Below are 72,089 nucleotides of genomic sequence, written 5' to 3'. Positions count from 1 at the left end.
TTTGGACCTTTGACCGATTTTGACCAAAATCGAATCAGCGCTTGCCATCACCCTCCTGAATCACGTGGTGTAATTTGACATTGGTAGCTTCTTCCGTTCGAGTTATCGTGTCTACAAACAAACACACAAACACACAAACAGAGGACGGAAGTGATCAATATACTTATGAAATCTTTAGATTTTGTAAGTAACAAACAAATAAGACGATGGAACGAGAAGGGGACTCTGTGGAGCGCATACCTCCGTCACGTCATGCCTGATCCATGAGAACATGTGGGGTCCAATACATTTTGGAAATATCATGCTATACGGTACTACATCGTTTTTGGCCAGATCTCTCAATGGTGAAGAATCACTTTAAAAATTAAATAATTCTCGTATGCAGATCCGCATTCGGATCTTCACCAAAATTGAATCAATTCGTCGTGGTCACACACCCATGTCCACCAAGTTTCATCCAAATCCGTCCCCAACTTTTTGAGATTTCGTGCTATATATTAGTTTAGCTCCATCTCTCAACAGTGAAGAATCACTTTAGAAAATCATCGGATCTTCATCAAAATTTCATCAATTCTTCCTTGTCACACACCCAACGTGTCCATCAAGTTTTGTCCAAATCCCTCCACAACTTTTTCATATATCCTGTACACAGACAAATGAACAGACAGAACGGGGTGAAAACATTCCCTCCTTCACTTTCGATGGCAGAGGTAATAATAATAATAATAATAATAATACACCACTTTGACAGACCCAATGATTACAACCACGTGTTGGCATGGGGAAGTCGACAGCGTTTGACTCAAGGCTTTCACGAACCGGATGGCCAAGCCTGACGTTCGACTCGAGCTCATCCTGGGAAGATTGTGAATTTTTTTTTTAACTTTCCGGCGATAACACGCCAACTGTTTGCGGAAAAGACACCGCAGGATCTTCAACGTTGATAAACCTTGACGCCTCATCCCAGTGTATCGAAACACCAGGGTGACGGTATATATTCGGGTCGGGAATCGAACCCAAAATAGATACAGTAGGTCATAAAACAAGTGCGCCGTTCGGACACCATCCCATGGGACACCAAGAATAACCTCGGGGGATAAAGAGAATGGGAGAAGGCTCGAGGAGAAGTAGTACAATAAAAATATAATAAGGAAACAGGCAAAGCAGGGCCGGACGGACGTACCTGTGCAGGAAGTCCGGGGCTTGGTTGAGCAATGTGTAATACTGTCTGACGAACTCGCGTCCGACCAGCAGAGCGCTAGGCTTCTCCATCACCATTGCTTGTCTGCCCAGAAGACGCGATCGGACGTATTAATAACTCTCACGTGCGTTTCACCATCACAACAACCAAGGCCTGAGGCCTTGCTCGGTTTTTAACCATCACATCCCCAATTCAGAACCCATTAACAGAACCCAAAATCCGGACTAGTGTAAAGTCTGCAATGGTGTGACCTTTTGTTCTCTAGCCATGCGTGGACCGTCCAGGGCCCCCCCCCCTCCAAATAGGCCGCTAGTCGATCACCCACCACCAAGGCGCAGACCATTAACAAACCCTATTAAAGATAAACAATAAAATCCCGCTGGGCCGACACAACACCCATTGCGAGAAAGTAGTATCGTTCAAGAATACGATTCGGACACGGAATGTGTGGTCCCACTCCCCACGTCGAAGGTGAGGCCTAGCGTACTGTAATCTAGTACAGGGCGAGCACGCCGTCGCTACAGGCAAGCAAGTCCCAGACGTCCAATCGCTCACACGAAGCCACTGAAAAACAGCGAGTAAAGTACCGAGACGGAGGGATAACGGTTCGTTGGGATACAGTGAATGGACAAACGGATAAAACCAGTGAATTCGCACCTTGGCACGACGAGGCGACGAAGCGTCGAAGGTGGAGCAGGGGCGCGAGATCGCTGTGTGCACGGAAAACAAAGGGCGGCAGTGCGCATGCGCGGCCTTCCGGCCACTCGAAGGGTGGGCCGGGGAGGGCCCGGGGACGCTTGGCTCCTCTCACAACAAGACGATCAAACGCCGAGCTCTGGCACGTTCGCACGTTCGCGGGTCGGCGGGAGTATTTTTTTAAAAAGCGGTTTTAACATCGATTCAATATCAGGTTTTATTTGCTCTTCGTTATTTTTATTTTCTCTCTTCTCAGGGAAATACACAATCCATTGATACACAGGAACTTCGTCGAAAGCGGAGGCCATTTCATCCTGCCTGCGCCATTATTAACACAGTATATCAATTTCACGGCAATTCAATCGATCATTTTTTTCGCACAATTTCACTGTGAAGAGAGGAAAACAACAGGGAATGGGAATGGGGGGAAGGAGAGAAGAACGGGGAATGGGGGAGAGAAGAACAGGGAATGGGGGGGGAGGAGAGAAGAACAGGGAATGGGGGGAGGAGAGAAGAACAGGGAATGGGGGGAGGAGAGAAGAACAGGGAATGGGGGAGAGAAGAACAGGGAATGGGGGAGGAGGAAAGAAGAACAGGGAATGGGGGAGAGAAGAACAGGGAATGGGGGGAGAGAAGAACAGGGAATGGGGGGGGAGAGAAGAACAGGGAATGGGGGGGAGAGAAGAACAGGGAATGGGGGAGAGAATAACAGGGAATGGGGGGGGAGAGAAGAACAGGGAATGGGGGGGGAGAGAAGAACAGGGAATGGGGGAGAGAATAACAGGGAATGGGGGGGGGGAGAGAAGAACAGGGAAGGGGGTGGGCATTCACCGGGGACATCACAACAGTGTGGTTTCCCATTCTATTAATGATATATTAATCTATTAATAATAATTATCCTTTCCAGATAATGTCTTTCAATCCAGACAAAAAACTTCTCTCTCTCCCTCTCCCTCTCCCTCTCCGTCTGTCTCTCTGAATCTCTGTCTGTCTGTCTCAAACTCCTGGGTCTCATGTTCTGCCATGATCTCTCTTGGCCAAACCACGTTTCAATGTTGACCGACAAAGCCAATCGCCGACTGGGCGTCCTCCATCACACAAAGTCCTTCCTTGGGACATCTGAACTCCTGTCCACCGACAAGGCTTTCATCCGCACCGAGATTGAGTACTGCTCTCTCCTGTGGGCTGGCTCCCCGGCATCACATCTTGCTCAGCTTGACACTGTGGAAACCAAGGCCTTTCAACATTGCTGTAATCTCCCGTGATGAAGCTGAACCGATGGGTTTATCACTTCGCCATCCTGGACAGGTCGGTGCTCTGTCTTCTTCCGCCTCCTCTCTGGTCTTGGAACCCTCTGCTCCTTCCGTGCTTTGTCTCCACCCGCTCGCCCTCAAAGGTTTCTGCAGGGTGCACCAGCAACCCCCTTCAGGTCAGGTCAGGTATGGGAGCATGTGCCAGAACAGCGCGTCGCTGCGTCCACTTTCCGCCGGTACTCCAGGGTCCTCCGTCTGGCCATCCCCCAGGCAGATGCCAGGCCCATCCCCATCTCCTTGAGAAGATGGTCAACCTGCTGCAACCACGAGGAACGTGGTCGGCCCACTGGCCTCCTCCACTCATGAGACTCGCTCGAAAGAGACATGCGTTGAGGTTAGTTTGTGTATCCCCGGTGTGATGTCTTCACCCCTCCCTCTATACAACTTTCAGTGCCCCATCAGGCCATTCCAAACACTCTGCTACTTTCTATCCTTTCAATCCACCATCACTCAATTTAGCAAACCCTCTTTCATACCATTGGTCTTTCTTTCAACCCCACAAGTTTATTCTCGTCTTTCTCTGCATCCGTCTTCCTCCATTCAAATTCACTCATTCTTTTATTATTCACCACCAAACACCCATCACTCACCAAAATAAATTAATTCTCCAGACTGGCAGTGAATTACTTTCAAACATTCCCAGCACTTCTTCCATTCTTCCTTCCCTGCACTTCCACATTTATCGTGTGGGACAACGCTTCTCAAGTATGAGGTGGGGTGCAGCGCTTTTCCCATACCCGGTGGAGTGCAGTGCACACCGGAGACTGAACGTTTGTGCGTGAGAGAGGGTGCGGGGGGCTCACGCCCCTGCTTTGGGTGTGTGAAAGGAGAGGTGGGGGGCTTGTGGCCGTCAACACAGAATGACGTGGAATTTTTCACAAGCTGCATCACGGACCCACCCCCCATTGGATGCACACCGATGGGAGAGAGGCTCGCACAACACTGGATCTCAGAGAGCCTTGCCCCTGTGAGACTGGAATGCAGACGAGATAGAAGTCGCCGAAAAGCTTGTCCACAGGGCGATGAGAAAATCCCAGAACACGGCTCGGTTCGTGGTGGAGATGCTTGTCCCATGTACGGAGCAGACATCAAGCTGATTGCCGTTGGCATACCAGGGAACACACACACACACACACAAACACACACATAAACACAAACACACACACATACAAACACACACATACACACATAAAACACATACACACACACACATACACACATAAAACACACACACATACACCCACAAAACACACACATAAAACACACACACATACACCCACAAAACACACACACACACATACAAACACACACATACACACAAAAAACACACATACACACAAACAAACACAAACACACACACATAAACACACACACACACACAAGCACACACATAACCACGCACACACAAACACACACATAAACACCCCAAAACACACACAAACACAGACACACATAAACACCCACAAAACACACACATAAACACACACAAAACACACACACAAACACACACATACACATACACACACACACACACACACACAAACACCCACAAAACACACACACACAAACACTAGCACATACACATAAACACACACAAACACACACATACACACACACACTTAAACACACACACGCATAAGCAAACACAAACACATAAACACACAAACACACACACTTAAACACAGACGCATAAACACACACATACACACATGCATAAGCAAACACAAACACATAAACAAACACACACACACATAAACAAACACAAACACACACACATAAACATAAACAAACACACACACATAAACAAACACACACGCATAAACAAACACACACACATAAGCAAACACAAACACATAAACAAACACACACACACAGCCGCTCAACAAACAAACACACACACACATAAACAAGTGCACATACATAAACAAACACACACACACACACACACATACACACACATAAACAAACACACACACACACACACACTTAAACAAACACACACACTTAAACAAACACACACACATAAACAAACACACACACACATAAACAAACACATACACATAAACACACACATACACACACACACACACACACACACACACAAAACCCCGTTTCCCGGTGTGTGGAGGCCAGGTTAACTCCCGTGAGATGGGGTTAATATTGTCACGGGAGATGAATACGGACAAAAACCGGAAAAAGTCCTTTGAAACAACATTTTTTGGACATTCAAACCCACACAGCGTCCTTATCCACATCAGATGTGGGGACCAGAGGCAGAGACGTTCCACAAAGTGACTGTCTCCAAAATTCCCTATTTTACACCATTACCAGGGTGAAGAGTCACTCTTTTGGTGTGTGTGTGTGTGTGTGTTTATGTGTGTGTGTGTTTATGTGTGTGTGTGTGTGTGTTTGTGTGTGTGTGTGTTCATGTGTGTTTATGTGTGTGTTTGTGTGTGTGTGTTTATGTGTGTGTGTGTGTGTGTGTGTGTGTGTTCATGTCTGTGTGTGCTTATGTGTGTGTGTGTTTATGTCTGTGTGTCTGTGTATGTGTGTTTATGTGTGTGTGTGTGTGTGTGTGTGTGTGTGTGTTTATGTGTGTGTGTGTTTATGTGTGTATGTGTTTATGTGTGTGTGTTTATGTGTGTATGTGTTTATGTGTGTGTGTGTGTGTGTGTGTGTTTATGTGTGTGTGTGTTTATGTGTGTATGTGTTTATGTGTGTGTGTTTATGTGTGTATGTGTTTATGTGTGTGTGTGTGTGTTTATGTGTGTGTGTGTTTATGTGTGTGTGTGTGTGTGTGTTTATGTGTGTGTGTGTTTTTGTGTGTGTGTGTGTGTGTGTGTTTATGTGTGTGTTTGTGAGTGTGTGTTTATGTGTGTGAGTTTATGTGTGCGAGTGTGTGTGTGTGTGTGTGTGTGTGTGTGTGTGTGTGTGTGTGTGTGTGTGTGTGTGTGTGTGTGTGTGTGTGTGTGTCCATCAGAGCTGGCAGTGTAAAATGAGTTTTACACCCATCATTACTCTCCTCTCATATTTTCAAAGGCCGTGACTCCTGGTCCCGTCTTCACTGCCCAACATACAAACAAAAAACACTCAAACACATTTATTTGGTCCATACCCATCATTATCTTAAAAAGCCTTGTGTTGCCTTTACGGTTAAGGTGGCTGGTCAAAAAATTTCCCCGGATTTTGAAGATCTCCTTTCCCCTTCCATATCGGCACAATTAACCCTGTCCTCCACTCCTCCAGAATTGAACCTTCTCTCATAAATACATTTAACAGCCTATTTGTCCAAATTACTGACTTCTCCCACAGCAATTATCATGTACACAGCTCTTCAATACCTGGCACTCTTTCCTCCATCCTCTTCAATGCCATCCACACTTCCTCCTCTGTGATCTCCACCAACTCCACTTTCCTCTTGACATAACACGGTAGCTCCAGCTCACCGTTGTTTCCTTCTCAGTTCTTTGTAATATCCTCCCACACCTTCAATACTGCCCCTCTCTCTGTCACTGGCCTCCCGCAACCACCCTTTATCACTGCTCACCCTCTTCATGTCATCACCATCCTCATCCCTGTCACGAGCCAATTTATAGATCATCTTATTCCCACAATCCTCTTCCAAATAGTTTCCACCTTCTGTTTCATATCATTCCATGCCTTATCCACAGCTCTCCTTGCTGCTTTCTTCTTCTGCCCATCCAAGTGCAGCAAGCACCCCTCCGGCTGCCCCCCTTCCAATCCTTGATCTTCTCTATCCTCTTCCAAACCTCCTTTTCACCAATTTCCTTCGCTACTTTCCCCATCTACCAAATCTGGTTTCTACCCCTCGACGATGCACCCTTTCCCGACGTCGTTCCACACAAAACTTTTGCAATTCCCCTAAACGCCTCTCCATACTTCTTTCACTCCTCCTTCAAACTTTTTGCTTCTTCGCGAAGTTGTTCATACCTGGCCCTCCTCCTCTCCTTGTTCTCAACGATGACGTTTACCCGACACTTCCCCCACCTAATAATCTTCTGACTACTGCTCTCAACCTCCCTCCTTTTCTCCATCCATACCACAAACACCACAAACTTATGCTGGGTGATAACATGCTCTCCCACCAATGCCTTGCAATCCTTAACTCTCCACAACTGTCGCTTCCTTACCACCATCAAATCCAGTTCTGCTCAATGTTGTCCACTCTTATAGGTAATCTTGTGGCTTTCCTGCTGTTGAAAGAATGAACCAGCTATGGCCATCCCATTCCTCGCCACCAGCTGCACTAGCTCTCGACCCTCTCTATTCCTCGTTCCCCAATCAAATTTACCAAAATCTTCCTCTTCCCCGACTCCGCTACTACCACATGCAAGTTAAACTCCACCACAATGCACAGCATCAAGTCCAGCTCAACCATTCCCATCATCCTCTCCAACGTGTCCCTGAATTCCTGCTTCTCCACCCCAGTTCTTCCAATTTGTGGCCCATATACAAAGCCAACACAAACCATTTGCCTCTTATCTGTACCACAAACTATGCCATAACTATCCATTCCTCCCATCTTTCCACTCTGACCACCTGCTTGCTGAGCTCTTCCGATACTATTATTCCCACACCATTCCTCCTTCCATTCCCACCAGTGCGCAACATCTGATTGACTTGAATTTTGAAGAGGATTTTCAAATCAGGTCACTGAATTTAATCACCAATTATTTATTGAGGTCAACAGGTCAACATAGGTGCAAAATCAGAAATCCTCAATTTTCATACAATTGACTTGAAATCTGAAGAGGATTGCAATATTTGGTCATTTAATTTAGGCATTTCTCAATTATCATGCTTTGCATGATGTCTTTCTTCTTTCAAAGTTGGCAAGTGTTCATTTCACGACAATGGCAACCCTTGCATCAACCCACAAGTTTGCATTCCAGTCTGGTTACTTGTCATAAATCATTTACGAATGACCGACTGACTGGTGGAAGGTGGCGTATGGCGTTCAGTGCATGGTTAACGCTTGTTCAGCAAGGATTTCTTCTGGAAATAATTTACCACATGCATCAAGCGAAAAGCTGGGTAAAGCAATTGGTTCACTTTGTCACTTTGTCTGTCTATCCACAAACATAAGTTTATGATCGAGGAACAACTTAATTTCAATTGAGTGTTATCGTGTATTTTGAACACGAATCGGAACTTGAACCTGCAGCTTAGCAGTACTTTGGCTCTGAATTAATCCCAATCGCATGTGTGCAGAGAGGAATGAGATAATATTTATTTACTCTGACTGTCTGGCAGTCAAAAAAATTTTGAAAATCATTCCAAACAGGAAATTTACTGGTTTTGAGGACGTCATAAAGGACACAAACAACAGGCACGAAGACCTAATGTTATGTGTTAAATAAGGTGGTGTAAAAGACACCGTGTCAGCGGCGGTCAACTTCCGGAATTTTTTTTTCTACAACCTTTAAAATCTTTATTTTATTTAAATCAAGTTATACACTTCAACACTGTACAATACAAATTGCCTTGTTGGCCATTTCAAAAACCTTTCGTTTAGCAATATTTGGACATAATATTACCGAATTTTACATCATCAGGACCAATCAAATTTTCTGCTTGTAGACCCTTCCCATGTCCTTTTTCTCAATACTGCGTGGGGTGAGATGTTCTTTGAACTCTCCAATTGTTTATTGCATGGGACTTTGTAATGTTTGTCAAGGCGAGACTGTCATTGCAAATGTAAAGTCGAATAAATAGGTGGCAAGTATTAATACTGAAGTTAGATTTTACAGCTTGTGGAAGAAGTGTGTCGTGGTTCAACAACAAGGTGGATTGTTGTGATCTGAAAGCCGCCACACACTAGCAGATGCAACGCTGACGTGACAAAACAAGATTTTCGGCAACAAATCTGACACAATCTTATTATGTCGGAGACTGCAGCACACTACATGACTGTCAGCAATACTATTTCTAGTGAAAGAAAATACCGATGATGAAGAAATTCAGGGAGAAGATGATTCTGGTGAAAGCTCTAAGCACTGCTGCTTTGGCACTAGAGTTGCTATGTCAACGGCATGCCAGGAGAAAGAAGCGGCTGTTGCTAAAGCCTTTGGTGGAGACGCAGCTCAGGAAGCGTTCCACGACTTGCCAGTAGATATGTCCGGGATGGATTCCAGAGCATGTTAATGCCCCACTGTGTGTGCACGGTACAGCTGCGTCATTGTAATTGGCATCAAGACCGAAATAAGTCAAAATACTGAGAATATTGGACAAACGGCATCCTAGGATAGCACGAAACAGGATGCGGGACACTTCAGGACAAAACGTGATGATCCCGTAAAATACGGGATGGCCCATTAGTGATTACAAGGCAGGCATTGTGTTTGCAGCAAGTAGCTACGGTTTAAGGATGTATTGAAATGGCTTCGAAAAATGGCTGATATTCCGGGTAACACCTGGGGATATTGACTCCAAGCAGTTCCGACTGGAAGTGTCAGATCAAGCATGGAGCGAAACATGTGGTTGGTTGGAGGAGGGGCGGACCCCTGACGCTAAAGGACAACCACAAAGAAGAACGCCAACATCTAGTCACGTACTGTGCTACAAGTAACTGAAGGTTCACAGCAATAATTGGATGAGCTTCTCACCCTCCCACGATGAGTTCCCACATTAATTGAACATAACTTGCAACTCTCCATCAGTCATGGACAGACAGCATGAAAGCACACACAATTATCCACCAAAGTAATCATGTTTTCAAAAAATTGTATTTAATCAACAAAATAAAATGTAGATTTATAAATCCATGATGAGTATCCTGAATTCTATAAAGTTTAAAATTTTTTTTTTTGGTTGTTGACAACTGTATTAATAGAAAATGTAGTTCAACAACTCCTTGCATTGTGTTACCCTCATCTTGAAAAGTTGGACCAGGGACAGTGAAGGACATGCAAAGAACGGACAAAAATATGAATGAAATTGTCATGTATCAAGAGCTCAGGTTAAAACAAGTGCAAATGGTGGGATTTAGGTAGAACAGAAAAAGTTTGCAAGTATGGTGTGGTCATGATGTGATGAGAGATTGACATCTTCAGAGACTTGAGGGAAGAGCAGGATTGGGCTTTGAGAATACTTTGTAAGCATGGGGGAAGTCGGGCGGCTGGGGGGGGGGGGTAAAGGTGAGTGGACACTGGAACATTTGGAGTGCAAAATAGCAAGAATTGGATTCCTGGGTGAACACCTGCAAATGATGGGTCTCAGCCGTAGGGAGATGCAGAAAGATGAAAATGTATGGAAAATAGATTGAAGAGGGTGGTGGTCAGAGGGGTAGGTGATATCAGATAGTATGTAGGACCACAAGCCCCCGAACTGTCTTTGGTGAGAGGAGCAGGCCCCATATCTCATCAATACCAATTACTCTGTGAGCCATACCATCTCCATACTTCTGGGACAGAAGAGGGTTTACAACTACACCACACCACAATGAGGAACCATACTCCACGGCACTGCAAGTAAATGTCTTGAACATCATTTTCAGGTAGTCTGACTCTTTGGGTGAGTGCAGTATGATCGGTATAAAACAAGTTGTGGCTGATGATGTAAAGACTGCACCTTTGCCAGAAATTCATCAAGACAATATTAAAGTGAAAATGTTATATGATGGGTTTTGCTTTTGATCAGAACAATTTTTGCTTACGGTGACATTTTAAAATATCTATCACTTTTCGATAGTGTGGTCCTGAAACTGCAAGATCCCATTCTTATGATCCACTGCAGAGTGGTGGTGGTCTTTTTTCTATCTTCTACCATCTACCTGTCTTGCCAAGCATGTCCTTTGAGCAAAACACCACTCCTCAGCTCTTCAAGGTAAACGTGTTCATCCACAACACCCTCATCAATCTTTCAAAGACGAAGCTTCTTGCTTGCTCACTTTCCATTACTCCTATCTTTTCTGATAATCTGATCATTTTCCTCCCTCCGTTATTTCGAGGTTTCAGCTGACTATACAATCTCGTTATCTCACATGTCCATTCACTACATTTCCCTCAACTGTTTGCTTGTTCCCCTCTGTCAATCAAAACCCTCTCAATCCTACATCAGCACCACCTTTGTATCAAAAGAAAAAAATACTTAATTTCCAACTTAAACATTTTTTTTTTCTTCTTGTTCTGCTTATGCAAAAACCATACAACAATCTCACTCCTTATTTTACTCACAGAGGGAATAAACCGTCATGACATGTTTTCATTACTTTAGAAATGGACTGGCAAGTTAGCCTCGACGAGAGGGATGTGCACCCCCCTATGAGCTGTCTAGCCTGGTTTCAAAACCTGACCCAGTTATAAATTTCCATCCTGGTGTTTCACAGGCAGGATGATTCATCACTGTGAGTGCCGTCCCTTGGATGGACGTTAAACTGGGCGTCCTTCTTGCTTGCATTAGGGTCATTCCGTGCCAACTCACCTAAATTTCAAAAACCTCCCCAGGTCACCTTCTCAGATTTTGCTGGAAAAATTCTTAAATGTAGATGTATATGGCTCTGCCCACCATGCAAAAGATTAGCTTTCAATTCCTCATAGTTTAAAAATATCTATCTCTCGAGACCTTTGAAATCTGGCCCTAAAAATGCCAAATGTGAAAACGCATTTTTTTTCAACTTCAGGGGCTTATACTTTTATAATGGACTCCTCTAGAAAGTTAATATTGCAAATATTTACGAATTGGCATCCAAATTTTTCAATTATGGCATCAGATAGACTCTGGGATGCATATTTCTCACTCTCTAGGAAGCTAAAAATGGCTTTTGGGCCAAACGAGCTAAAATAAGGTGAAACTATAGGAGCCCTCCTGAAAATATGGAAAAACTTAGAATTTTTTCCTCATAACACAGTGATTTTTGGGTCATTATCTATCCATAGTTACATTTTTGCTGGGATAATACAGTTAGGTGATGAATTATAAAAGTTTTACCATTAGCCCTTGCCTCCGAGGGCTCTAAAATGGACCAATTTTGTCCCCTGGTTTGACCATGTGGTTAGGGGTTTAGGATCTTAATTTTTTTCGAAAAATTGCCTCATATAAGATGTGTCTACTGACCGAATAATTTTATCTTACGCCCATGGCTTCATATTAAAATAAATTTTTATTTACATGCACGTTTTTTATAATTATTCACTTTTTTCAAATTCATGAGCTTATAAATCTGAAACTGAACACTCTAGCAAAGTGATACTGCAGATATTTATAAACTGGCATTTGAAATTTAAGGATCTGTTATCAGAATTCCTGATAAATGCATATGTTTCTATCTGTAGGAAGTTGAAAATGCCACTTTGACCAAAAAGCGTGAATATGCAGGGGGCATTAACTGAGGTTATTTTTTTCTTCTTCTTCTTTGTGATTCTTTGTGACAAATTCTTCTTTGTGACATCACAAGAAATCCAATAAAATGCAATGGAGTATGACCTTGAGAAGCGCTTCAGAGCAGCAACAACCATTGCTGGTACACGGTCACACCATGGTTTCCTGCCAATCTCCTCAACACGTCTGGAGATGAGAAGGGTTTCTTCTGATGCTGTATCATCAACAGTATGCACAGGACCGGAAACCACACAAGCTCATCTGTCCCAGTTATTCGTCCCAACCCTAACTGAATTGGATGTATACCAGGCTGGGAAATATATTGCTTGTGTTTACGACAGAAAATGGTACATTGGGAACATTGTCACAAGAAATGATGATGAAAATGATGTGTTTGTGAACTTCATGAAGCAAGGAAGGGGTAACACATTCTCATGGCTTCCATAAAAAAGAAAGATCAATGCTGGATGCCATTACTCGACATTCTTTGTGTGGTTGAGGCCCCTGACATAAAATCTGATGGACGTCAGTACCAGCTGTCACAGCATGACTTTAAGCATGTCCAAGACCTGTTTTCTAAGATATAAAATTCTGTGCCTCTGAGTGCTAGATAATCATGATAATGAATGTCATCAAAGATGAAAGGTCATTAAAGAGTTTTCTAAGGTATAAAAATTACTAATATTCATTGTCTCTGTATATCTGTAAATAAAAACGCTGCTACTCAACTAATCAAATTTGTTCGAATTTATAATTTGCAATCACTTACGAAAGCAATCATTAGCATGTATTTATGAATAAATAACATCCTTATCACTAATGTCTAATAAGAAGCATAATTTAGCCTTATGTGCACCCCTGCAAGTTCACCTTGTTTTGGACCAAGTGGGCCAAATTGCCATATTTGGCTTCCTAAAACTAGGAGTATGTGCTTTCTTGAGACATTCTGATGCCACAATCTGAAATTTTGTATACCAGTTTATAAAATTCTGCAGTGACGCTTTCCTGGATAGTTCCATTTAAGATTTATAAACTTCTCAATATGAAAAAAGTGAATAATTATAAAAAACGTGCATGTAAATAAAAATTGATTTTACTATGAAGCCACGGGCGTTAGATAAAATTATTCATTCAGTCAGTAGACACATCTTATATGAGGCAATCTTTAGGAAAAAAAAAAAATGAAGATCCTAAACCCCTAGCCACATGGTCAAACCAGGGGACAAAATTGGTCCATTTTAGAGCCTTTGGAGGCAAGGGCTTATGTTAAAACTTTTATAATTCATCACCTAACTGTATTATCCAGGCAAAAATGTATCTATGGATAGATAATGACCCTATAATCACTGTGTTATGAGGAAAAAATTCTAAGTTGTTCCATATTTTCAGGAGGGCTCCTATAGTTTCACCTTATTTTAGCCCGTTTTGGCCAAAAAGCCATTTTTAGCTTCCTATAGAGTGACAAATATGCATCCCAAAAGCTATCTGATGCCATAATTGAAAAATGTGGATGCCAATTTGTAAATATTTGCAATATTAACTTTCTAGAGGAGTCCATTATAAAATTATAAGCCACTGAAGTTGGAAAAAAATGAGTTTTTCACATTTGGCATTTTTAGGGCAAAATTTCAAAGGTCTCTTGAGATAGATATTTTTTATACTATGAGAAATTCAAAGCGAATCTTTTGCATGGTAGGTAGAGCCATATAGATCTACATTTAAGAATTTTTCACGCAAAATCTGAGGTGACCTGGGGACCCTTCGGTGAGTTGGCACGGAATGACCCATTAGTTGGTGGACGTTAAAGATCTCACGTTGTCCTCCATGAAGAGGATGTGAGCTATCGCCAGAATTGTCAAATAATTACAAATTTCTGCTCAAACCTTAGGGGGGGCACTGCATCAGCGGCACTGCTTCACCCCTGCGACCGCAGCCACCTGCTGCATAGGAATGATGATGACATCTCTAGAAACATGACCTGCATGTTGAATATTACCCAACAAACATTCATGTACCACTTTAAGAGCCATTGTTAAAATTCAAAGCATCAATATCCAAGAGTTTAACTTTCTAAAATACAAAACAAAAGTAATTAATGATAATTTTATTAATGTTCTCAGGTACATGATACTGAAGTTCAAAATTGTTTTTGGCACTGCATTACCATTTGCTGCTGCATAAACGAGATTTATATCATTCATTAAAAGTTTCAAAAGCAAGAAATCTTTCATATCCTGTGATAAGATAGCCTTAGAATGATACAAACCTTAAAAACCTCCAAAGCAGCTCCGATTGTGGAGATCATCATTGCTGATAGCAGACGACTCGTTTACGAACAAGCAAGCTAGCCTAGAATTTTGACCCAATGACATGAAATGCACTGATAGGAGCCATTTACATATTGTAGATCCAAAGAGAGAAAGAGGAAAGAAAGATGGAAGGCTTGGTGAGGTCAGGAGATCAGAAGGAGAGGTGGTTGCAGAAGAGAGGATGAGTGATTGACCAGATTTTAAAAAAAACAAAAAAACAATAATTTCCACCAAGGCCATTTCAATCTACATTCTACAGGAAGCAAAATAAAAGCACAAATTTGAAGGAATGTTCATTTTCACATGATGATAAACTAAAACGTTTACCATTATGTCTGCACAATGCATGGTGGTGCTAAATCCTTTGGCACAACCAATGTTGTCAAGGGGACATTTAGGTATTATATAATCAATGGAGAGGGGGTGAGTTTCATAACGTTGATAAGACTGAATGTGGTTGAGGTGGTGGGAGAGGAGGTGTTGGATATTGTCGTGCTATAGTGGCAGAGCTCACTTACAGAGTACAGTGTGACGATGGCTTGTAATGAGGGATGGGAGGATGGTGGTGGTGGTGGTGGGGATCTTGGCGGATTCCCACCTGCTTTTTGTCAGATCATTGAGGTATTCACGACAAGTCATGAACAATTCTGTGGTTAAGAACCATCACCCCTCCAGTGAAGGGTGCGGAACATTCCACTGAGCAGCCACAGGAATAAAGCCCATACCAGTAAGGGTAATCTAACAAGCCTTCACTCACTCCATCACCAAGCTGCTCTGTGATGAGGCTGGCAATTATAAAGGAAGCTGACAGTTAAGAATTATTCATGTTACATTCATAAAGCCAATGGACTGCATCTTCACCACTTTTTAGCGATACAAGGTCATGCACGTTTGCTTTACCTGACGAGATCCTTTGACCAAATTTGAGTCCTCCAATCCCATTTATTTTACAAAAAAACACACACACATACACACATACACACACATAGTAAGTCTGCAGATCGAGTGGATTGGTTCCCTCTCTGCAGTTCCTCCTCCCCAAACAAATGATAAAGGGACATATTAAAAGTATGAGCACAAAGAATAAAGCAACATTAATATACTAGTCTATAGTGCATATACATAACAAGGAGGTACATTGTGGCCTGTTTCAGTTGTTCGAGATTTACAGAGACAAAATTAAAGAAGTTGCATCTCATCTGTCCATTAAGATATAAAAAACAAACAACAAAAAAAACAATTGTGATAGCATCATCTTTGTGGGCCAATACACCTTGTTTTTTTGTGTTTGTGTCTAAGTTGCCTTGCATGATGAACAGAAATATCAACATTTATGACAAATCAAAAACTAGGTTTAAATCTTCTCATGTAATCACAACAATCTCAGTGCTAATTGGACATCTGTTTTTTTGTTGTTGTTGTGGTCGTTTTTTTTTTGTTTTTTTTTTTAAACTTTTTCTTCATTACGTTTATGATGCTCAACCATCATCCAGACTTGGACACGTGATCAAATAAGGCACATTGTGGTTCTTGACTCTCGGTCATTCCTGATGGCCTTTCAAACCTAAACCACACCGATTGCCCAACAGTGAGATTGTTGGAAAAACGTTCCTATTTATTTAATTTTTTGGGGGGGTATTTCCTTTGAAAATTTTCAAAAAAATAAAAAAAATAAGAACACCGAATGACCACACATGGCTTCCATGGAGGAAGTCCAATCATAGAGTAACATGGCAATTCCCCCATTTGCTTTCCTTGGATGGCTGACATTTTTTTTTAAGTACACTTGCTGATGTATAGTAGTAAAGCTGTGTGCCTTGCAGTCCACGCAAACCATCTGCATAGCATTTAAGCCAGGTATCAGACCTGAAAAACAAATCTGAAAAATATGTGAACAGATTATATGATCATTAGGCAACTTTTCCCTTCATTCATGAGGACAACGTGATCGTATTAATAAAAGGAGTGAGGTTGCTTCATATTTGGTGCAATGATGAAGTGCTAGGATCCTTGTGTAGGTGTAAGGACGGACATGTCATCACGAAAAGAATCGATTCCTGGAAGGAGGCGAGCGAGCGTTCTCGGTGTCACATCATATAACTCGACGGCAAATGAAGTGTAGTACATTGTGTACAAACCGAGGGCCATCCATTCAAATAGTGCTGAAATGACCAGCAGGTTCGGTTTCACTTGCACATACAATGAGACATCTGAAAGCTCAGAGTAAAGGAAACAATTGTCGATGAAACAAACAAAGAAACAAAAGCATGATGAAGAGTGACCTCTCGGTATGTTTTTCATGACAAATCAGTTGATTGCACTCATCAAGCAGGATAAGTAATTTCTACTACTCAAGGGCCAGAACATGTCACTTACCATTGCTCTTGTGGCTCAAATTCAAAGGGAAACACCATCATCACAATCAGGAAACCCATTATAATTAAAAACAAGAATGCACTCAAAGGAGGTGCTGACTCATGCTGTTATGTTTCTCTTTTAAGAAGTCATTGCCATTTTAATGAGACAAGTTGGTGTAATGGTTAGAGTGCCTGCTCTGAGTCTGGGAGGTCGGTGGTTTGAACCCTGACCGAGTCATACCAAAGACTTTAAAGCACAGCCTTATGGGCCTAATGGCCTCGTCCAGTGTTGAAGTTCCTTGGAAGAAAACTCCTTGTGTTATTTTGCAATGTGAAGGACTACAAACAGGGGTGTGTTCTGTTAGCAAGTAGCTTGCTACACACTTGCCAAGGCAGCTAGACCATATCGACCATTTTACAAACCGCTAGCATTGCTGCTCGGCAAGTCGAGTGAGCAATTAAGAGAGGTGCTTCATTATAGCCTTCATTATGGTGCTTCATTACGTTATCAAAAATGGCCACCATAGTCTGATTCAAAATTATATTAGAAGACTACAACCAATGAAATGTTCAGAGGCATAACCTTGTTGTGTATACTCATAATATTAATGAAACGTGCATTTCATACTTTTATGGTTATTTCGACTTTTCATCCTAATTCTAAAAGATCTCAAACATTCAAAACCTCTCCACCACCTCCCCAGAATGCACAATGGCCAGGTCCATACACAAGCTCAACAGGGAGCACCTCCTTCTGACTCCCCATATATTTATCTTTATTTCCCTCTTCCTCATACTCGTAGCCGCCGTGAACACAATCTCGTAGCCGCCTCAATTTGTTTGAGGAAGTTGTCACAAGAGGATCAAGTAAAACTGAAAATGACTGCCCAGACAACATTGTTTACAGAGAGTCCACCGTGTTAAGTGGTGTCGAGCACTCTGTTCTGTTGGCGTGCTTGCTTGAGTGCTTTGAATCAAGCACGGCGCTTCACCAGCGATAAGCAAACTGCTTGCTAGCAGAACACACCCCAGGTGTGTATTCCATTACTAATCAGCTTGCAGACTACTCACCAAGTTACTTCAGCATGCAAACAAAACGGTTGACAAGGAACGGCTGGCTTGGAAAGTGATAGCAACAGGGGAAATTGGCATTACAATGGGATGGAGTTGTTGTTTTTTTGACAGAAATGATAATTTTTTTTTAAAGGTACCAACAAAGCTACGTGAATATGAATATGCACCCTAACTTGGTTATCGTCTCCCCATCCTTGGGGAAGGGGGAAAAGATATTTTGCACCCATGAGCTGCCTGCCCATGGATATCCGAAGCACGTTATATAAAACTAGAGTATCAAGACGAACACGTCTGTGTGTTTGTCTGTAGAATAACAACAATAGGAGCAGCTGGAATCGCAAAGTCCAGCAAAGAGCTTAATATTGTACACACAGATGCGATTATCACAATAATCATGCGCCGGCCTCTGGCCATGTCGTGGGTAAATATAGCCCTCAGGTACTAAATTTCATTGCATATTTTTCCTTGTGACCTCAAAGTTGAATATGAATCTCCACCAAATTTGGCGATTCTAACTGCCTTCATTGTCCAGTTATTCTGCCAACAAACAGACAAACAAACACACACAGACAGGATCATTGCAATACTCGCCCACTCGGCTTAGAGCCTGCACGGCATGAGTAATAACTTCAAAGTAGAAGTAATTAAGAAAGTGGGCGAGCAGAGGAGTGACTTCGAGTTGAATCTGCTGGGAAATAATTTTAAATTCATAATATGGACTTTCTCAGCAAAACGGTGGTGCAGAGGTAGCAGACTTCTTGCCTGTGAGCTGTCTGGTGAGGGTTTGATTCAATAAATTGTCAGATTGGTGCTTCACATGCAGGGAGTTGCGTCCCTTGGACGGACGTCAGGCTTGGTGACCCGTCCACTAGCATTATATATAGTTGGTGGGCGTTAAAGATGCCACGGTATTTTTCACAAAGAGTAGGTGAATTATGGTGGGCACCCTGGCCAAATTCCAGCCACCTTCAGTCGAAAGTCAGTCCTGAGTAAGCGATCCCTGAAAGACTTGGGCCAAAAAAAACTCCCTTGCTGAACCCACAAGAAGTTGGGAATAATCGTGGCTGTTGTAGCAGTCGATATTACACGATTTTCTGAGTTGGACTGTTTGGTATTCTCATCTAAGCTCATAGGTCCTGATGCAGGGATCTCACATCCCATTTTCATTTGTACATAGTCTATATACTCATGTCCATTCAATTAATGTAAAAGTACAGCATCATCTGAATGTCATAGTCATAAATGTGATTTATATACAAGCTCCACCATGAGCTTTAGGTTGCTGATCAGAAATTGAAATAAGAAATAAATCAAAGGGAAAAAAGGATACAGATGATCTCGATGGGAATGACGAGGCAGCAAAAGAGGATGCGGAATGGACGCACAGCAGCAAAGCGATGCGCAGGCACCATGGCCTGAAAAAAGGCCCCAAAGGAAGCGAACACGAATGCCACAACCACACCGATGATATGCATCACCATGATGTTGATCACCTAGGTCAGAGGGGGAAACAAATGAGGTGAGTTGACAATCAAAGAGAATGAGTTGCAAATTCAGCACCCGTAGTTTGATTCTGACAGATCAACAAACCTGATGCTTGGTGTTCACTATTGGGGAGACTAAATTGCGTAAGAGAAGGGGAAAGTGGAGGGGTTCAATAAACATTTTTTACAGACATTGAGGGCAATGGACGTGACGGCATGACAGGAATGATCAGCTGACATACCAACAATGGAGCAGAGGAGAACCAACAGACAAGGTATGGATAATTGTTCATGAATCTAAATCAAGCAAACTAATAAAAGAACAGCACTCAGTAGAGTACATACCTCCGCGAGGCTGAACAGTTGGAGTTGTATCCCAATGATAGGCCAAATCTGAATGTGGACCTTAACCAAAATCGAATCGGCTTGGGAGGTGGCGAGGGAGTGAGGGGAGTTCCAAAATTCCACCATGGTTTGATCACTGAGAAGATGTCCAAGTTTCATTTGCCAATGTCATCAGGATGCTACTGATGAGATGTTCATTCAATTCATGCAAAAGTGGAGCTTTTCATGTTTGCGGCTCCACACACACCATGACAAGACTATCAATTGGGTGGTACCCCAAGAAAAGCAAATCCGATGTGCACATGCACTCCCATAAAAAAAAACCACAACAAGATGTGGAGAATGCCAGAATAAAATGCTAATTGAGCCTAAAAAGAGTTTTACAGAAACATTTCCAATTCAAAACACTTGGGGCATAAATGGGTTAGAATAGGTCAAAAAAAATCATGGTTTTGGATTGGAGATGATCTGAGATGGTGGTGAACAGCTGTCCTGAAGACCTGGAGGGAAGAATGGGATTGAAGAGAATGTGGAAGTTGGTTCCACAGGTGGGGAAAAAGAGGAATGATTGAGTGAAGGTGAGCAGTGATCCTGAAGTGAAGGTGAGCAATGATTCTGGAGAGGAAGTGAGCAGTGATTGTTTAAAAAATTTTGTGAATTGTTAATGTACTGTATTTCCGGTCTCTGTTGTGAACCTGAACTTGAACTTTTGTCCTGGGTTTGGGTGTCCTTGTCTAAACTGCGTGATCTTGCGAGCCAAATTCAGATATGCTACTGTGTTTACTCCACCCTTCCTCTTTTCCTGTTCCTTAATTTATCTGCTTGTTGCCTCCACCCCTCCCCCTCACCCCTTTTCACCTCATTCTTCGTCGAGCCTCAGTTTTGTCATAAACGAAACAAACAGCGCATGTTAAAGATCCTTCACGAAGGTATGGCGAGCTATTGCTGCCACACTGAACAAATTGCAAATCACTGCTCTAACTTACATGGGACACTGCATCAGCAGCACAGCTGTTCCCCAACAAAATAAAAAAGAACTGCATTTGCTTTTGTAATTTAATGAAACAAAATCAGTTGTATCCAGCAACTAACTGACAGGATGGCCTAAAGGTATGCACCATCGCCTCGAAGCTGTCTAACCTGGGTTTGAATCCTGACCCAGCTATAAGAGACTAAATTATGCCTGGTGTTAGCTTAATGGTTAGGGTGGTGGGCTTTGGATCCTAAGGTCCGGAGTTCAAATCCCGCTCAGCTGTTGAATTAATACCAGGTGGGGTTAACTCAGCCTGTCATCCTTCTGAGGTCGGCAAAATGAGTGCTAGCTTGCTGGTATACTGTCGGAGTGGCGACCCGTCCAGGATTGTGCCCAATAGCCAAGGAGACTGCTTGAGCAGCACCAACGCTCTGCACAGAGTATGGTCCCAATATCCTCCTCCTCTCCAGCTATAAACTGTCAGCTCAGTGTTTCAGAGGCAGGGTGATTCATCAATGTGTGTTCCGTCTCTCGGATGGATTTTAAGCTGGGCGTCCGGTCCACCAGCATTAGTTGGTGAATGTTATAGATTATATGGGGTCCTTCGCAAAAAGCAGGTGAGTTATCTCCAGTACCCTGGCCAAATGTCAAATTCCTGCCATAACCAGCAGATGGCATTGCATCAGTGGCACAGCTCGATGGTCTCTCTGTCTTCTTCCACCTCCTTTCTGGTCTTGCACCCTCTGCTCCTTCCGTGCTTTGTCCCCCCCCCCCCCCTTGGTTCATGCACGGCACACACAGTCCACCATAATCCCCCTTCTGCTGAAACTTCCAAATCCAGAATCACTGCTCACCTCCACTCATTTGTCACTCTTTTTTCCTGCCTGTGGAACCAGCTTCCACATCCTCTTGAATATCATCCTTTCCACCAGGTCTTCAAGACAGTTGTCCACTAACATCTCAGATCAAACATCAATCCAAAACCATGATCATTTTTTTTAACCTTCCTGAGAGTTTCCTTCTGTATCCATATTGAACACCGCCATGCGTCCTTTCCTTCCCCCCATTCTTCCCGAATCCCAACACCCATTATTTGTCCAAGTCGCCCTCTATTTTATCAAACTCCACTGTTGGTGTTCCGCCATTTCTCAACTGTTCCTTGTGTCCTGTTGCATCCTGATCTCTTCAGTGTTCTAGCTCTTCCTTGAGCCGTGTGTGTGTGTGTGTATATATATATATATATATATATATATATATATATATATATATATATATATATATATATATATATATATATATATATATCTACATATGTTTAGCTCAGCTTTTTAAAAACAGTTTTATTATCACAATTCTGCACACACATTAACATGCAGAGGTGATTAGGGACAAAGCTGTTACATGTCATACCTGACCGCGTTAAAATGTGGGGAGACTTTCTTTTTATCCTGATGAATGAAGCTATTGCATTCAGAATTTAATCTTCAAAAAGGTTTTTGGAAACTCAGCGCTCACATGAAGAGGAGCATTCAAACAACACAGGAAGTTCAAACACAATCAGGACACAACTGCTCATTTGATCAACTTAACAGCATCTCAGATCAACATCCATTGCATCTTACCAGTGGTTTGAGTCTGTACTATCTGCATTCTCCGTGGCAACAATCAACCTACACTGTTTCACACATGTCTTCGCTTCACAAGCTGTACCATAAAGACTGATATGCTGGAAACCCCACCATGTTCAACATTATTTCAACTCTGACTTGGACGTATGTTACAAGTTAGTGATGTCGTGACCCTTCGAGTTGATCTCTTTTGCCTTTGACACATTTTCACCATTTCTGTATGAGTATTGAGTACTGCATAACATTGTGCTCTTTAAGTACCATCTCGTTATTATATCCGTCAGCAAAGGTAGACAGAGGTTATTGTTTCAGCCATTTCTTAATTAATTGCGAAAATCGAAGATTTTTCAAGCATATTGGTTGATTGCATGCGTGATTCAGTCTGTCCGTATCCGTAAGTCAATCACCTACAGGTTACAATTTTAAACCGATCTTCACAAAACTTCACACCTGGTGGAGTTTATCATAAGCAAGAAGCCTATTGCTTTTGAGGTCAAAATATCAAAAGGTCACCATAGGTCAAAGGTCAACAACTTAGGTGGAATTTCTAAAATCCTCAATTTTAATCGCATAGAATTGAAATTTGTCGAGGATTTGCACATCAGGACACTGATGTCAATGAATGAGTATTTTTGAGGTCCACATAGGCCAAAAAGTCGACATCAGCCAAATTTCTAAAACTGTCAACTTTCTTCTGATTCAATGGAAATTCACTGCTCCTCTTCTCTTGCTCACCCTCTCTCTGTTCTATTCACCCTCTCATTTGCTCAAGGTCATCTGCCATCTGCTTGGAAATCAGCAAACATCACTGCCCTGCATAAAAAAGGTGCAAAAACAGATCCCTGCAACTACAGACCAATCAGCCTTCTCCCAATCATCAGCAAGGTTATGGAATTCATCATGGCTTCAGACATTAAATCCTTCCTCTTCTCCAATGGCTTGATTTCCGATCATCAATTTGGTTTCAGATCAGGTCACTCTACCCTGGATATGCTGCTTCTGCTCTCCCATCAATGGATGGAGGTCCTCAATGCCAGACAGGAAATCCGAGCCGTATCCCTGGACATATCACGTGCTTTTGACACAGTCTGACACCCTGCACTACTCACCAAACTCTCTTCCCATGGTATCCAAGGCCATTTCCACTCATGGCTCGCAGACTTCCTCTCCTGTCACAGTCAACGTGTGGCCCTAAATGGAGTTTTTTCATCCCCCCTTCCTGTCCAGGCTGGAGTTCCTCAAGGTAGCGTTCTGGGCCCTGTTCTTTTTCTGGTTTTCATCAATGATCTCTCGGACTCTCTGGAAAAACCTCTATATCTCTTTGCTGATGACTCCACCCTCTGCCGTACCATCGGTCATCCCTCATTCCGGCAAGCAGCAGCTTCTTCACTCTCTGCAGATCTGGATAAAATCACAAACTGGTCCAACACGTGGAACATGTCTTTCAATCCGGACAAATCTCACACTCTCACTATGTCTCTCCGAAAGGACCGTTTAGAACCCCCCCCCCATCCACTTTCTCAACAATCCTCTGGAAGAAGTCCTTTCTTTCAAAATTCTGGGTCTCACTATCTGCCATGACCTTTCCTGGGAAACCCACATTTCAAACCTCGCCTCCAAAGCCAGTTGCCAACTGAGAATCCGCCGTCGTGCAAAGTCCTTCCTCGGCCCACCTGAGCTCTTGACCACTTACAAAGCTTTCATCCACAGCCTGATGGAGTACTGCTCTCCCCTCTGGGCTGGTGCTCCTGCCTCCCACCTTTCTCAGCTTCACGCTGTGGAAATCAAAGCATTTCGTATCATTGGCATCTCCCGCAATGAGGCTGAGTCTTTGGGCCTCTCACTCAATCACTGCAGGCTGGTCTTCTACCGTCTTCCTCTCCAGCCTCGCCCCCCCCACCCCTGCTCTCTCTGCGATTTGTCTCCACCACATTTCCACAGGACGCTCAAGATCCGCCAACAACCCCCTTCTGGTAAAACTACCAAAATCACGAATCACTGCTCACCTTCACTCTTTCATTCCTCTTTTTCCCCACCTTTGGAATAAACTCCCTCACTCTATTCAATCCCATTCTTCCCCCCAGGCCTTCAAAACAGCTGTTCACCACCACCTCTTATCATCCCCCATCCAAATCCTCGATCTTTTCTACCCCCAATAATCCACCCAAGCCCACCTCCTTCAAATTCCTGCTTTCCTTCCTGAAAGTCCCTGTAATGTCCATCTTGTATTCCCCATGTTCCCCACCGTTTTGTCCTTCCAACTCCCTCCCCTCCTGTCTCATGCCCCCCTTGCTGTGCGTTGTGTGTTAGCTCTCACACGAGCCTCGACAAGGTATACAAAAAATAATAATAATAAATTGAAAAGTTGCTGCATGTTTGTTCATTTCATTGAACCACCAATTATTTTTTGAGGTCAATTTGGACGAAACTTGGTGGATGGGTTGGGTGTGAGACAAAGAAGAAACGATTCAATTTTGGTGAATATCCGGAACTGAATCCGGATACGAGAATTTTTCCAAGTGATTCTTCACCATTGAGAGATAGGGCCAAAAACGACATACAGCAGGATATCTCAAATAGTTGTGTAAGGATTCGGACGAAAAACTTTGCGGGCCGGTTGGGTATGTAACAAGGGAGAATTCATTCGATTCTGGTGAAGATCCAAATCTGGATCCGGATCTGTGAATTTTTTAAGTGATTCTTCAACATTGAGTGACAGGGCTAAAACGATATATATAGCAGGATATTTCAAAAAAATTATGAACGGATTTGGACAAAACTTGGTGGATGAGTTGGTTAGGTGACAAGAACAAGCTCATTAAATTTTAGTTCAGGTCCGAATCTAGATCCGGCCCATCAGTGGGACACAAAACGTAAACGAATCAGCTTGACGGAGGTATACACTCTACCGAATGCCCTTCTAGTTTCAAATAAGTTCAATATTAAACACAGCTTGAACATGCTCTTTCGTCATCTTGCTCTATCGATTGTAAGTGCTGCAGGCTTAGCATTTGGGTTTTAATTGCCATTACAAGTCAGCAATTTGGAGATGTCATGTGCCATCACCTTGTAATAAAACACTCATACGTGTACTGAAAATGGTGGATAATTTTCATACCCTTCCCCACCTGGAAGCAGCACTGCACGGTACACATTTACATTGAAAATTTACGTCCCCCTGCCCCCCCCCCCCAAGACCACTGGCAAAGATAAAAACAACCCTATACACTAATTGGGGTCATGCTGATCCAAGGTAGCAAGTCTGGATGTAATCGGCCCAGAACTGAAGGAGTAGTCGTGCGACAAACAAACAAACACACAAACAGTGGTCCATGAATTATAAAAAGGATTTTGTGAAGATTGGTGACAAAAAATATTTAAGTTTACTCCATTTTAAATTCATGCTGTAACAGGACAAAATGTGAAAAAGTCGAAGGCTGTGAATACTGTACATGTTGCTGCGTTTGAGCCTGGGGAATAGCAACTGAAATCTATCTGTCCGGGTTCTACCCGACATCTTTTTTTTTTTTTTTTTTTTTTTGTATACCTTGGTCGAGGCTCGTATGAGAGCAAACACATAACTCACAGCAAGGAGGCATGAGACAAGAGGGGCGGGAGTGGAAGGGACAAAACAGTGGGGAACAGACACATTAGGTGAACTGTGGAAGGGAGAGGGATGGGGATGGGACGGGGAACATGGCGAAGAGAAGATGGACGTTTCAGGGACTTTCAGGAAGGAAAGCAGGAGAAATGAAGGAAGTGGGCTTGGATGGATTATCGGGGGTAGAAAAGATCAAGGATTTGGATGGGGGAAGATAAGAGGTGGTGGTGAACAGCTGTTTTGAAAGCCTGGAGAGAAGAATGGGAAAGAATAGAGTGAGGAAGTTTATTCCAAAGGCGGGAAAAAAGAGGAATGAAAGAGTGAAGATGAGCAGTGATTCGTGATTTTGGTAGTTTTACCAGAAGGGGGTTGTTGGCGGACCTTGAGCGCCCTGTGGAAATGTGGTGGGGACAAATCGCAGAGAGAGCAGGGGGGGCAAGGCTGGAGAGGAGTCGGTAGAAGACAGAAAGACCACCGACCAACCTGCGGTGATTGAGTGAGAGGCCCAAAGACTCAGCTTCATTGCGAGAGATGCCGATGATCTTAAATGCCCTGGTTTCGACAGTGTGAAGCCGAGAAAGGTGGGAGGCAGGAGCACCAGCCCAGAGGGGAGAGCAGTACTCCATCAGGCTACGGACAAAAGCTTTGTAAGTGGTCAGGAGCTCAAGAGGGCCGAGGAAGGACTTAGCACGACGGAGGATTCCCAGTCGGCGACTGGCTTTTGAGGCGAGGTTGGAAATGTGACTTTCCCAGGAAAGGTCATGGCAGATAGTGAGACCTAGAAGCTTGAAAGAAAAGACTTCTTCCAGAGGATTGTTGAGAAAGTGGATGGGGGGGTTTTGTAAACGGTCCTTTCGAAGAGACATAGTGAGAGTGTGAGATTTGTCTGGATTGAAAGACATGTTCCACGTGTTGGACCAGTTTGTGATTTTATCCAGATCTGCAGTGAGCGAAGAAGCTGCTGCTTGCCGGTCTGAGGGATGACAGATGGTACGGCAGAGGGTGGAGTCGTCGGCAAAGAGAAATAGAGGATTTTCCAGAGAGTCCGAGAGATCATTGATGAAAACCAGAAAAAGAACAGGGCCCAGAACGCTACCTTGAGGAACTCCAGCCTGCACAGGAAGAGGGGATGAAAGAACTCCATTTAGGGCCACACGTTCACTGAGACAGGAGAGGAAGTCTGCGAGCCATGAGTGGAGATGGCCTTGAATACCATGGGAAGAGAGTTTGGTGAGTAGTGCAGGGTGCCAGACTGTGTCAAAAGCACGTGATATGTCCAGGGATACGGCTCGGATTTCCTGTCTGGCATTGAGGACCTCCATCCATTGATGGGAGAGCAGAAGCAGCATATCCAGGGTAGAGTGACCTGGTCTGAAACCAAATTGATGATTGGAAATCAAGCCATTGGAGAAGAGGAAGGATTTCATATCTGAAGCGATGATCGATTCCATAACCTTGCTGATGATTGGGAGAAGGCTGATTGGTCTGTAGTTATAGGGATCTGTTTTTGCACCTTTTTTATGCAGGGCAGTGATGTTAGCAGATTTCCAAGCAGATGGCAGATGACCTTGGGCAAATGAGAGGGTGAATAGAACAGATAGAGGGTGAGCAAGAGCAGAAGAGCAGGCTTGAGGACACGTGGGCTGATGCCGTCTGGACCGGTTGCAGAATCTGACTCGAGGTTTGAAAGCAAGCTCTCCACCTTGTCAGGAGAAAAGGACACAGAGTCCAGGGACAGTTGGGTGCGACTGGGTAAAGTGGGTAGAGATAGTGATGGGTTTAGGACACAAGATTTAGCTGCAAACACCGAGTTTAGACATTCAGCTTTTCACGTGCGGTATCAGTAGTGCGGCCATTTGAGGTAAGGGAGGGGATGGAGGGGGAACATACACCAGAAACAGATTTGATTAAACGCCACCAGGATTTTGAGGAGGGAGAGAGGTTTGAGAGTTCAGACTTGAGATGAGAAAGATGTTGTTTTCTGGCTCTCCTGAGGGTAGATACACACTTGTTCCGAGCTTTGTGGAAAGAACTGAGATTGCCCTCAGTTGGGTTTGCTTTCCATGAGGCAAAGGCAAGTTGTTTCAGGACAACTGCCTCGCCACAAGCTTCAGTAAACCAAGGGCAGGAGGAAGGGTAGGACAACTGAACACGAGAGGGGATAAATCTGTGCATGAGGGAGAGCAAGTTTCTTTGAAAGAATTCCCAGGATGAGTTGATGTTTGAGAAAGTAGTGATAGGAGAGCAGTCTGTCAGTTTGATGGCTGCTCGGAGACCTTGCCAGTCGGCTTGAGTGAAATGCCAGACTCGACGGCGGTGAGGTGGTTCTCTGATAACAGCCAGAGAGATGTCCACTTTGACAAGGACGTGGTCAGAAGAACCAATTGGAGCGAAGGAAGAGCAGCAGATATTGTCAGGGAATTTTGTCAAAATCAGATCCAGAAGAGATGGAGTACCATTGGTTGAGATCCGGGTCGGGAAGTTGACCGATTGAGTCAGTCCCAATGAGTCGCAGAAAGCTTTTGCTGAGGTGCCATGGCAGGTGAGAGAGGTACCAACACCTAGCCAACTGGCGTGATGACAATTGAAGTCACCACATAAGAGGAAGAGAGAGTTTGGATGAGAAGATAGAAGATGGTCCATGTTTTCGGAGAGTGAGGTGTAGATGGAGTCATCACTGTTCGGTGGACGGTACAGTACACATATAAACATGAGGTGGGAGTGGAGGGGAAGCCGAAGCCAGAGGTATTCCTGGGGGTGTGGGGGAGTGAGAGCAGTGCATGGAGAGTGAGGAATAGAGTCTTTGATGAAGAGAGCAACACCTCCACCAGGACGAGGCTCAGGTCTGTCATACCGTAAGAGGGAGTAACCGGGGAGAGATACTTGGGAGTCAGACACGTCTTGGGAGAGGAAAGTTTCTGTTAGGCAGATAATGTCTGGTTTGTCAGTGGCAACCTGTATGGAAAGATCTGAAAGGTTTGAGCGAAGGCCCCGGATATTTGAGGTCCACACTTTTAATGAAGGGGAAAGGGAGGAGGCTTTGGGTGCAGGAGGTGGAGGGGGAGGGGGAGGGTAGGACAAGGGACGAGGGGGGCAGGTAAGGAGGGTTGCTGAAGGAGTGTGGGGTATTGCAGAATAGCGAGGGGAGGGGGCCGAATGAGGAGGAGAAAAGGTTCTGTGGTGCTGGGGAAGAGGGGGGACAAGAGACAAGGAAGAAGGCAGTTGAGGATTTGAGGAGGTGGAGTGAAGAGATGGAGGTGAGAGGGCAGTGGAGGGAGGCAGGTTGGTGGATGAGAGGGGGGGCAACTTTGAGAAGGAAGAGTGAGGGGGATGAAAGGTGGGAGAAAGGTGAGGGGGGAATTTTTGAGAGAGGTGAGAGGGAGGCTTGGAGGGAGAAGAGTGGGATGGTTGCTTTGAGAGTGAGAGTGAGAGGTGAGGGGGGTGAGTTGGCACTGAAGTTGGAAAAAAAGAATGGTTGATGGAAAGCGAGCATCCATGGCAAACTGGGGTTTTTAAAAGAATTTACACCATACATCGTTGTTCCCTTCACATTTCTTTCTACTTTATATTTTATTATATCTGTTATATTTTATATAATTCTCTTCATTCATTGTAATTCATTATTTATTTATGTGTCTCTCTCTCTCTCTCTCTCTCTCTCTCTCTCTCTCTCTCTCTCTCTCTCTCTCTCTCTCTCTCTCTCTCTCTCTCTCTCTCTCTCTCTCTCTCTCTCTCTCTCTCTCTCTCTCTCTCTCTCTCTCTCTCTCTCTCTCTCTCTCTCTCTCTCTCTCTCTCTCTCTCTCTCTCTCTCACATCACCTATCTCAACAAGAAGTGAATTCTTGCAGAAATCTTTCTGTAAACACCACTTCGCTGCGTCTGGATGGGTTTGAGGGTAGTGGAGTAGCAGCTGAAACCCGAATTCCTGTCCAGGTTCCTCCTGATGACTCCATCTTTGCTCTTTACTTCTTCAGGTTCCTTCTTGGTCTTCCATTACACTATGTTTGTACCATATCCTGATGCTGTGTGGACTGTGCTTCCCCGCTGACGGACCTCTGGGAGCTTGTACATGTTGCTGCATTTGGAGTCTTGGGAGTAACTGCTGAAATCTATCTGTCCAGGTTCTACTCATCTTTGTTCCTTTCACATTTTTATTTTTATGTATATATGTTTTTCTTTATTTTAATATTTCTCTTTATTCATTCTAACTTGATTTTTCTTCTCTTCCATCTCTACTTGTGCGTGCCCGTATGTGCGTGGTCGCACGTGCAAAAAAAAAAGAAAAAAAAAAAGAAGAATTGTGACGTCAATCATGATGTCATAGCACCGTGTCCTGTCATTGGTTTGGTAAATAAATGGCCATAACTTGGGAACCACTTGTCCGATTAATATCAAACCTTGAAAAGGCACATCCTCAGGTCCCCAGCAATATACATGGCAAGTTTCAATTATATCGGGCCAGTGGTTGTTGAGAAACAGCGGTCGCAGACAGACAGACAAACACACAGACACAGCGATTGCTGGAATTATAGACAGATATGCCTCACTTTCATTATCTATTTCTCGAAGGAGAAGTGAATTATTGCAGAAATTTTTCTGTAAGGCTCACTTGGCTATGCCTGGATGGGTTTGAGGGTTGTGGAGTAGCGACTGAAACCCGAATCCTATCCAGGTTCCTTCTGATGACTCCATCTTTCCTCTTTTCTTCATCGGGTTTCTTCTTGGTCTTCCATTTCATTATGAAGGCACTGTATAAGAGTTGAGGGTGCCATCAATTAAAAAGGTTGACAAACACTGCTTTACTTCATCGTTCATCGCAGAAAGGGCCACCACCATACATCGTTCGTCGCAGAAAGGGCCACCACCATCCATGTGTGTCCCAGGGACTCCACCACCATAAATCCGACGCTGACTGTACATGTGGAATAGTGCAAGTACTTACTGACCCCCGACAGAGAAAGGGGGTACTACATACGCTTCCACAGGAAGCAGGTATTTCTATCGTTGCAATCGTTCAGTGGAATCAATTCAATGGAATCAAAGGAAAATTCAATGGAATGAAAGGTCATGCACAGCAGGAGGGGTATGGAAGAACAAGACAACAGGTGACAGCAGGCAAATTGATCAAAGCCAATAATCCATGAAGCAAAAAAAAATCCACACCTGGCAGTGTCCCATGGTAAAAATTCCCGCAGCAGCTATGAAATCAGCAACAAGACTGCACTTGTTCATGAAGTCTGGATACCTGTTCTCCAAGCCGTATGCATAGCGAAGAATGCTGATTATTACCACTGAAAAGACACCACAAATTCTGCACATTACAAGCCGCACCTACAGAACACCACACATTACTCAATATCTTTCAATGTTGCAAGGCACTGTAACATACATACAAGACATAAGAAGCACAATTAATGTATGCTATAAATTAAGGTTCATTGTGCCATGGAGAGAATAATAAACTAGAACGGCACTAGGTAGAGCGCATACCTCCACCAGGCTGAACAGTTTAAGTTTTGTATTCCACCAATAGTCCGGATCTGCATCCGGCCATGAACCAAAATCTAAATCAGCTTGTTCTTGCTACCCTACCAAACTCATCCACCAAGTTTTGTCATAATCAGTCAACAACTTTTTGAAATATCATGCTATAATGTGTATCGTTTTTGGCCCTATCTCCCAATGATAAAGAATCGCTTAAAAATTTAAGAATTCTCCGATTTGGACATGGAATCGGATCTTCACAAAATCTAATCAATTCGTCCTTGACACACACCCAACCTGTCCACCAAGTTTCGTCTGAATCTGTCCATGACTTTTTGAGATATCGTGCTCACAAACAGAAAGACAAACAGGGGTGAAAACATAACCAAAGTCCACCTTCAGTGGTGGGGGTAATCATCGCAAAATGGTTTTAAAACAAACATTCCACAATGCAATATTTGTTTTACAGTCACTTTGTACGTGTGTGAATGTCCGAGTGTTTCAAATTTTAACCTGGGATTTTGTGTATAAAAGGCAGAGTGATTGATGTAGGTACATTCATTTGATATGTGCCTGGTGTTGGCTGAATGGTGAGGGTGGTGGGCTTGGGATCCTAGAATCCTGAGTTCAAATCCCGTTCAGCTGTTGAATTAATACCAGGTGGGGTTGACTCTGCCTGTCATCCTTCCAAGGTCGGCAAAATGAGTGCCAGCTTGCTGTTATCCTGTGTTGAGGTGGTGACCCATCCAGGATTGTGCCCAATAGCCAAGGAGACTGCTTAGGCAGCACCAAAGCTCTGCATAGAGAATGATCGCAATGGATGGATGGATTCATTTGATGGAGTTTTCTGGAGCCCAAAATGTTCGATGGCATTGCTAACAAAAACACATAATCACACGTTTCCTGCTTAACACATGCTGCAAATAAACACGGTGGCAAATGAGATAAGAAAGGTGTGGAAGAGAAAATAATGAAATGCAATTTCTGATAAACCAAAACATCCAAACCTGGTAAAATAAAATAAAACTATTGGCTGTGTAGTATGGTGATGATTGCCTGTCAAAGACATACCATTCAAATAACAACTTGGGGAGGGAAACGTTTTTTTTGATGAAGGATGCTATTCAGAATGATGTCGTGCACTGGATGCATGCATTTCCTCATTAATTCTACACTGAAGCCCATGCTGAAGCTTCAATTTTGATGTGCAAGTGCATGGCAAAAGCAGGCATTTCGGCATGATACCTGAAGTCCTATAAACTTTCTGTTCAGCCACCAGATGGCCTAATTTAACCCCCTGGTGATCTGATGAGCCTCCCCCATTATCCGATGAGCCCCCAGGTTGTCTGATTAGACCCCCCCTCGTGGTCTGATCAGCCCCACTGTGGTCAAAAAGACCTCGTTCCCATCCAAACACAAGAATGAGCTGAGTGGTATAGCCCTTGAAAGTGCAATGGCTAATTTACTCTAAATAAATTCAGCATGACACGATGGATATGTACAGAAGGATGAAAACAGCTAATTCAATTTTTTTTTTTTTGAAATGCAATATTTTCTTCAACCACACATTCATTTACAATCACAAATCCTGCACATCATCTTTCAATTAATGATCCAAACTTGCAACACATTACTGTGAACTGCACATTCCACAATAACAGCGAAAGAAAATATTTACGAAAAGCCAAGCAAAAGAAAAAAAAAGAAAAAAAAAGACATTTTGAAATGAGCGAAACATGCATTTCCATAAATATCTTCAATGTGGCAAACTGTCAATTACAAACGTTCCATAAAATGACATCAATATTTTATGTTGATTGGATGCATCAATAATTCAGAAAGTTAAATGAGTAATGAATAGACAATTCCACTTCGACATGATTAGACAATAGTCGAGAAGCCGAGGAAGGCAAGAAAGACAACAAAGAAAATGCATCTCCTTACCATTCTCCTTTAATCAACTCTCGTGAATCTACAGGGCTAACAATCTAACATTGCACCCTTTCTTGTTGGATGTTTGAAACGATTGAATAAAAAATATATACGGTACAGCCTCACGGCATAACCAACTCGCTAACGTCGTTCTGGATCCAAAATATCGCAAAGCGTTTACAAAACTCGCAATCCTAAACCCCAAGAGAAGATATTTTAACACATGCTTTTCATCCACACACTCACGGGTAAGTTTACTGGATACAAATATATGTTTAGAAACAACAGCAAAGCATTCAGCTTTCAAATACAATGTAAACAAGTTCAATCTTTTTTCAACTTTTCCATCGTATTGTAACACCACGTGCAGTACACGATTCAGGTTAAACATCAAGTCGCCAAAGATCGGTCACAAGAAACAGGCCGACAAGGAGAAAATGACTAAAAAAAAACAAACATAAAAGCATAACACAAAGGCACAAAACATTTCTTTAATAATAATTCAGAGTCGAGATGACAACTACCAGAAATGGTTGTACATACAGTACCAGTCAAAAGTTTGGACACACCTACTCGTTCAAGGTTCTTTATTTTTGCTATTTCCTACATTGTAGAATAATAGTGAAGACATCAAAATCATGAAATAACACATATGGAATTATGTAGTAACCGAAAAAGTGTTAAACAAATCAAAATATATTTTAGATTTTAGATTCTTCAAAGAAGCCACCCTTTGCCTTGATGACAGCTTCGCACACTCTTAGCATTCGCTCAACCAGCTTCATGAGATTGTCCCCCCACCTCCTTTTTTTAATCCATTACTTCTTAGGAGAAAAACTGCTTTGATTTTCATCATTTGAATATTAGTCACACTTTTCAGGAATGGATCCCAAACGTAAACTGGGGTCTTTCTGCATGCAGTATATTCACAGGAGTCTTAAGCCGCCATTTTGTTTCGGCCTGCTCAACAATGCCATGTCTTGAACAAGCCGCATCAGTTTCTGTACGATAAAGTGCTCAAGAGTGAACAATGGGGTGCATGTTGACTTGCATAGCAAATCAGTAGGGCAGAACTTCCCATCTATTGACTATGCACACACTACGTCAGGCCAATGAAGGGAGAGAGACACTTGAGCAGGTTTGAATCTTTCACCAAAGAAAATCACATATTTACAGCAATGCAAGTCTTTATGAGGCACGCATATAAATCAAAGACACCAATAAAGGCTTACCCCGAGCACTCAAGAACCCCTTATACAACCGACCTTATGAAATAGACAGGCACCACATTCATCCAAGGAAATCAGACAGACAAGGGGACAGAAAAAAGAAAGACGTCATGGCATATTGTTGACCCCTTCCCCACCCGTATGTGAGCATCCTTAACCCCGCAGATCCCAACGAGGCGGCGATGCAGATGAATGAGAGGAGCAGCTGGGAGGTGCGGTGTCGTGTGTCGCTTAGCTCTGAAAAGAACTGTTGGGCATCTTGTGTTGTTACGTTGCTACTCCATAACAGACGAGTCTTGAGGTATATGCGCTGGAAGATGCAAGGTTATATGGTGTGAGTGCGACAGACGTGTAAGAAATCAGTTCGACCGGTCACCGCCCATTCCGCTTGGTGCTTTGAGGAGCACCTCCCTTCGCCTCCTGTGCCACCTGACGCGTTGAAAAGCGCCTCCCTTCATGCCAGTGTTAGCCACGTCTCGCGTAGCGAACGTGGCTCTAAGGGAGCTCGGTGTTGTTCTTGTTCTTCTTCTTCTTGTGAAGACAAAACCTTTAGGACTCGGCTCTTTTATATACAGGATCCAGATCTCCTTATATACTAAACACCTGTACACATCCTCACATAGACGGTGCCTTTTGAGAGCGTCCATCATGAACTTTTAAATATATTCGGACATTTGCTTTAAAGTTTCATAAGCCTGGTGTTGGCTTAGTGGTTAGGGTGGTGGCTTGGGATCCCAGGGTCCTGAGTTCAAGCCCCGTTGGCTGCTGAATTAAGACCAGGGGGTTAACTCAGCCTGTCATCCTTCTGAGGTCGGTGAAATGAGTACCATTGTACTGGTCCCGGTGTATGCCCCGGTTAGAATAGGTGTACCATATCCCTGTGTGTCGTAAGAGGCGACCAGGGTTGGCGTCAGGAAGGGCATCCGGCCATAAAAAAAACATTGCCTCAAGAAAAAGCCCAACCCCTGCACAGCAGGGAAAAATGGCTATAAAAACGGTCAATAAAATAAATAAAAATTTGCTTTAAAGTTTCGAAAAGTTCACGTTACTATTTAAAGATTATCCCATTTAATGTATTGTAATTTCGTAAATACACTATTTTCTCGTCATGAACGACAATCGTCCATGACGGGTGTCGCTATTGGCTCAATCAAGGCACGTGACGAAATATCGGAAGTAGTAGTTGTTGTTTTTTTTTTTTGTTTTTTTTTGTTTTCTTCTTCCTCCTTGTTCTTCTTCTTCTGGTGAAGACAAAACCTTTAGGACGCAGCTCTTAGACACATTTGTCCTTGTTTTCTGTCAGGAGCGCCCCGTTCCACCTGATGTGTTGAGTGTCATCCTTCACACCTTTTTGTGTCCCGTTTGGAAGCTGAACCTAGCGCTTTTCCATTCTGCTTGGCAAGCGGCTCGCTTCCCGCTTGGCACCCTCGGTTATGCTTGGAGCGGCTTGCTTCCCACTTTGCGTCCTCTTGGACCGGACTGTTTTCTTCTCCCCGGAGAATTCTTCTCATTATCTGATCAGCACATTAACTCTGCAAATGGGACCGATAGGGATTTTTATTGTCCCTCCACTCTGTTGCCAATCACATCCACTTTTGCATCCAGTACCGATTGGCTTTTGTGCACTGCGATTCAGCGTCCACGATTGGTTGCCGTATTTCAGGAAGAGCTTCTTTTGATCCACTTAGCCTGGGATGTGGGAACGACGAAGGACTACAATCATTATAGCCTGGAATGGTAATTATCTGGCTGAAATACTGGTGAGGTGACATGGTTTGATGATTGTGATTGAGAACGAAGCATTAAAATAGGGGTTTGATTCGGGGTGTCGGAGAATAAAGGTTTCAGAATGCGTTTAAGAATGATGGTCGATTCGGGTAGGTGTGTCGGAAAAAGAAGGTTTGGAAATGAGGTTAAAATTTAGATGCATGAGAGGCAAGAGTTTATCAACTGTACAGCCATAGGCAAATGGCTGTCACCCACATGTCAGCAGCACAAACCAATCACCACATCTTCATGCATTGATAGACGTGGCACACACCAAATATCGTCTCTCGCTCCAGGCGGAGTGGGCCAATCACTTACCCAGAAGTTCAACCAATCTCTGTGAAGCCATGAACTAAGGCGTGCCTCCCATGTGCTGACAGAGTTGGGAGGAGGGGTCTCCTTCCGTTGTTGGTGGAAAGGAAATGTGTCATATCATCCTCTTCTTGACCGAATTAACATATGAGAACAATGGAGGTGAAACCTTACCTTAGCCATTCATAATTACACAATGCCGTCCCCTCACAGGCAATGCCGAAGACTGCTTACCCGTAGCACACATATGCATGCATATGCACACATGCAAAACTATGTGTACATATATGGCATCTATGGCTTTAAACTAATGATCGCTCTCTACCCATAAATATATTGTTGCGGATTCGCGCCCGCCGGCATGCGAACGGCCACGTAACTCGAATCGCGGCACGTCGCCCACCGGACGGACAATCCCGTCGTGACCCTCTCGGACTAACGCCGGGAACTAGTCACGGGTGGGCCTTTCGGCCTCACCACGATCGTGCCAATCGGCCCCCCGCGTGGGATAGGGTTGCTCGCCAAATTCGACCTACCTAAGTACCCACACGGAGGGTAGACCGGGCGATCGCACCTCGCCGCAGGTCGACTCCGGACACGGGCCACTTTAAGTGACCCGTTCCATACTATCGGGATAACCGAGCGGTTATCGTCAACCTGGACGGTTCGATTAATTATCGGGCGTTTTAGCCCATGACCAACCCTTTACGTGAAGTAAGATGGAGATTCAATAAAGGAAAAGACGAAGCAAAACGGGAAAAACAGTTCAACATAAAGCACATTTATTTCGCGATGGCACACGGATAGCACACATATACAATTATACACCAAAAGCAAATGTAAAAGAAGAAGAAACACACAATAATGCACAAAAAGCAAATGTAAAAGCAAAACACAATGCAGATCTACCACCGACTACCGAGCACACGGCAACACTTATACAGTTTTACTTCACAGACAGCGCCGACAACACATATACTCAAAGCAAAAGAAAAAGGGACCACCCTCCACTATGAGGGGCAGACGGGCCCGGGGCCGAGACCGCGTCGAGCCTACCCGTCTGGTGATGAGCCGCAAAATGGCGGTGGCGCCCCGACTCCGCGGGCCTCGTGGACAGTGTCTGGAATGGGGTGGGAACGGGGCCCCCTTCTCGCACTATCTCAGCGCGGGGGGAAACAGGAGGGGGGTTGTTGATGCTCGGGGGGCATGAGGATATCTCGCTGGCTCGGGTCCCGCGACGAGCGTCTCCACCGCGACCTCGGTCGCGTTATCGGCCTCCCCTCTCCGCAGCTCCCCGACTCTGACACGAGCGCCCCCTCGACTGCCTTCGCCGCCGCCACCTCTCCAACTCTCCACAGCTCCGTCCAACTGCTTTCTCCGACTCTTCTCTTCACTGACTTCCCAACTCAACTTAACTGCCGGCGAGCGAACGCGGCCCTTTATAGCCCCCAGGGCCTCGCTCCTTCACCTTCGACCCTTTACCTCTGGCTGGCTCCCCATTGGACAGAGGAAAAGTGGGCGTGAATGCTTTTTGATCCATGAATCTGCATATAGCGATATTACTCCGACGCACCTGGAGGCGGGGCCAAATCGCCCCATGCTCGCTGATAGGACGGAACAGAAGTGGGCGTGAGTCGTTTTTGATTCGATTTCTTCGGAAAGGCTGGTGTTTCTGCACCCGCTGCTCGGTGCGCGCCCTGCACGAGTCCAGTATCGGTGCCCACAAGCGGCACGGGAATGACGGTGATGCGATGGTTGCAAGAGCGAGATGTGACGGCAAGGGTCGTGGCTGTTGGCGTTGTGAAGCGGCGTTGCGGTTGGTGGTTGTTGTGTGATGGCTGTTGAGACGTGGTTGGTGGTGGTAGTAATGGTAGTAATGGCGGCTGGTCCAAAATAAAGATAGTAAAAGAAAAACGGCTATCTAAAAGGATCGCAGCCCGCATGAATGACATTTATTCCCTCTAAACAACGGGTTTGGGCCTAACTACACATATACTTACAGAGGTATCTCACCTAAGGGACCTGAATGGTGGTTTGCGAATTTCGTCAACCACAACAATATTAATGTATATAATGTGGCGTATCCCTTAAATATGTCACAAGTGGTAAAATAACTCTTTTTTTTTTCTTTCTTGAGCCATGATTGGGGAGGGGGGTGGGATGTGAGGGAGGGAGTGAGAGAGATTTTATTTTTTGCTTTGGCCGTCACACAAAATAAGAGACAAGCTCATTTGCAAAACAGTATTGCTATACCACACAAAAGGCAATTGGTTCATCTTCAGGTGCTAATCCATGGACTGCATTGGCCAAATATGTTTTCAACTGGTACTAAATGTGTCGGAGGGGAAGAAAAATCAAATATTGTGCTATTGTTGTATACAGAGATAAAGGGTGGCTGACTATTCCCATAACAAAATTTGCATTTAATTTGGCTCACTCAGAAATGCGCATCCACTTGCGGCAGCACTGAAGAGGGAACTCTCAGTAGGCCTTGCTCCCACTGTGCTGAAGAAACAAAATGAAGGAAAGTGGGATGTTAGCAAAGCAGATATGAAAGGACAGGAGACTGCCTAAAAAAAAAAATTAAAAAAAATTATAAATATATAAATACTTTCATATTTTTATTAATTCTGCAAATAGCACACACAACTTAAGATATTGTCAATTTTAGGGCAATATTGAACAACTGGTTTATCTGCAAGAGCACAACCTAAATTAAGCACCTGTTAAAAAAATAATAAATACATATAAATTATATTTATTATTATTATTTTTTTTTATATATATTATATAAAATATATTATTATATTATATATTATATATATATAATAATAATAATAATAAATCATGTACAGCAGGTCCAATATTTCAGCCCAAAGGTGACGTTCGTTAGAAACTAATTAAGATGCTCAAAAAAACTAAAAAGCTAATTTACATGGATAGGTGCTATGTGCACATTGAAATTCATGGAATCATACAAGCTGTGTTGTGACGAATACACCACAATATAGACAAATTCAGACAGGAGAATAATGCCTGTGTTTTAATTGCATATCACCTTGTACAATGTGCAAATGTGTAATTAGGTGCAGTCAAAAAGCCCTCGACTGTGCCAGCTGCGGTGCTTGGACACATGTAGTATGGTGGAGCAGCAGAGAATGTGTACGCCTCGTTAAATGAGACTTCTTTTGATTGGTGATGTTAAATGAGATTCCAGGTCTCATGCAGTGTGACCAGTGTGACCACTTATTTTCATAAATGCAAAGGTGAGCCAATGAAAAAAGCCAATAATTCACAAGGTTTTGTAAAAGCAATGATAATAGAAAACCTATACGTCAAGAAAACCTATAGAAAACCAAGACGCCAAGGTGAACAACGAATACCAAGATCTTGTGAAAAAGCCAAGGAGTGGTCACACTGGTCTCATGGACTCATTTTTCTTCACTGGAGAATCAATCACAGACAATAATGTACGGAACACACTGTAGGCCTTTGATTAAAAATGAAGGCATACTATAAGGGCGAGTTTTTGGGCTCGTGCCTCAATTTCCAGAGCCTCATGACTAAAAGAGCAGAATGGGAAGTTTCAATTCATGAACCTGAACTGGACTTTATACATGGCACAGAAACACGGTTACACCCATCTATTGATGATGCAGAGTTTTTACCTGATGGATGTGTTGTTCACAGAAAAGACAGACCACCTGACAGGCATGGATGAGTCTTTTTTTTGTGCAGGAAGGACTTGCCAATTGTTTGTAGAGAGAAAGTGAGAAAGCAGAAACACTGAGCAATGAGTTTGCAAACAATTATACCAACAAAAACACAACACCGTCATCGCCAGATTATGACCTCCCGGTATCCAGGACTTGGTTGTCATTGAAGCTGGCACAGCTAAACATCCTCAACCCCCAGCAAAGCACCCAGCCCTGATTGCATCCTGGCATGTGTCCACAAGAGGAGAGTACTGGAACTAGCACCCATCCTGGCAAACATCTACAAATCATCAATTAACACAGGGTATGTACCTTCCCAGTGGAGAAAGGCAAACATCTCCCTCATCTTCAAGAAGTCTGAGTAGCCTGATGTGGGTAACTACAGAGGGGCACTTCTTCCCTCAAGCAGTGTACCCTGCGAGATTCTTGGACGGATTGCACATTTACACATCATGATCCATCTCGAGGAGCACAAGGTACTTGTAAACAACCAACATGGCTTTTGAGCTCAACACTCCACAACAATGACTCAACTATAGTATTTATGATGCACAGCATCGCTATGGCTGTATTGAGAAGGGGAAAACAGTCCATGCAGCTTTCTCAACTTTGTAAAAGCCTTGGACAAGGTGTCACACAACAGACTTCTTATCAAACTACAAGCATACAGCATTTGAGGGTCCATTCTCACATGACCAAGATGCTTCCTTAACTCAAGAACACAAACAATCTGTGGAACAGCTCCCACTCAGTCAACACCAATTTGCTCAGGAGATCTCTAGGGTGCTGTAACAGGACCAATTGATTGCCTGGTCTACATCAACGACCTGTCAGCCAAACTACGCAGCACAAATTGACTGCTTTCTCATGATTGCTGGACATTCACCTCAGGAACAAAGACAGACTTCAAGGTCCTCTAAGAGGACTTGAGTAAGCTAGAAGAATGGAAAGACAGTTGGTCAATGTCATCGGACCCAACCTAATGTTTAGTCGTGAAGATCTCCAAGAAGACCCAACCACCTGATAGGAATTATCCCTTTTGTGGCTATTCCTGTAGGAAACATCCTCATACACATGTATGGGGGTCGAAATAGACAAACGAGGATGGGGTACACAATTCACAAGTGTAATGTCCAGGTTCATTGACATAATGAGCTTCCTAAAACGGAACCTCTGGTCATCGCAAAGGAAAGTGAAAGAGAGAGAGAGAGCACACAAGACTCGTTAGACCATAATCCTGGCATATGCTAGCCCTGCACAAGACCCATACCACAATGGAGACATCCAGAAGCTTGAGGCTATCCAGAGAAAAGCTGCTTGATTATGTACCAATGACCTTCTGTATCCATCTTGTCCACCCCATGCATCCTCTCCTGTCCCCCCTCCCATTCCTTCCCACACCCATTTTTGTCCAAGTCTGCCTCTATCTTGGCCTTAAACTCTGCTGTTGATGTTCCCCCCACCCACACTGTTCCTTTTGTCCTGTTGCGTCCGAACCTGTTCAGTGCTTTAGTACTAGCTCTTCCACGAGCCTCAACTATGTACACAAAAAAAGGGAAAGAAAAAATAAAATAAAAATTATTTTAAAAAAAACACTACAAACAGAACAGTAGCGTTATTGAAACGCGGAAAGTCTGAGAGTGGAAAACGCTCGAGAGGAGGAGGATGGACTGGAGGCTCCACTTGATGTACCACATTATCAATGGACAAACTGGAATCAGAATGGAAAGTGTGCTACAATGTGCATGGAGTATTTAAAAAAAATAAAATCCAAAGATTGATAATTGCTTTAAAGTTGGAAAATATTTACTGTGGAGTGAACCTGTGTTCTTTTTTGAAGGAACTCATTCCCTTGGCCCAAATCCAAACTGTGCCCTGGACCTGCTGAGCAGACAAGGCAAAGAGCCAAGATGGTATCCAGTCTCACACTACAGTTGGAGTTTGGTTACTTCTGCCCTGTTTATGGTAGTGGCTTGAATGCAGGAAGTGGGAAAACATAACAGCATGGAAGGGAAAAGCAGCACATCTCATTTTGTTTATTTATTTATTTGTATGCAGCCTGTGGCTACTTGGCTGCATCATTTTCTGGGGGTGCACAGCTGTGCTGCCGATTCAATGCCCCTGTTACCAGCACGCTGGTACTCATTTTGCCGACCTTGGAAGGATGACAGGCTGAGTCAACCCTACCTGGTGTAAATTCAACAGCCCAACAGGGGCTTGAACTCAAAACCCGAGGATATCAAGCTAAGCAGCTTAACCGTTAAGGTAACACAAGTCGGAACATATCTCATGATTATCATTCATGTACAGTGTCATTCATGTGACATAAAATGAAACAATTGTTCACTTAGTGATAAAAGTGTGAAATATGACAGGATTCTGGGTCACTAATACACTGAACATTTTCAGGGAGAGAGGCAAGCTCAAACGGCCTCATTACAGCAGCCATTTTGGATTTCAAGTTAGGCACCATTGGTAACAAATATACTGAACAAGATGGTTCACCCAATTAAGATTGGATTATTTCGACTTTGGTATTCAAGTTTTAGTTGAACCTACGGGTGATCATCCAAAGATGGCAGTTCACTACCCCTTGACTGGGAAAGTGACGGAGTTTGAAATGTGCATGAGCATTCGACCAAGAGACAACACAAGGTCGCTAAAGAAACCATTATTTCTTGTTTTTACATCAATGTAATTAAGAATTTTAAGTTTTTATTGTGACAATAATGATGTACAGCAGATTTGGGGGAAATTGGCCCAAACTTTTGGAAACTAAAAGGAATATAAAATTGGCCTATATAGCCACTTCCCAGTCACATAGGTGGTTGAATAAAGTGGCTACATCCCCATTTTTGGCAAAGAACCTTAGTTATTTTCGTCACTCATGTTGTTTGCACTTGAAGCTCATCAGATTACAGTGGATGAAGATGTTTTTGAAGAAACTCTCATAAAAAAGGAGTGATAGAGTCCACATGTTGTGACAGTTGAACTCCAATAAATCCAAACTTCAGAGAACAGAAATAAATTAATTTACAGCAGAGGATTCTCCCAGCTTAGAGAGGTACAAAGAAGTATCACCCTTGGAGTGACCCATTCTCCAGTAAAAAAAAAAAAGGAAAAAAAAGATTTTTTAATAGTTGGTTCTGTGACAAAAATGGAACACGACTCATTTTATGGAGTTACTACTTTTGGAATGATGATACGTGTTTGCAGGTGTGCCCTCCATTTACAAGACACTTGTTTACTTGGCAAGCTCGGTGCTGTATATGCCATGGCACAAAAGTTAAAGTGCCTTACCCAATGCCTTGTGACATTAAACAACCAGGCAAGACAAACAAACTATCACACATGGACAGGCAATTTGAAATCCAAGATGGCCACTATAATCGGGTTATTTCTGCCCGACTCCCTCCTTTAAAACGTTTCATTACCTCTGCCAACAAAGGTAGACGGAGGTTATGTTTTCACACTTGTTTATCTCAGAAAGTTATGGACGGATTCGGATGAAACATGGTGGACAAGTTGAGTATGTGACAAGAAAGAATTGATCCGATTTGGATCTGGATTCAGATATAATTTTTAAGTGATTCTTCACTGTTGAGAGATAGGGCCAATAATGATATACAGCATGATATTTCAAACAGTTATGGACGGATTCGGACAAAACTTGGTGGATTGAGTTGGGTAGATGACAAGAGCAAGCGGATCCAGGTTTGGTTCAGGTATGGATACAGATCTGACCTATCAGTGGGATACACAACGTAAACCGTTCAGCCTGGCAGAGGTATGCTCTACACCGAGTGCTGTTCTAATTATATTTACAAGTGTGACGTTCTGGCAACTTCCACGCTTTTATGAGAAAGTGCACAATTATTTCACATATCTGCCCCAATATTATGCCAAAGTGGAGATCCACTTTCTTTCTGGAAGATAACGGAGACAAAGACATACCTGACAAATGGAATTTTGTCTTTGTCACAGCAGCCTGGAGTGGAGCAGTTTTCAACAAATCTGGAGGGAAAAGAAACCAAAATACGTGATCACTTTATATGACTTTCTCATTATTTTACCACAAATTGAACCATGTGCCTTGTCAGTCTGAATCTCGCTACATACAGCAGGAAATATTTTGGCAATTTATCACTCTCTTTGCATTGTTTCCGTCATTTTTCTCCCTCGTTACTGTTTACATCATCTATCTTCTACCATGTACAGCAGGATTCCACACACAGCTGACTTTGTTGTGCAAATAGGGACAGAAAGCAAATGGCCCTTTTATGCACAACGTGGTTGGCAGACAGATGAGGCATCTTCATGTCACAATTGGTACCAAAGCCCTTCTTATCACTTAGAGCATTCATGCTTTTTGGTATAGTTTATATTTATCATCATTTGCAGGAATATGCTGAATTATATGATAATTCACAAACATAAAATAACCAAAAAAATAAAAATACAAATTTTACAAATAAATATAATCAACAATTAATTTGATGTACCATGCTCCGTTACTGAGGCTCGGTGCTGCCGAAGCAGTTTCTTGGCAAGAGTTATCCTGAGTAGTTTGCCATTGTCTTCCCAGGAGGAGTGAGGGCAAGAATTTGTAATTTGTTCAGGGTGCCAGAAATAACTTGTGAACTCTTCGTGAAGGACCGTGGGATGTTTAACGTCTACCAACTTATTCTGGCAGATGGGACATCCAGTTGAACGTCCATCCAAGTGACGGCACACACAGTGACGAATCACCCTGCCTGTGAAGCACTGAAAGTTTATAGCTGGGCCGAGATTCAAACCCGGACTACATAAGCAAGTAGGAGTTTGTGCATACCTCGAGGCAATCGTGCCAACCCGAAATTGGCATGGAGCATACAAATATAACAAAACATCCACCAATATCACATGGAATCAAAATTAATTAAATTTATCATTCAAAAAGGGAAACACAGACGCATGATACATCCGAATCAAACAAAACTTTCCAATATTCATTTCCACCACCACCTTTCAATAAACCACAAATCCAACCACATACTATGCACAATAAGTCCATAACCAAACACCTTCCTTTCAGGGATGTAGGACTCGAGTCCATTTTTTCGGGGACTCAGACTTGGACTCGAATCTTCAGGACTCGGACTGCCAAGGACTCAGACTCAGCCCGATTCCGGCTCAAGTCTGGCAATATTTAGTGTGCAGTTAAACGTTTAGTACAGAGTAGAAATGAAAAGGTTAAAAGGTCGTTTGGACCTTATTTTCCATCTCGTACTACAACTTTTTCACATGATACATCATACTAAATAAGCAAAAGAGACGTGTAAATATTAACCAAATACATTTTCGAAATAACAAGGGATGCCATTTGTCGCATCAGGAAGAAAAGTCTGACGGATGTCGGGTCAAAGAGGTCATGCGATCATACACAGCAAGCGGAGAGTTGTTTTGCGAGAAGTGACATGGCAAACATTCAAACAGAGAAAGACAGTGACAGATGTATAGATTATTTTATAGTCAGCTGGTTCTATTTCTCAACTTTATTCAAAGTTATTTATTTATTTATTCCATTCATGTTAGATATAGGGTTCGTTTTGCAGGTCCAAGGTGTTTGGATTAGGGTTAGGGCTCGGATTACATTATTCCATGTGCAACAAATCATATCACAGTATGAAGGGGACTGATACGAGTACAGAAAGTGGTCGGATATTCCATTACGACAAAAATAAACGAATTAGAGCATAAATAAGCTGCAAAATTCATGATATTAAACGCGATCTAAGGATTAAATAAGCTACCGAACCAACTAAATATGGTCATAATGGTTTCCTCGACAGAAAACAACCCAGGAATGCCTTTTTAAAATAAAAAAATTAACCTTTGAAAATAATTTTGAAATTTGCTCCTGGCAACCCAGAGTTGCTGATCTGTGTGTGCGAAGTTTGCTGCATTTTTTGTGACGTAATACAGTACTTCAAAGTCAAACATTTTTCTTTAAATTCACACAGAGATGAAAGTTAACATGTAAGATCGCATTTATCTCCTTTTACCAAAAATAAAATAATGTCCCTTTCATTGATCTGAGGATGCTTTTTTTTTCTAAATCGTTTTCTTTTAAAGCAGTGCGTATTATTGGACAACTTGCTTAAATGTTTTCAATGGGTTTTTTTTTTGAAAGCCCATGTAAAGCACTGAAATGTCTTTTTTATGAGCTGTTACAGTGAGTACACAAGTCTCCCAGCTCTCCTATTATCAAAAATGTACAATTTGTTAACTAGAAAGCACTTCAAATGATGAGGTTGTATTTTATCAAAAAAAAATCGACATTTCTCTTTTAGTCCTCATTAAACATTCATTTTGAATTCAACATTTAACCTCGAGACATGTAGTTGACACGTGTGTTTATTTTCTAGATGGCAAAATCGTCCGTAACCAAACGTTTAATTAAATTCATTGATTTTTTTTTTCTTTCTTTAAAAGGATATTAAGAAGGCCCAACACTATAATCAAGGTGTCAGGAATCAAACTCTTATCATTTTACATTTTTATCATTATTTATTATTATGCAGGTTTTTGAGCAAACAACATGAAGAGGACCAAATTTTGGAATAAAATATTGATGCAAGTAACAAGTTATACTGTTAGTCGGTTTTAATATTTTATTGTCTTCGTTTACATAATACATAAGCATAAATAAAATAAATTCGCTATTTTTTGCCACTTTACAATACACTTTCAGCACAGGACTCAGACTTGGACCAGGTGGACTCGACAACAACACTACTTCCTTTATTCATCAAGACATTGCATTATATATGGGATTGCACAGTTTTGATAGCTTACTGTTCGACATTTATCACAATTATGTTGACGATTATTCCGCAACTGCATTAGGTGGCTGCTGCCATTTTTTGGAAACCACGATGTACAGTCCCTATTTGATTTTATTCACGGAGGAGCAAATATTGCACAAAGGTCACCGCTCCTCTCTCCTAAGGTTTATCAAGCTTGTGGTCTGGAGTGGTTCAACATATCTTGCGGACTGGCCTCCAAGAATAATCTTTATTACTTTTTTTTTTCCTTCTCAAGATCATCCCTGTTGGCCTCAGTAAGTCCAGATTGCCACACTGGTATGGCATACTCAAGCGCAGGTCAATCATATGACTTGTAAATAGTTACAAGCTCTTCCCAAGGCACTCTTGAACCTTTTTTTAAAACTACTAAACATATCAAGGGAAGTGTGAAGCACCCCTCCCTTTATATGGAACGGTTTCTCTGGAAGCAACTTTAACACATGGACTGAAAATTCGTTTCCCAGCTTCCACTGGATGAAATCAGCTGCAAGTTTCAGAAGTAAATCCTTTGTACATCGAGGTAATATGTTCCAAATTTCAGCAACGTCCATTTCCGCATTCTTGAGTTTTTAATGAAAACCCTCAAAATAAACGTTGGCCTCTGTCTGTCCGACCACCCAAAATGTGTTGGCACTCATGTCTCAAAGGCTATACATTGAAACTAGCTAAAACTTGGAATATACATCGGCCAATATATCCAATTAATGGCTTTCAAAACAAATTCCACCGAAGTGTCAGAGTTACCTCCGCCATCGAAGGTGAAGGAGGTTATGTTTTCACCCCTTTCTGTTTGTTTCTTTGTTTGACTGTTTGTTTGTTTGTGTGCAGGATATCTCAAAAAGTTGCGGATCTGGATGAAAATTTGTGGACAGGTTCGATGTGTGAGAAGGACGAACTGATTAGATTTTAGTGAAGATTCGGATCCGACTACTAGAATTTTAAAAGTGATTCTTCACCATTGAGAGATAGGGTCAAAAACGATATATAGCACGATATCTCAAAAAGTTGTGGACGGATTCGGATGAAACTTCATGGACAACGTGTAACAACGTTGGGTGTGTTGGGTGTGGACAACGTTGGGTGTGTAACAAGGAAGAATTAATTCAATTTTGGTGAAGATCCAGATCCAGATCTGACAATTTTTTTGAGCGATTCTTCACCATTGAGAGATAGGGCTAAACCGATATATAGCACGGTATCTCAAAAGGTTGTGGACGGATTCAGACGAAATGTTGGGTATGTGACCACGACGAATCGATTATATTTTGGTGAAGATCAGAAACCGGATCCGACTACTATAATTTTTAAAGTGATTCTTCACTATTGAGAGATAGGGCTCAAAAATGATATATAGCATGATATTTCAAAAATGTATTGGGTCAGATATGTTCTCGTGGATCAGGCATTACGGGGCGAAGGTTTGCGCTCCATCAAGTGCCCTTGTAGTGTTTGCTGTTTTGCTAGTTTTTTTCTCATCAGGACAACCCGCAAAAAGCTGGACACAAAAATTTGGTCTCTGGTCGTAAAATAGTCAAACGTGAGGGCTCATTTATAACTTATGAACTGTTGGATGAAAGTTCATGAAATTTTCGATTTGAATAGAGGGGCATTTGTTGAGACTTCAAAGTTACACGAAGCTGCTTAATTAAGGACATGGCAAAAATTAGGAACACCATAAAAATGGACTTTGGAAAAAAAAATATCGGTTTTTCAAGTGCTCTAATTCGAGAAGAAAACTGTGTGAAACATGGAATACCGTATGTAGTACAGAGAAACCGAGCTGTTTACTTTAAATTTACAGAGGTGGAATGGGGCCATATTTTCAGAAAGCATTTTTTTTATCTGTTTATCCCACTTCAAATTATCCTGGATCCTCAGACATAAAATTTCATTTTCCTTTACAACTTCTAGATCATTCTTGCTAAGCTATATTTAATGGAGCAAATGTATGTATGCATGTGTCTATGTACGTCCGTTCTATGGATGGACAGATGGTCTGACACCAACCACAATTGTAACCTGAAAAGAAAAGAAAATCATACATCCACCATTTTGGAAAGCCAAAGACATCGTCGGAAGTGCCTTATTCACAATCGCCATGCCAATGCCCTCCATACAACAAAATGTTGGAGCTGAGTAGGTGCCATGGGGCTTGTGATGGTGATGGTACGTACAGGCCTCAGGCTTCAGGCCACTGGTGTCAGCTCATGGGGCAGTGCAATTGGAATTACCCAAGCTATATAACCAATATGTATGTGTAGGCACACAAGCAGGTCACGTTTTTGCTTCATGTACGTAACCAGAGATTTTTTTTTCTTTGTATACACTGCCGAGGCTCCTATGAGAGCTCACACAATGAAACACACAACAAGGGGAGGAGACAAGAGTGGTGGGAGAGGGAAGGATAAAAACAGTGGGGAACAGAGACATGAGGAGATCTGTGGAAGTAAGAGAGATGGGGCGGAGTACACGGGGTATACAAGATGGACACGACAGGCACTTTCAGGAAGGAAAGCAGGGAATTTGAAGGAAGTGGGTTTGAGGTGGATTAGCGGGTGCAGAAAAGATCGTGGTTTTGGATGGGGGAAGATAAGAGATGGCCGTGAACAACTTTTGAAGAACTGGAGGGAAGAGTGGGGGATTGAAGAGTGTGTGGGAGTTTGTTCCAAAGGTGGGGGAAAAAAAGGTATGAAAGAGTGAAGGTGAGCAGTGATTCTTAATTTTGGTAGTTTTATCAGAAGGGGGTTGCTGGCAGACCTCGAGCGCCCTGCGGAAATAGGGGACATTTCTCAGACAGAGCGGGGGGGAGGGGTGGGGGAGGCCGGGTGAAGATACGGTAGAAGACAGAAAGACCACCGACCTGCCTGCGGTGAGAGAGTGAGAGACCCAAAGACTCAGCCTTATCACGGGAGATACCAATGGTCCTGAATGCCTTGGTTTTCACAGCATGAAGCCGAGAAAGGTGAGAAGCTGCAGCACCAGCCCAGAGGGGAGAGCAGTACTCCATTAGGCTGCGGACAAAAGCTTTGCATCTGGTCAGAAGCTCAGGTGTGCACCTAGGAAGGACTTTGCACGATGGAGGATTTCCAGTCGGCAACTGGCTTTGGAGGTCGGCTTGGAAATGTGGCTTTCACAGGAAAGATCATGGCAGAGAGTGAGACTCAGACGATTGAATGAAAGGACTTCTTCAAGAGGATTGTTGAGAAAGTACATGGTGGGGGAGGGGGGGTTCCAGTCAGTCCTTTCGGAGAGACATAGTGAGAGTGAGAGATTTGTCAGGGTTGAAAGACATGTTCCACGTGTTGGAACAGCTTGTGATTTTATCCAGATCTGCAGAAAGTGAAGAGGATGCTGCCTACTGATCAGAGGGATGACAGATGGTACAGCAGAGGGTGGAGTCATCAGCAAAGAGACAGAGAGGATTTGCAGAGAGTCGGAGAGATCATTGTTGAAAACCAGAAAAAGAACAGGGCCCAGAACGCTACCTTGAGGAACTCCAGCCTGGACAGGAAGAGGGGATGAAAGAACTCCATTAAGCGCCACACGGTGACTGCGATAGGAGAAGAAGTCTGCGAGCCATGAGTGGAGATGTCCTTGGATACCATAGGAAGAGAGTTTGGTGAGCAGGGCTGGGTGCCAGACCGTATCAAAGGCCTGCAATATGTCTCAGGAGATGGCTCTGATTTAATCTCCATCCATTGTTGGGAGAACAGAAGCAGCATATCCATGGAAGAGTGATCCAGTCTGTATTGATTTTGATGATGAGAAATCAAGCCATTGGAGAAGAGGAAGGATTTAATGTCTGAAGCGATGATGGATTCCATAACCTTGCTGATGATTGGGAGAAGGCTGATTGGTCTGTAGTTGCAGGAATAAATTATATAGAAGACCCCTTGATACACCTATTTTTGGAGCCATCAAAGCAGTGGTCTGTTACCTATACATCTCCCAAATAAAGGGCCGTGTCAGAGGAATGAGTGGCACGCTTGTAACAAGATCACCCATAGGGTGGGTACTCTGCTAGTTCTAAATACCAGTGGTTCACGAAAAAACTCTGGAAAGAAATTTGTCGCCGTTTACATTTTATCGGATTAAAAACCAGGATATAATTCTTCTTTTTCCATTCATTAAGGTCATCGACTTCAATTTCTTCTTGAGAAAGCATACTTGATGCCCTCACTTCATCAATACTAGAATCAGACATATTTCCACCTCTAACTTTTGGAACTTAAAGTATCGTTGATTATAGTAAGAAACACAAGAGGACCAATCTTGGTAGCTTGTGGAACTGTGCAGAGCAAGGACTCCCAATCAGAAAGTGTGCTTTGGTATTTCACCTTTTGTCATCTGGTCATAAGAAAGTCAGCAACCCATGGTATAAGCTCACTTCTAACTCCGAACTCAATCAACTCGGTGAGAGCACACAGTATGATCTATGGAATCAAATGCCTTTGCAAAATCTGTCACATTGAGATTACCCACTGTATCTGGTTTATCAATGCCCTTATAAAATCCATGCAATATTTCAATCAAACAATGCGTGATTGAAGACCCCTTGATAGACCCATTCTGGTGACGGTCAAAAGTAGCTAAATCATCATCTTCCGTACATTTGACAACAAATTCCTTGCATGCTCTTACACACCGAGATGTCTAGAAGATTGGTCTTAACTTCGTGAAAACAGCTTGCTTCTCCTTCGGTATCAGAACAACAATTGCATCCTTCCAAAACTGAGGAACCTTGCCTTGACTTAGTGGCAAGTTGACAATCTCTGCATTAAAGTAGCCAGATTTCTCCGTCCATCCGACCGTCCCTCTGTCTGTCTGTCTGTCACACTATTTTTGCTGGGACGTCATTATGGCGTTATATCTAGCGCTCAGCCAGGGCTCTATGGAAATGCACACCTTCCTGGTGTCCAGTACTCAACCCGCCCCATCACTTCACTGACGGAAGTTGGACACCATAACCCATATATCTGAGTCTATCTGACACTCTGACGTCCGTAAGCGATGGGCTAAACACCAGACACTTGGCGTCAGAACGACGGATGTACTAAGATGGTGGTGTAGTAAAACACTGTTACCTCTGGGACATCACTACGGTGTGATGTTTAGCACTTGGCAAGGTCTTTACAGTGGTGTATCATTCATGACTCAATGATCGAAAATTGCATTTCGCAATTAAAAAAAACAAAAAAGACGACATAACGTCTGATCCCTGGAAACATAAAACAATTTTTTTTTTTAATTGTTTTTTGGTGAATAAGTGTGCGTATTACTAAAACATATATAAATATATATTGTGTTGTTCAACTACCATCAGAGAAGCGACAGGTTCAATGCGAGTATTAGTTAAAGGAATATTGAGCTTGAATGCAAATTCCTTTACATGATTATATTTGGTACGTCATCAGGGCCGATGGCTTTCATAATACTGGTCATGCTCAACTCACAATACATTTGCCAACGTTGAATTCGGAGTCACTTTATCGCTGGAAGCTACACAGGAAGTTCCTCCACCATCAGAGGAGATTGACTTTGGGACATCGAGGAAAATTGATCAATAGCTATCGCCATTTTTTTTTTTTTTTTTTTTCATCGGGCCCCTCTGGAAGTATGGGAACAGATATAGCAGAATTAATCTCCAATTTGTTGGCAAGCAACTGGATATGTTTATGCCACTTTGCTGGATAACCCGTTGTCAGAACTCCAAGGGAATTGGTGCTGAATTTTCTTTTGCTTGAACAATTTTCTTGCATGCAAGATTGTGCTAAGATCACCAGTGGGATGGTAATGCATTTACAAACACTTTCTGATGAAGCTTTCTGATGTTTTTAACTTCAGGGGCCATCCAGGGTTTATCCGTATTGTGTAATGTAACGACCCTTCAGGGGAAGTGTCTGTTTTTACGAACAAACATAAAATATCAAATTTTATCTGCGTCTGGAATATGGAGGATTTCTTCCCAGGCCTTCATTGAAATAAGACCAGACTTTGGTGGTGAAATGGTTGGAGCATCTGCTGCAAGTTTGGGTTGGGAGGTCGGCGGTTCAAACCCCGGCCAAGTTATACTGAAGACGCCGTTCAAAGAGAACGGACAATCCCCATATGTTGCGCCATCCATGGGGAGGAGAAACTTCCTCCTGAGGAAATGCCCCGCTGAATGCAGTGAGAAAGGCGATGCCATTGTTACGACGTTGCTGGTACCCAGAGTATCCCGTGAAGTGACGGCACTTCCCTCAATCTCAGTAGCTGTGTTAAGTGTTTTTTGTCTCGTTAGTATATCCATGTGTGTGTGAGTGGCAGCTTCGGTAAATTCCAAGCCTTAAACCTTAAATAAATAAATAAAATTCCATTTACCAAACTTATAAATGTTCTGGAAGGGCATCTTTCTGGTAGATCTCTCACTGCACTGCAAACGATCGAGCAAATTTGATCACAACGCGGTAGCTACTGATGCAAGACCCCCATTGATAACGACAGGAATTTAGAATTTGGCCAATCGCGTGCAAGCACACACTGGCCTCCTCTTTCATTTGTACTGTGCGGTCCAATGTCATGAAGCTATTGCTGGCAGACAGGACAGCCAGCTTAATGGCCACCAGAGGGATGGCATGCTTTGTGATTCAACGCTTTACCTGGGAAAGTGTGGGATTGTTGGATCATATTCTGTTGGGAATCTAACTAGCAGATGGGCAACCGCACTTCCTCTGAGCTATCCTGCAAACAAATAATACCTCAAAACATGCTTGCCACAATAAACTGCATGAAGGGAAAACAGCAAGTTCAATGTTTGAAGTGCAGTAAAGGGAGTGGGGGTTGGAGGGGTAGAGGGTGAGGGAGAGAAGCCGAACGTTGGAGGACAGAATGTAGCAAGCTTATACACACAGAGGGGAAGGATGGAAGAATGAGTAGGTTGAAAGTTAAAATCGTTATGGGGGTGAAAGTGGGAGAGGGATGGGGAAGGGAGAGATGAGGGGGGGGGGGGGGGGAATGTGGAAGGGGGAGATAAGGGGTTATGTGGTAGTATGCGGTAGGATGTGGTAGCATGCGGTAGGATGTGGTGGGAAGCAATGCAATGAAAAAATTAATGTGGACAACACCTACTTTGTGAGAAGTTTCCATAAGTGAGCAAAATCACATTTCTCTGATTCTGAAGTACCATACTCTGTCACAGAGTGCTGGTACTGCCCAAGCAGTTTTTTTGGCAAGAGTTATACTTGGCAGTTTTCCATTGCCTTCCCAGCAGTAGTTAGGGCAGGAATTTGTAATTTGTTCAGGGTACTGGTGATAGCTCGCCGACCCTTCTCAAAGGACACCGTGGGATCTTTAACGTCCACCAACTCGTGCCGGCAGACGGTACGCCCAGTTTAACGTCCGAAGGACGACACATACATTGATGAATCTATGCACCTGTTGAACACAAAGAGGACAGTTTAGAGCTGGATCTGGATTCTAACCCAATCTACACAGCTTCGAGGTGAGTGTGCACACACCAATATGGCCTCCTGCCACCCTAAATCACATTTACCTGTCCCCATATAAACCTGTTTGTACGCTATTTTATCCGTTTGCAGAAAAGCCACATCTTCAAGCGAGCCCAGAAGGAACAGAGCATCCCGAGAACGTGTCAGCGACAAGGTAAGCCTGGTGTTGGCTTGACGGTTAAGGTGGCTGGCTTCAGATCTTCTGATGTTGAGTTGGAGCTACTGTCGTGCAGTTGAAATAACACCAGGTGGGTTGACTCAGTCCGTCATCCTTCCGAGGTCGGCAAAATGAGTACTAGCTTACTGGTGGTGGTGGTCGTATGGCAGCTTAGCTGCCGGGGTAGCTATCATTTCTTGAAGCGCGACTGTGTCGCTGATGCAGTGCCCCTCTACCAATACACACACTGGAACTGGTACTCATTTCACCGACCTCGGAAGGATGACAGACTGAGTCAACCCCCTGGTGTATTAATTCAGCGGCTGATGGGACTTGAACTCAGGACCCGAGGATCCCAAGCCGCTACCCTAACCACTGAGCCAACACCAGGCTACCAGCTTACTGGTTACAGAGGCACTGCATCAGCGGCACAGCCGCGCTTCCAGAGAATGATGCAACCAGCACACATAAGAAACAAGAAGAACATGAAGCCATAAGGAAGGGTATCAAGTGTGTACTTACCGCGCCCAGTCAGTGAAGGGACACACGTGTCCATCGCGGATAGCCAAACCGTACCTGCAACACGGGATGGGGGTTCCAGAGGTTCGATTAGTTCCACATGCGCAGAACAAAACGCCGTGAACGCAAAACGAAACGAACTTTCACGCAGTTCAAGCCTTTAGTAAGTAAAGAGAACTTTTATTCCTCCATCAAAGTTGTTCACCATTAACCAAAGTTGGGAAAGAAGGTTTCTGGGTCACCCCAGTGCGCTCGCAGTGACATTCCGACGGAGCCTTAACGTTCGCAAAGGACATCCACGTGAAGCCGTCATTTGAAATGGCACCGTCGAGCTCGGATCGGTCTCCGTCCAAGGAAATCCGGCGACGGTTCGTAAAGTTGAGCCGTTAAAAGGAAGAGCGACGGGAGGGCAATCAAACGGGGAACGAGACTCACACCGTCCAGCCGCCGATGAACGAGATGATGGCAAACGCGAGTGGGAACGCGGACGCGATCATGTTCCTCCGGCGACCCTGGGGCGGCACCTCCTCTCGGACCCTCACGGCACGACGACTCCGCTCGACGTGGCCGGACGTGGAGGCTTCGGGTACTTTTTTGTTTTCTAAAACATCCCTCTCGCCGTTTGGCTCGAAATCCGAGTCGTGCGGTCCCGCCTTCCCTATGACTCACCCGGGGGCGACGAACACGCCCGACCTGGGCTCGGCCCCTTTGCCTCATCGCGATGTGTCTCTGCCGACTATCTCCTCACGGCTCACCATCCGATCCTGGCCCTCTTTCTGCTCCTCCGACCGATCCGGATTCTGACCTCGTTCCTTCACATCAGGGAGAAACGTTTTCCGGCTGTTTGCGCCGGATCCTCGTGTGGGGGTCGTGTCCGATCCCTCTGTTTTAACTTTCCATGAAATGTGACGTCGTAATAAATAAATCAATCAATAAATAAATAAATAAATAAATAATTCCCATGGCGAGCCTCCTGGATTTCTTCAAATGATCTGCTTTTAAAAGCGCCTCGTCTGCCGGTGTGAAGAGCTATCGGTCATCGTGTCTATTAATGGAGGGAGGGACATCCGGGCCCCGGACAATCCTGAACATACTACACAGAAGGCTCCACCGAATTTCATTTCCCAGAAGCTGTGCGTAATGTCCACAAGTACAACACATAAAAAATCCGATTTGATTAGGTCAATTTTGACGGAAGAGATAGGTTTTTACGGTCGGACCTCCTCAACAATGGCCGCGAACCGTCGTCGCCTCCCGGCTTGTCGTTGTTTTGTTTTCTCGTTTTAATGGAACACTCTTGTGGTGGAAAGTTTACCTTCAGCGCGTTCCTGCATGGATGTGCACCTGTCAAAGCTCCGCGGAGATTGTTGTGCTCGGTCCACTGTGATAAAACAACTCCGAAACAAAACGTACAAATCACCACAGGAAGTGCAGAGAGCCGATGATCACCACAACCATGGGAGATTGGGAGCACGTCCGCTGGATATCCAAAGTGGTCTTTTTCTATAATGTGGAGTTACTGCATCGTGTCGATGCCCAATCACGAACTCGTTGTACAAACGTGACGTCAGGTGATCGAAAGTCGTCGATGAAAAATAAATAAATCAGAATCACGGTTCTTGTCGAATATTCTTGATGTGAATAAGGCGGGAAAAAGCTTGTAGTGGTGGGGGGGGGGGGCAAGTGGACACCTGTAGGATTTTCATGATGAGAAGGTGCCACCTATTTTAATTCATTATCTAGGTACCAAAGTACATGAAAATGCATGTTGCCATTTTTGGAAGTGTGGCAGACGGCAGCCATCTTGGATTTCAAAATGGCCGATGTTTTGCCACTATTTTTCGCTTGGTTAGTTTCAATAAAAGTATTTTACCTCAATTTTGAAAGCAAAATGATAGGTTTTCATTGTTGTTAACACTTCAAAATCAATGTAAGTAATATTTTGTTCAAATTACATACGATATCACCCATCCTGAAATTCAAAATGGCCGCCAAAAAGTTACAAATTGCATTAAAAATTAAAAGTCATGGTCCGATCAACAGCTTCATCCTAACATTGACCCCCAGATTTAACCGGGCGTGGTATAAATTTTGATATGAGAAGAAAGCTGCTATTCTTCTCATTGACCCTGTGAAATTGTCGGGCTGCAAGATGTTTAGTTTGGATTTTGTACGCCAAAACTTGCTTACTATTGGTCAACCGATTAGTTGAACCACAGTATTCTATGGGGCTTGCAAATGCACATTTTTAGCTCTCTTGTCAAAACGATTGAAATACCAGCATGAAACTTCACAGGTGGGGTAGAGGAACAAAGCCATTCAATCAATGTGAAAACTGCATGTGATGAAATCGGACCATCCCCCTTTAAATATTGTGGTAACAAGTGTTATCTAAAAACGATACCTAACGGTATTTTTCTCAAACTTTTTTTGCACAGTTAGACACTCACCTAAGCAACTGGTACTCAGATACACCTCAGATCGTATATAAAATGATAAACACAGTCTCACTTCTGTGGACTTAATTTGCAGACTTTAACTCTACAAGCTACAATATTTAAATATCCATTTCAGAGGATGACAAATTTATGAGGTGCAGTATCATGCGCTCGCAGTACCAGCACACACCCCACATACCCCAGACACAATAGCCACACCCACATCTACTATACACACCTTGCAACTGCATGTCCAACAAATGCAGTCTTAACCATGTAGAATGGAACTTCATGAACTTGTTGCAAGTTTGCTACTTTCATAGCCGTATTAAACATCATCATCATCATCATCACTGTTCTCTTCATTGTCAGAGTCAACTTCGGGGTTAGAAGGAGCATTGTCGCATAGTTCTTCCCCTTCACAGCATGTACAAAATTCTGTGCAAAACAGTCCATTCTTTTTACACTTGCATTGGTGACTGGAACACCGGTCCGACCACATCCGCATTTCACTAACTGTGTGACGGCATCTGGAGCTGGAGGCAAATGTGTCATCACTGGTATGAAAATTCCATCTACCAAGTTCCAGCCATAGTTTTCTGGGGATGGTATTTCAGGGAATGCAACAATGTCATTACACCATATCATGGCTTGATAATGTGCTTGGGCAATGGCATGTGTGAGTGCACCTTTAGTTGAGGGAAGATTCTCTGCTTGGGCTTGTTTCCGCTTAAAGAGCCACCATCTTGCCTCTGCAACGTTTGTTATTTTTGTTGTTCTCGGAAGATAGAGCTGACATACATAAGCTTCAATAGCAGCACTTGTTGCTTCTGAGACAGTGCCTGTCGCACCAAGTTGGGACAATGCTACAACAATGTCATGGTTGTCATCCAAATGATCTAAAACCTTCCAGCATGTTATCTTGCCTTTGCCTGCAAACTTTCCGGTAATATCTGCCCCGGACAATGCAGGTAACCCAGATGCTGCCCTCTATAGCTAATTATTTGTTACGGATACTCAAAAGGGCCAATTTATTTAATATACTATTGTCTGTTAGAAGTAGCATCCCAAAGTTTCTTAGAAATAAGAAGAAAATACTCTATTTCAATGGATTTAGAAGAATATTTAAATAAATAAACAGCTCATTTCAAATGGTGGCCATTTTGAAATTCAAAATGACTTTATCATTATTTTAAATACGCATACAATAAATCATAATGTCTCTCCTATTCACGTTCACTCATATTATGGGATAAAATTTTGATATTATTTTTAAAATATGAGCAATAATTGTATTCATTGAAGAAAAAAGCATGATCATGGCAGCCATTTTGGATTTCAAAATGGCTGCCATTTGACAGCTCCAAAATTGGCAACATCAATTTTTCTGTTCCAAGACATATGTAGAACATATCTAAATAGGTGGCAACTTCTCATCATGAAAGTCCTACGGGCCCATTGTCTAGGACCACTTGCCCCTACCCCCACTACAGCCAGCTAGGCCGAGTTAACAAAAACCAGAACGAGGTGAAATGTCAGTTGGTTTTAAATCAAAACAGCATGTTAGAACTAAGATACATGAAGTTCCCGCATTATTTGCTTTATGAAAGCAATTCAACGATACGTGGACTCGCAAAGAGAATCCCGTTGAGCGGTTTCAGAGAAACCTCGACCATTATCCCTCGAAAAAAAGGACTCTTCCCATTCGTCCACCAGTCTGCTTCGTCTAATCAATCAGAACTGGCTATGATACAGTCACGTGATGTCGGAACAGGAAAAGGTTTCAAAGTAAGTCGCTGCATCATCCCCTTCCTCGATCGCTAGTTGTAACAATGATGCGAGTAGCGATTGATAACCATGTGGTGAATGATGAGAAGAATAAAGTAAAATCGTCAATGAAACCTCTCGGTTCATGGTGAAAACGTGTACATAGCGGGCTGGCCAATGAACATGCCTGCCTGCTCTAATTTTCCTCACTTCAGGTTGCTGAATGGAAGATTTTGGAGAAGATGTAAGAGTAGTAGTAGGCAACGTCGTAGAATGCTGGTGCGGTTGGCGACATTTTAGAAGAAGGCTCAATGGCCTGTGAAGTCGAGGTTGCTCATGAGGAGGTAGAGGTAGAGCAGTCTTCGATTTGGGCTGGTTTCAGACGATCGATGCCAACACATTCATGCTTGTCGTGAGTCTCCAAGGTGAAAAACTTGTCAGACCGTCGAAGTACGAGATACGACCCATCATATGGTGGCTGTAGAGGCGTTCTCATGGCATCATGTCGTACAAAGACGTGCGTGCATGTGTGAAGATCTGGATGGATTTGTGGTTGTCCGTGTTGGGACCCCGTGGGTGTAGGCTCAAGATCATGCATGTGTCGTTTCAACCGGTGCACAGAATTGCTGGGATCCCGGTCATTCACACTCTTACTTGGTGCTATGAGCTCTCCTGGGAACCGAATGGTGGTCCCATAGACAAGTTCAGCCGTGGAGCACCACAGATCCGACTTGACTGCTGTCCAAGTGCCCAACAGAACAGGAGGAAGTGCTTCAGTCCATCGTGTGTTAGCATGAGCTTTGAGACCAGCTTTAAGCCATCGGCGGAAACGCTCCACCATCCCATTAGAAGGAAGACGATAAGATGTCGTTCTGTGTTTACAGCCAAGCATCTCCGTGAGTGTTTGAAAAAGGGAAGAATCAAATTGATGACCTCTATCTGTGGTGATGGTCGAAGGTACTCCAAAATTTGCCACCCATCTTGGAATGAAAACATCTTGGAGATACGGTCTCCACTGTGATATCTAGATGAGGTATCGCTTCCGGCCAGTCGTGGAAATGTGTAAACACATATCGTGTAAACCTGTCGATACAAGTGCGCAAATATGTCTGCCCATCTGATGGAGGAAGAGGTCCCACGACGTCGATGGGCACATGATCAAACCTGGCATCTGGTATGCCCAGGGACGTTTTTGTGTGTCGGTGCACTTCACAACTTTGACACCGCAGACGAGTTTTTGCCCAATTGCGCACATCTCGGTTGATTCCCGGCCAGAAAAAACGTGTAGTAATCAACTTGCGTGGCTCGGATGCCAGGGTATGACACATCATGCAGAGCATGAAAAACGGTGTGTCTAAACTTGGCTGGGATGTTTGGACGAGGATTTCTAGGAGAGACATCACACATAATAGAACTACTGGGACTGCTCTTAGCTGGATAGAGTTATCAGCTGACTGTTGCTTTTCTTCATTGTCCTTCTGAGCCTGATCAATGGTATCAAAATCAATGACGGCTGTTGTCTCGAAGGCGTTTACGTCCATACGTGATAACGCACCAGCTGCTGTGTTGTCTTTGCCTGAAATATGCCTCAAGTCAGAAGTGAATTGGGACATATTGTTACGAATCTGGCAGCCATTTGCACACAGACAGCAGCCCCTGCAGTTCAGTTATTTCGAAAAGTATGTGTTTATAGTCAGGGTCCCGTCCTTCTGTCTAATGGGAATTTCGTGTGTGCGCTATGAGCTACTTTTATAGTCAGGTTTTTTTTTATTGAAATCTTGAAATCTTCATCCTTCGTTTTCGCACCATCGCCACCCATCACCCACGTGCAGCGTGTCATGTACAGGGATGAGGTTCCCTCCGCCCACGTGAGCTCGTCCAATGAACGGCGGCCACGAGTCGCCCGACAACCCCTCGCCCAATCCGGGGGCGAGTACCTCAGAGCGTTTCCCTCGACCCGCAGGGAGGGGAAGGATAAGACGAGGTGGCGAGCCGTCGTCGAGGAAGGTTCGCTTGTCATAAAGAAAGAGAAAAAGGTTCGCCCCATCGTCAAAGAAGGTTCGCCCCATAAAGAGGAGAAGGAAAAGAAGCCTCAATTTGCCTGCTGGCGTCTCGTCTGGTCCGTTCCCCGTGCTGGCTGTGCGCGTCTGCCTCGCCTGGTGTGGCCTGATCAAGGAAGCTGTTTCGGGCTCGATCGCCGGTCGTCTCGTCATCTCCCACTCGTCCGCCTTCGTGCTGGCTGGCGTCCGACGCTCTTTCCCTGGTCCCTGGAGCTTGGTGCTGCGTTGTTGGTGGTGCATTCGAGTCCCGCCACCGGAGAAGCTCAACCAGACCGCACGAGGCGGACAGGTGCAAAAATAGGCCCCTGCTTTCAGCTCGCCTTCCCTCCGAGCTGAAAGGCCGAAATAAAGACCGACGGGGTCCAGTTCTTTTGGGTGTGTGCGTGTGTGTGTGTGTGTGTGTGTGTGTGTGTGTGTGTGTGTGTGTGTGTGTGTGTGTGTGTGTGTGTGTGTGTGTGTGTGTGTGTGTGTGTGTGTGTGTGTGTGTGTGTGTGTGTGTGTGTGTGTGTGTGTGTGTGTGTGTGTGTGTGTGTGGCGCCGTCCTGTAAGTAGAAACTGTCTAAGTGCCCTGTGTTCATTGTACATTACATCTTCATATTCGGATAACTCTGCTCTTTGTGTGCTCCCCTACCCGATTATTGCTTATAAATAACCCCCCCCGTGTTAAATGTACCAGCTCGTTTTCTGTGCTTTCTCCCATTGGTCCAGCACGGTGCGTATTGAGAATTAGTGAGGCCGTTTGGGCCGGTGAGTTGTCATTGGGTCCGGTGCGGCTTTGGTAACTTCCGCTCGGTTACGCAGGATTTTTCTTCCGATTTTCTTGATATTTGGTATGTGCATAGATGTCGATGAGGGATGCACGACGCTATGACCTTTGACACGATTGAAGGTCAAGGTCAACGTCAAGGTCACTCAAAAGTTGCGAAATCGTCCATTTTAAAAATCTATCTCCTCCGCTGTTTATGATCCGATCTTCGAAATTCCTTCGGATTCTGATAATATGGAACAATATCTAAATTTGGTCAAGCTGGTTTTTTGAAATTTGTCCTGGTTATCGAGTCACGTGTCTTCAAATTTGGAAAAATCATGGATGTGATACGGTCAAAAAAGTTTTGCCCAATCTTGATGAAACTTGGTATGTAGGTTGGGGGTCGATGAGTGATGCACGACGGTATGACTTTAGACCTGATTGAAGGTCAAGGTCACCGATGCTGTAAACTTGTGAAATCATCCATTGTCAAAATATCATCCACCATTTATGAGATGCGGTTTGATTTCTGAGGTCCGGTTTCTATCCTTTTGAAGACACATTGATCATAACAGTTCCAAATCAACCATTTTCAAATTCAAAAATTTTCAAAAAATAGTTTGATTTCTGAGATTGTCTATCCTTTTTTGCTCCCGGGCTTTCGTCTGTACGTTGAACCAAAAGACAAGACGACATCTAAGCCGATCAGAGATCCACATCTACAGAGCTTCAGAGATGACCGTCACCCCCAACGGGGGGTAATTTTTTGATCTGCAATGCATTCCCAAGTTAAGTTATCTGAGGGTCTGCGCCACAGTCACTGTGGACATTTATCAGCAAACAGCATGATATTCATGACAAACTCAAATAGAACGTCACTTGGTAGCAGCGTAGGGCACACACCTCCACAACGCTGAACAGGTTACGTTTTGCACTTTCGTATCCCACTGAGAAGCTATATCTGGATTCGGACCTGAACCAAAATCGAATCGGCTTGTTCTTGTCACCTTCCAACTCATGGACCAAATTTTGTCAAAATCCATTCATAAATGTTTGAGATATTATGATATATATATATATATATATATATATATGTGTGTGTGTATATATGTGTGTGTGTGTGTATATATATATATGTGTGTGTGTGTGTGTATATATATATATATATGTGTGTGTGTGTGTGTATATATATATATATGTGTGTGTGTGTGTGTATATATATATGTGTGTGTGTGTATATATATATATATCGTTTTTGGCCTCAGCTCTCGATGGTGAAGGATCACTTAAAAATGTAATAATTCTCGGATCCGGATTCAGATTCTAATCTTACATCCATCCATTGGGACCATACTCTGTGCAGAGCATTGGTGCTGCCTAAGCAGTCTCTTTGGCTATTGGGCACAATCCTGGACGGGTCACCACTCCGATACAGGATACCAACAAGCTGGCACTTATTTTTCCGACCTCGGAAGGATGACATGCAGTCTACCCCACCTGGTGTTAATTCAACAGCTGAGTGGGATTTCAACTCAGGACCTTGAGATCGCAAGCCCAACACCCTAACCATTAAGCCAATACCAAGTATATATTCTAATCTTCAAATTGTATCAATTCGTCATTGTCACCCACCCAACTGGTCCACCAAGTTTTGGCCGAATCCGTCCATAACTTTTTGAGATATCATGCCTTGAAGCAATCTGCTTCACAGACAGACAGACAAACAGACGGGGTGAAAACGACGTCCATCTACCGTAAAAATGATCATGCTAGCATCTTATTCCACGACATCTTGAACAATCCACCTTCATATGCGCACGTTTGTCATCACGAACCGGTTGGCCAAGCATGACGTTCGACGAGACACGTTTTGGCTGGAATTTGTTCAGGGTGCTGGCGAAAACTCGCCTCTAGTCTTTGCGAAAAACACCATGGGATCTCCATTAACGTCTACCTAACTAAAGCTAGCAGATGAGACACCCGGCTTAACGTCTATCCGAGGGGCGGCACACTGTCTGCAAAGCACCAATCACCAGGTCGCGTTGGTGATGTCTTGAACTGGGAGGATGATCAAACTCGCGGTAAATGTGGGTGAGCGTGACCGGGAACACACTTGTTTGTACACTTTTTGGCAGTGCAATCATTTTATACCTGTTTGAGCTGCACTTGGAGTGGGGGTTAAACCCCTTTAATGAGAAGCGTATTTGTAGTTTGTAAATATAAAAATTAAAAGTTGCACAATTCCATATTCACGTACTATAGTGTACACCTACCGAAAAGAGATCACGAATGCTTCTCTGTTGTGATTTTTAAACTGTGGTGGATTTAGGTGGCATGCCAAGTTGCTAAAAAAAAAAAAACAGCTTGGATCTCTCCGCTAGGAAAAACATCTGGAAGAAATTTATTACAAACCCACAGCTCTAAAGAAACCTATGCACACCAACTAATAAACAACCATTCTGATACACCATGTTTTGAAGAATCCAGTTCAGATTCCATCCCGGGGAGAAGTTCCCGAGTAAATACACTAACTCGAACAAGGAACTCTGGGACAGGAGGCAGACATTCTGTTCTGCCCATCATGCGTGTGCTACACCAGCCCGAGATACTACTCATCACCCATCCACACAAGCTGCAAGTCCTGACAATATCCCAATGCTGTACCTCTCCATCTCCAATGCATCCAGGTGCCCATCTACCTTATCTACGGACTAGCAGGATGGCCGATAAGTACTCGCCTCTAAGCTGTCCAGCTTGAGTTTGAGTCCCGATCCAGCTAGAAACGGTCATTCTGGCGTTTTCACAGGTAGGGAGATTCATCAATGTGTGCGCCCATCCCTCGGATGGATGTTAAACTGGGTGTCCTGTCTGCCGGCATTAGTTGTTGGAGGTTAAAGATCCCACAATGTCCTTCATGAAGAGTTGGTGAGCTATCATCAGCACCATGAACAAATTACAAAGTAGTGCTCTTACTTGTGCTGGGAAGGCAATGGTAAACCATCGAGTATAACTCTTGCAAATAAACTGCTTCAGCCGCACCGACGCTCTGTAACACGATGTGGTTCATCAGATTAAGAACCAGAACCCCCTCTACTGCCACTACCATTCCAGGGAGACCATTCCATGCATTAACTAACAAGTGAAACGGTCGAAGGGCATTCCTCTTGAATACATTCTGCACTTACTTACTCGACCAACGTAGTTTTTTTTGGCCACTCGTAGCAGCATATCCTCAGAAATTAGAATGCAAGCTTCGTGCAAAATTGATAACCGTCGGGTACTTAAACGGACAAACCACTTTGACATGAAACAACTTTGTTTTAAATTTTATAATGAACCCAATTGATCATATGGAAGCTGACCACATCCATAACACAAGTCACAACTTTGAGACAGCAAGAGTACAAAGGTAAGTACAGTATGTACTTGGTAATTGAACACTTATTTCAAACCTGAACCAAATAAAATGTGCAGCATCCAATTCTACAATTAGATTGCTGATAAATAGTGAGGGGAGAGGGAAATTGTGCCTCATTTAAACGTCTACATGAAACAAGCTACAGTGCAGGAGGAAACCCCATTCATCCGCTTCTTGTAGGGTATTTACTCAAGGGCTTATTAAGGCAGAGGTGAACCAGAGTGGCCGTAGGAGATCATACTTGGACTTCAGGACCGACGACATCCAGCAAACATATAAAGTGTGAAATGCACAACGAGCAGTTGACCTTTTTGGTGTTCCAAGCCATGGCTCTTGGCTCATGATGGCAGGATTGCAGGTTCAAATAGCAGTGTTGAATTAATTATCCATCATGCCATGCTCAAACATATCCGCAAACTCATGAACCTCTTGGGTTAAGGTGACAAGCCTCACCATCCACTGGTGGATAAAGTCACTTGTCGATTGACAAATGTCATTGTACACAGTATACTGTAATGAACAACCTGCTTTAACAAAGGGGTGAGGGAGTGGAATGAGGAGAAGGGGTCAAAAAAAGAGGTTTTCCCATAAAGATTTCATTCCAATGGCGATAGGAAACTCATCTGTTTATGCTGAGAGGAATGGGTGGCATTGGCTGAAAACTACATAGAAAAGGACCAACATTGTGCCATTTCACTTTAATGGTCGGAAAGAAAAACAATTGGGGGGGGGAGGGGAGACACCTTTTACATTCCACTACACATGCAGAATCTGCTTCAGTGTTGCCCACTTGTATCAGCTCAAAGTACAGTGCATGCTCACTGTCAGGCTTCCAGGTACAAATGTAAATCATCCTTCAGTTTTCACACAACTCCAATACATCAACGGTTACCTGTGAAAAGGTGTGTTCTTACTCTCCTACATTCCACACAAACTTACAAAAACCTTCTCCTCCATTGGCCTGCTTTAAATCTGAAAAGCTGAAACAGAAAGATTTTTTTTAAAAACAAATAGAAAATGCAATTTGACGTGAATGCGTAAATGGATATACCTCCGCCCATGTTGGAGGTCAACCCACTGTTACCTTTGATCTCGATTAAAGGTCACATGAAAAACTAAAGGTCATGTGACAGAGAGATAAGAGATAAGCAGCAGAGAGAAAATATCAGATGCTTCTAACTCGAGTTATGGTCTGCAAAATGATTTTCAATGGGCACACGACCTTTGACCTGTTGAACCCAAAATCTAATCAGTTCATCGCTCTAACATAATACATACTTGTACTAGGGTTGGTCAAAATCCTTTCAGTGGTTCACAAGTTATTTGCTCTGCACTCACGGATGGACGCGCAGCTGGACGGACAACTGAAGACGCAATGCATCCAGCCGGCGCCTTTGGCTGTGGAGACAAAAACTCTCGAAAAACCTTTCCAGACAATCAAGTTATCCTGTTGCCACGAAAGAGTGGATGCTCCTTAATTAATGTCAAACCATGCAAGTTCAACCATTGGTGTTTATTTAGCCACCCCATCAAAGTTGTTCTGGGATGGACATTAAAATAATAACAAGAAAAAGAGCAATTAGAGATTGCAGATCCATACCAGGACTTGTTTTGTGTGTTGTGTATTTTGTGGCGTTTGTGTGCTGGTGTGTTACATAATTAATAAGAGACATCATTAGAACTGCCACTTTATAACTGCTGGCAGTGATAACCAGGTTCCAAGACGTCCCGCTTTGATCGGACACCTGATCCTGACCCATGACATTTTTTTGTTATTATTCAACTGAAATTTTTATTTTATTTTATGGAATTTAGAATGGGATTAAAATTAATCCGATTCAAATCAAATGGAAGACCAAATAGGTACTGCATTGGAGTAATCAGCAGGAACCCGAACAAGCAAAAATAAATGAAGTCATCAGGTGGAACCTGGACAGGATTCATATTTCAGCTGCTGCTCCTCTACCCTCAAACCCATCCAGGCACAGCCAAATGAACCTTATTCAAAAAATAAAATAAACCCAAATCAAAAAATTTCATTGTTTTGGCTGCCAGACCACGAGTCCGATCAAGATGAAATTTATAACATGTATTCGACATCACCACTTAATTACAATTGTGAAGTTTCACATCGATTGATTAATCGGTTACAGAGAAAAAAATATTTAATATTTTCTTAAATCTAATATGGCTGCCAAACCATGTGACATTAATTATATTCCTCAACAACCTTGTACACACATGCCTTGGAGAACATTTGTGTGAAATGTCCACTTGATCTGTCCAGCTGTTCTGGAGAAGATTTTTATTTGTTTTTGGGTAAATCCAATATTGTTGCCAAACCATGTGACCTATGATGTCATATGTGTGAATCTTTTGTTCCTCATGTATAGGAGGTCATATGTGTAGTTTCTTCTCGATCTGTTCAGCTATTTCGGAGAAGATTTTTGAAGGTTTTTAAAAAAATAATATGGCTGCCAAATCACGTAACCGATGACATCAAATTTTTTTGCATGACCCTCAAAAATTTTCAAACTGATCAGATATGCAATTATGATGTCATAATTCCACATATGCAGATATGCAATTCCACATATGCAAGTTCCACATATGCAATTATGAAGTCATAACAAAGGCACCGATGACACCATCCAAAACAAATCATGCTTATTCCACATGAGGAGTACTTGCCGTGTGCTAAGTTTCAATTTTTCCTTTATGCGGTTTCAGAAATTCAGGTCCAAATTTTTCCATTTTTCCACGATTGCTGCTACACCATGTGACCTATGACATCATAATTATGATTAAAACGTTCCACATGAGAAGTCGCTCCGACAGTGAAAAATTTTCTCAATCCGACAAGCGGTTGTGGAGAAAAACACAAAAGTTCCGTGCAGACAAAGAAACAAACGCAGACAGACAGACAAACAAACAAACGGACCCAAATGAAACACCCTCTCCTTCAGCGAAGGTAAAGGATGTTGTAAATCTTAATAAACTGGAGCTAATGCAAATAGGGCGATATAATGCATTTATATTGTTGCGGACACATGGTCCGGGGCGAGAAGACCACGTGGAGGAGAAACTACCTCGAGTTCCCACCAGACTCTCCGGAATCGCAGGCCGTTGCACACGAATAACTTTGTGACGTGGTGGGTCACTAATTGACCGTGAACACCAATAACTAAACCACATGACTTTGGGTCCTCCGTCTGATACAGTTTACCTAAAACTCACATGGTTTAATTACCGGGGGACAACGCCTTGTTCAAACCGGATCACATTACCAGATCAGATGCAGCCGGCGTAACTGCCAAGAACGTACCAGCTAGAAAACAGATTGTTGGAGAATAACGTCCCGGCTAAGCTCGAATACGAACCATGCTGGACCAATGAAGGAAAAGATGAAAACGAGCTGGAACATTTCTACACAAAGCATTTATTTACAATCAAGCGAGGAAAGGTATGTGGCACAGTGAATTGGGTGTATTGGTAAAAACAGCAGGGACAGCAAGGAATTCGTGGGGTGTGGCAAAAGGCAAGCAATTTACAAAAGCAGACTTATCCCATTATCACTTCTACAATCTTAACTTATGCTATGACAGGCGCCATTATATCCACACTCATACACACAAACACACAAACCCGAGGAAGATTAGATAGCCAGAAAGAAAGAGAGCAGATGAGGACAAACGGCCTCGCAATACCTGGTGCGGTCGGCCGACCAATGCAACCCAGTACGCTCAGGAAGAGGTAGGAGGGAGAAATATTGGTGTCTAAGGTGTGGGAGTGGGACGTGTGGTGGAGTGAAATAAGGGGGGTGTGGTGTGCTGGAGGAAAATGGGATTGCTATTCAGTAATAATGCTCTTTTGTGTGTCCAAAGGGGATGAGATAGAGGGGTGGAAATAGAGAGAGGAGAGAACATGCATGAGGTGAAAGATCCCTAACCTAGTTATGCATAGGTCTGTTTGTGTAGCATGTACCTCCATGGGACGCTCTGATTGAGCGTTCCCACCTCAAGAGTTGGTACGTTATCTCCGGCTTAGTCACTTTGCCGGGACTCGAAGCAACGTGCACTCTGCACTGGTCCTTGGGAATAAGCATGTCTCAGTCACACACCAACTGCAAGTGAAGAGCCAGCGAATAGCAGAAGCAACAAGGAGCAGCCAATGCAGAGCCGAGAGGAGCAGAGGAGAAGAGGGCGAAGCAGAAAGCGAGTGGCTCCGCGCTTCTTTTATAAGCCCCGGGTAAAGGGTGGGGTGACGACCCAAAGGCGACGTGCTGTGACCCGAATCCGGCTCCCTGATTGGACCACAGCGGACCTAGCCACCCCTGCCAGGCTCCCGTGGCCGGAAATGGTCTCATTTGCCCATGCGGTTTGCCACGGCCTGGAGCTCCTGACTCAACATAGGGTATGAGCCGACACCCCGGCCCTGAATGTTCTCCGAGTGCAGTTTGAATGCCGAATAACAATGCAAACCCGCCACCAACGGGCCCCCTCTCATGAGCCAAAATTCACACCCGGGCCTCGTACCAAACTCCTGGATCACCCTTCCTGCAACCCCTCCTCGCCGCTTGTCTTACCATGTTCTGGCGACTGGATGAGGATCATATCAATCCCGCGTGCTCACCCGGTGCATCCCTGGCAAGATGCTGTTGGTTCTATTAACGTCTGTTGCTCATTCTTGCATCACGCGGTCGGAGTACAGCCTGAGTCGTGCAGCACGCCTCTGTTTAGTGGCGAATTGTTGTGATGCAGAAGTATGAGGGGGTGCGGGAATATTTTTCCCGTGTGCGGGAGGTGTTGGTGGTCGAAGTGGTGACGTTTGGTGAGCGAGGGGTGAAGCAAGGTGAGATGCCATTGGAAATTGGCATGCAGATTTGAATGAAATGGCGCGTTATGCGCGTGCCATATCGTGTTTTTGTTCTTATGGTGATTCTCCCACATGAGGCATCCCGATTCACTGAATCAAGCATTTTGCAGAAATCAACATAGGCTGCAAAATCACCTGCCAAAACTCTCATCTGCATTCGGTAAGGACCCGAAGAGCAAGGATACAGTCAATTGTTGACCTCTTTGTTGTAAAGGCTGACTGCTCTGGGTGCTGGTGCTCAAGCAGATGGTGGCGAACCCTATCAATAACTATCCGAGCAAAGACTTTGCCTGGCACTGAGAGCAGCATCACCCCTTGGGAGTTGTTGCAGTCCTGGCGCTCACCCTTCCCTTTCCAGAGAGAGAGACAACAAGGGCCCTCTTCGTCAGTTGGGATGATGCCCGTGATCCAGGCAGAGCACAGGACTGCATGCAACGACATAAGTACAGCATTTCCACCAGCCTTGAGAAGTTCAGCATGGATGCCACAGCTCCCAGGGGCTTTTCCCTATTTCAACCAGTTCACCGCAGCCTGTGTTTCCACAAACGAAAGTGGAACACAGTTGATTGGAGGGTCAGCAATAGGGATTGTAACACCCCTTACATCCAACATGACATCTGGTGGATCAGCCTGGTACAGCCGCTCAAAGTAACCGGCCCAGCGGGCCTTCACTTTGGGCTCCTCTGTCAAGAGCTCACCACCCTCTGCTCTAACTGCAGTACACCGAGGGACGGGCTTCGAGGATTGCAATGCGCAAATTCCCCTGAAAGCAGGATGAGAATCACTTGACCACAGGTGATGTTTTACCCCCTCACAGATTCCTCACACATAGGCCTCCTTGTCCACCCTCAGTGCACGTACAGTTTTACGCCTCAGCTCCCTGAACATATCAGCTCTCCCATTCAGCCTGGCCCTGCGACTCTAGTCAATGGTATCCAGTGTCCCTTGAGAGAAAAAATTCTTCTTCGCCCTGCGGTAAGTTCCAAGACATCTACCGGCAACATCAAAGATGG

General features: G+C 43.6%; 2 protein-coding genes across 2 annotated transcripts in view; both read right to left on the bottom strand.

Moving 5' to 3' along the window:
- G3BP2 (G3BP stress granule assembly factor 2) overlaps positions 1 to 2,016 on the bottom strand; it is a 50,687-nt gene extending 48,671 nt beyond the window's left edge. Inside the window, exons 1-2 of the mRNA XM_085883156.1 lie at positions 1,859 to 2,016; positions 1,184 to 1,285 (exon numbers count right to left, since the gene is read on the bottom strand). Coding sequence (XP_085739282.1) covers positions 1,184 to 1,285; positions 1,859 to 1,947 — 191 coding nt within the window. The 5' untranslated portion in view covers positions 1,948 to 2,016. The remainder of the gene's footprint in view (positions 1 to 1,183; positions 1,286 to 1,858) is intronic.
- A 12,622-nt stretch (positions 2,017 to 14,638) lies between these two features.
- Positions 14,639 to 56,443, bottom strand: LOC147027049 (transmembrane protein 150A-like). The gene is made up of 7 exons (XM_085883155.1): positions 56,206 to 56,443; positions 55,774 to 55,827; positions 44,714 to 44,773; positions 39,481 to 39,548; positions 31,483 to 31,610; positions 19,620 to 19,782; positions 14,639 to 17,068 (listed from the first exon to the last, which is right to left on the bottom strand). The coding sequence occupies exons 1-7, from the start codon at positions 56,265 to 56,267 to the stop codon at positions 16,860 to 16,862; spliced, it is 744 nt and encodes a 247-aa protein (XP_085739281.1). The 5' UTR covers positions 56,268 to 56,443; the 3' UTR covers positions 14,639 to 16,859.
- Between the last annotated feature and the right edge of the window lie 15,646 nt (positions 56,444 to 72,089).

This window comes from Eptatretus burgeri, chromosome 5 (genome assembly GCF_056783735.1).
Source record: "Eptatretus burgeri isolate ZD-2024b chromosome 5, Ebu_testis_v1, whole genome shotgun sequence".
NCBI classification, from domain to species: domain Eukaryota; kingdom Metazoa; phylum Chordata; class Myxini; order Myxiniformes; family Myxinidae; genus Eptatretus; species Eptatretus burgeri.
The sequence above is the reverse complement of the archived record's forward strand: the minus strand, read 5'-3'. Positions and strand labels throughout refer to the sequence as shown.

Coding starts and splice junctions, on each gene's coding strand:
- LOC147027049 (XM_085883155.1), bottom strand. CDS start 56,267: ATGATCGCGTCCGCGTTCCCACTCGCGTTTGCCATCATCTCGTTCATC. Junction 39,549..44,713: donor GACAAAATTCCATTTGTCAG/GTATGTCTTTGT, acceptor TTGTTTCTTCAG/CACAGTGGGAGCAAGGCCTA. Junction 17,069..19,619: donor CATTCCCATCGAGATCATCT/GTATCCTTTTTT, acceptor CTGAGCTTTCAG/ATGTCTCATTGTATGTGCAA.